Source organism: Lactuca virosa, chromosome 2 (genome assembly GCF_052849685.1).
Source record: "Lactuca virosa cultivar CGN04683 chromosome 2, Lactuca_virosa_CGN04683_v6, whole genome shotgun sequence".
NCBI lineage: Eukaryota > Viridiplantae > Streptophyta > Magnoliopsida > Asterales > Asteraceae > Lactuca > Lactuca virosa.
Genome location: NC_136427.1, coordinates 121,960,463 through 122,032,551, shown reverse-complemented (window position 1 = coordinate 122,032,551; position 72,089 = coordinate 121,960,463). Strand labels below are relative to the sequence as shown.

At 36.7% G+C, this 72,089-nt stretch overlaps 1 protein-coding gene and 1 long non-coding RNA gene across 11 annotated transcripts; one reads left to right on the top strand and one right to left on the bottom strand.

Moving 5' to 3' along the window:
- Window positions 1-6,642: 6,642 nt before the first annotated feature.
- On the top strand, window positions 6,643-7,065 carry LOC145157710 (secreted RxLR effector protein 161-like). Its single transcript, XM_079076712.1, has one exon. The coding sequence runs from the start codon at window positions 6,643-6,645 to the stop codon at window positions 7,063-7,065; it is 423 nt and encodes a 140-aa protein (XP_078932838.1).
- A 29,857-nt stretch (window positions 7,066-36,922) lies between these two features.
- Window positions 36,923-40,954, bottom strand: LOC145159426 (uncharacterized). Of its 10 annotated transcripts, none has more exons than XR_013737699.1 (10): window positions 40,385-40,954; window positions 40,063-40,235; window positions 39,769-39,906; window positions 39,520-39,654; window positions 39,344-39,431; window positions 38,859-39,159; window positions 38,732-38,785; window positions 38,527-38,585; window positions 38,421-38,456; window positions 36,923-38,317 (listed from the first exon to the last, which is right to left on the bottom strand). It is a non-coding gene; the product is annotated as an uncharacterized LOC145159426 (long non-coding RNA). The 10 variants fall into 10 exon arrangements; XR_013737691.1 differs by having other exon boundaries at window positions 36,923-37,972; window positions 38,186-38,317; window positions 38,527-38,785; window positions 40,385-40,953; XR_013737692.1 differs by having other exon boundaries at window positions 36,923-37,778; window positions 38,186-38,317; window positions 38,527-38,785; window positions 40,385-40,953.
- Between the last annotated feature and the right edge of the window lie 31,135 nt (window positions 40,955-72,089).

The following is a 72,089-nucleotide window of genomic DNA, read 5'->3' as shown; positions in this document are numbered from 1 at the left end:
TGAAAGTTATCTCTGTCTATTTGAAAGTTGGCGTCACTATACCCGGTTACTCTTAAGTCGTCACTGCCACCAAGCACAAGGACCCAGTCCTTAGTTCTCCGCAGATACTTAAGAATATTCTTGACTGCTATCCAATGAGCTCTACCCAGATTTCCCTGATAACGATTAACCTTGCTCAAAGCGGAAGCCACATCAGGGCGAGTACATGTCATAGCATACATGATAGATCCAACGGCGGAAACATATGTAACTCTACTCTTTTATGCTATTTCTACATCAATACTCGGACTCTGCGTCTTACTCAGTTTGGTATTATTCTGTATTGGCAATTCTCACTTCTTGGAATTCTCCATACTAAAACGTTTTAGTACCTTATCCAAGTATGTACTTTGACTAAGTCCAATCAGTCTTTTACTCCTATATCTCAAAATCCTTATCCTCATAATATAAGCAGCCTTTCCCAGATCCTTCATTGTGAAAGACTTTCCAAGCCAAGACTTAACTTCTTGCAAACGTGGAATGTCGTTTCCTATAAGAAGTATGTCATCAACATACAATACCAGCAAGGTCACTATACTCCCACTAATTTTTACGTATACACAAGATTCATCTGCACTTCTAAAGAAACCAAACTCTTTGACTTTCTCGTCAAATCAAATATCCCATCTGCGAGAAGCTTGTTTCAATCCATGGATTGATTTCTCAAGCTTACACACTCTATTGGGGCACTTTGCATATACAAAACCCTCTGGCTGACTCATGTAAACATCTTCAGCCAACTTCCCATTGAGGAAAACAATTTTGACATCCATCTGCCAGATTTCATAGTCATGAAACGCAGCTATCGCAAGCATCACACTAGTAAATTTGGATGAACCTTCTAACTACAAGCTACTAGTGAGAAGGTCTCATCATAGTCAACCCCTAGGGTTTGAGTAAATCCCTTCGCAACCAATCAAGCTTTGAAAGTGTGTACCTTTTCATCCATGTCGGTCTTCTTCTTGAAGATCCATTTGCACCCAACTGTCATACGACCTGGTACATTGTCAACCAAATTCCAAAATTGGTTGTCATACATGGACTTGATCTCGCTGTACATTGCCTCTTTCCATTTGGCAGCCTCAGAGCCCACCATTGCTTCCTTGTAGTTAGAAGGTTCATCCAAATTTACCAGTGTACTATCACTGATAAACGTATCACCATCTGCAGTAATATGGAATCCATAAAACTCAGGTGGTATTCTAACTCTACTAGAAATCCTAAGAGGTAATGACTCATCAATTGGTTCAACTGGAATTTCTTCCTCAGATTGAGCCCTAGCATTTTCTAAGGTTCCTTCATCGTTTCACTCTTGAATTTCTTCAAGATCAATTGTAATCCCACTGTCCTCTTTGTATATGAGCTCTCTCTCGCGAAAGGCTCCCCTTCATACTACGCAGACCATGTTCTCACTAGGTCTGTAGAACAAATATCCAAAGGACATCTGTGGGTAGCCGATGAAAATACATATCTCAGTTCGAGGTTCAAGCTTTTGATGAGTCTCTCGTCTAACGAAAAGTTCACAACCCCAAACCTTGATATGTGCTAACAAGGGAACGTTCCCTGTCTACATCTTGTGAGGTGTTTTGGAAACCTTCTTTATTGGGACAAGATTAAGAATATAGGTGGTAGTCTCTAAGGCATACCCCTAGAAAGAGATTGGAAGTGAAGCTCAACTCATCATGGAATGAACCATGTCTAACAAGGTTCGGTTACACCTCTCAGCCACACCATTAAGTTGTGGTGTTCTAGGAGGAGTCAATTCTGAAACTATTCCATATTCCCTGAGGTAGTCATGGAACTCGATGCTAAGATACTCACCACCTCTATCGGATCTGAGCATCTTTATCTTTCTGCCCAATTGATTCTCGACTTCTTGTTTAAACTCTTTGAACTTTTCATAGGTTTCTGACATATGCTTGATTAAGTAGATATAACCATATCTGCTAAAATCATTAGTAAAAGTCACATAGAATCAATTTGCATCCCTTGTGGTGGATCTGAAGGGCCCTTACACATTTGTATGTATGAGATCCAACAATCCTTCACCTCTTTCACAAGAACCAGTGAAATGTGATTTTGTCATCTTTCCAAGTAAACAAGACTCACATGTATCATCTGACCTTAAGTCAAAAGATTCCAACAGTCCATCCTTTTGGAGCTGGGCGATGTGTTTCTTGTTAACATGTCCACGATTCATCTTCCCTTTCATTATAACAAGAGAACCTTTGGTCACTTTGACCCACTCACCTTCACCAGCATACCTCATCCCATTCTTAGCCAATATGCCAAGAGAAATTAAATTCTTCCGAAGTTCTGGAACATACCAACAATCTAACTTCTTGACCATGCCATCGTGCATCTTGATTTGCACCGTGCCACTATCTTTGATACTGCTCACCCGATCATCACCCATATTGACTGTGTTATCCCAATATTTGAAAGTCGAACCAGTCACGATTATACGTCATGTGATAGGATACTCCAGAATCCAAGACCCAAGCATCAACAGAACTTGATGTACATACAATCAGTACATCACCATCGTCCCCTTCATTAGAACTTTCCTTAACCACAACAACACTGTTGTTGCTGCTTGATTCACTCTTGGAATTCCCATTCTTCACATGTGGACAATTTCGCTTGCAGTGCCCCTTATCCATACAGTTATAACATTTCATGTTCGATGAACCTTTAGACTTCGATTTTGAACGTGATCTCCCTCTGTTTCCCCCTTTCCTCTCTTTTGTCCTCCCTCTCCCTGCAAACAAACCGAAATTGGACACCTCCTCTCCAATTGAAACTTTTCTTTTCAGTTCCTTGGACATCAGAGAGTCCTTCACATCATTCACAGTGATCGTTGTCCTACCACAGAGCATGGTATCAACGAAATTCTCATATGAGTTAGGAAGAGAACATAAGAGAATGAGCGCCTGATCTTCATCTTCAATTTTCACGTCAACACCTTGTAGATCCAAGATGATGCGATTTAAGTTATCAAAATAATCTTTCACTTGGGTACTTTCAAACATTCTGAGAGTGTACAACCTTTGCTTCTGATAGAACCTGTTCGTCAGTGAGTTGTTCTAGTACTTGTGGCAAAGTTTATCCCAAAGCCCTGATGCAGTTTTTTGATCCAAGACCTCCCTCAGCACTTCATATGTTAATCTCAATAGAATGGCACTATGTGCCTTCGTCAAAATGTCCACCTTCTTATCAGATGCCATGTCCTTTGGCAGTTTTGCCTTTTCTTCCAGCGCCGCCGCACATACTTGTTGAACTAGAAGAGCCCTCATCTTCACCTTCCACAAAGTGAAGTAATTTGAACCATTGAACTTCCCCAAATCAAACTTGTGAGTAGACATCTTCAATCACAAGAATACAAACCACAACTCTGATACCATTTGTTAGGAAGTAAAACGAATAACTTGCAAAACTGTAAGCCCACAAGGCATAGTATTTACGTGGTCCGGTCAAGGTGACCTAAGTCCACAGGCAGGAGGAGAGTATTCTTTTATTTCAGAGCTCTCAAACAGAGGTTACAAGTACAATTACACAAAGATTTGCCTATCACTATAGAATTCAAGATCCAAAAAGACCTAGCATGCATCCATATTTATACTTGAGGGATCAGACCTAAAACCCTAATGGGCCAAGCCCATTGGCCCATAGGCCCATGAAAGGTGTCAACCAATCACAATCCGCCATGCAGCATCTTCTGGAACATTCATCCATGTCATACAACCCATGAGCATCAACAACACACATGATTGATCACCTTGTGCCATAGTGGAAACATCATGATGTACACGTGGCACATCATGAACACTAATGGCCCAACAACCATAATGGTGGCACGACATGGTGTAATCCTTGAGCAATACCAACTTCTGAGCATACTTGAACGGTCTTGAGCATCATAGAGGACTTCATAGCATACTTGGCTCATCAAGGACCAAGATGGTCCAACTTGAGCCATCATAGTGCAACAGAAACTCCATGGTACAACATCTCCAGATAGTGCAACAAGGATTATGGATGGCGCAAGTGGCTTTAAGTGTGGCACAGGAACATCAATAATTGAGAACATCACCATGGCGCAATAGGCAAATGCATGGCGTAACAACAAGCCTCATGGTGCAAGAGTGAACATGATGGCGCAAGAGAGAGTGCCATGGTGCAAGAGCATAACTCTTGGACCATACATTTATCATATGGCACAACAAGGTTCCCTTGTTGCTCCATATCACTCCCATGTGCTCCAAACTTCTTCCAGTTGCTCCAAACCCCCTTATACATGATTCGTTCCTTTGGCACTTGATCCGTTCCTTTGTCATTCGATTCATTCTTTTATCAGATGATCTGTTCCTTTGTCATATGCTCCATGAACCCCAAGTGCCGCATTTAGTTCCAAGTGCTCTAAATACTCCATGAACATGATCAAAATGCTCGAGTCATATTTAACATTGTGTTTCATATTGATTCGTCTAATGGTGTAGACAAAGTGTGCTTGTGGTATTGTCATCTTGGACACATTAACAAAAAACGCATCGCCTAACTCCAAAAGGATGGAGTGTTAGAATCATTTGACCTAAGTTCTGATGATACATGTGAATCTTGTCTTTTGGAAAAGATGAAAAAATCACCTTTCACTGGATCTCTTGAAAGAGGTGAAGGTTTGTTGGATCTAATACACATAGATCAGTATGGACTCTTCAGATCATCCACTAGGGATGCTAATTGATTCTATGTGACTTTCACTGATGATTATAGCAGATATGGTTATATATACTTAATCAAGCATAAGTCAGAAACCTTTGAAAAGTTCAAAGAGTTTAAACAAGAAGTCGAAAATCAATTGGGCAGGAAGATAAAGATGCTTAGATCCGATAGAGGCGGAGAGTATCTTAGTATCGACTTCAACGATTATCTAAAGGAATGTCGAATATTTTCACAACTGACTCCTCCTAGGACACCAAAATTGAATGGTGTGGCTGAGAGGCGTAATCGGACTTTATTAGACATGGTTCGTTCCATGATGAGTCGTGCTTCTCTTCCTATTCACTTCTGGGGGGTATGCCTTACAGACAGCCGCCCACATCCTCAATCTTGTCCCTAGAAAGAAGGTTGCCAAAACACCTCACGAGATGTGGAGAGGGAAAGTTCCGTCGTTAACTCGTGTCAAAGTCTGGGGTAGTGAAGCTTTCGTGAGACGAGAGACTCATGACAAGCTAGAAACTAGAAGTGAGAAGTGTATTTTCATTGGTTACCCAAAGCAGTCTTTTGGATATTTTTTCTACAGACCTAGTGAGAATGTGGTTTTTGTAGCACGAAGGGGAGTCTTTCAAGAGAGAGAGAGAGAGAGAGAGAGAGAGAGAGAGAGAGAGAGCTCATATTCAAAGAGGACAATGGGAGTACCATCAACCTTGAAGAAATTCAGGAATCAACCAATGAAGGAACCTTAGATGATACTACCACTCAACAAGAGGAAGAAGTTCCTATTAAACCGATATACAATCATTACCTCTTAGGCGTTCCAGTAGAGTTAGCATTCCACCTAAGTTCTATGGCTTCCATATTACTACAGAGGGTGACACGTTTGTCAGTGATAGGATACTGATAAATTTAGATGAGCTGGCTAACTACAAGGAAGCAAAGGGCAGGCCCTGAGGCTGCTAAATGGAAAGAGGCAATGGACAACGAGATAAAGTCCATGTATGACAACCAAGTTTGTAATTTTTTTGATAATGTACCAGGTCGAAAGACAGTTGGGTGCAAATGGATCTTCAAGAAAAAGATTGACATGGATGGAAATGTACACACTTTCAAGGCTCGACTGGTTGTGAAGGGTTTTACTCAAACCCCAGGGATTGACTGTGATGAATCCTTCTCACCAGTGGCCAAGATAAAATCTATTCGGATAATGCTCGCTATAGCTGCATTTTATGACTATGAAATTTGGCAGATGGATGTCCAAGCCGCTTTCCTTAACGGGATGTTGAATGAAGATGTTTACATGAGTCAGCTAGAGGGTTTTGTAGATGCAAAGTATCTAAATAGAGTGCAATATTGAGAAATCCATCTATGGATGGAAACAAGCATCTCACAGTTGGAATCTTTTCTTCCATGTGAAAGTCAAAGAGGTTGGTTTCTCTAGGAGTGAAGATGAGTTTTGTGTGTAGATCAAGGCTAATGGGAGTATAGTGACTTTTTATGGTATTGTATGTCGATGACATACTACTCATGGGAAATGACATTCCAACTTTGCAAGAAGTTAAGTCTTGGTTTAGAAAGTGTTTTGCCATGAAAGACCTGGGAGAAGCTGTCTATGTTCTCGAGATAAAAATCTTAAGAGATAGAAAGAAGAGACTAATTGGACATAGTCAAAGTACATACTTGGATAAAGTACTAAATAGGTTTAGTATGGAAAATTCCAAGAAATGAGAGCTACCTATCCAGAGCAATACGAAATTGAGTAAGAATCAAAGCCGTAGTACAAATGAAGAAATAGCTGATATGAGTCTGGTACCTTACGCTTCGGTTGTGTGGCCGAACATGTACGTTATGACATGTACTCGCCCTGATGTGTCTTTTTCCCTGAGCATGGCCAGTCGTTATCAAGGAAAACCAGGAAAAGCTCATTGGACAACGGTTAAAAACATTCTCAATTATCTGCAGAGGATGAAGGACATGCTTCTCGTCCTTGGTGGCAATGATACATTGAGAGTAAGTGGATACGGTGACGCCAACTTTCAGATGGATAGAGACAACTTTCGTTCTCAGTTAGGATGGGTGTTCACTTTGAATGGTGGAGCAGTAACTTGGAAGAGTTCCAAGCAGGACACGGTGGCTGATTCAACCTATGAATTAGATTGCATAGTTGCAAGTGAAGCATTAAAGGAAGGAGCATGGCTGAGGAACTTTATTGGTGTCCTTGGAGTTGGCCCGACCACTCATGGGCCAATGGAACTTTTATGCAATAATGAACGAGTGGTTGCCTTGAATAAGGAACCAAGAGATCATTGAAAGTCTAGACATATCGACAGAAAGTATCATTACATCGGACATAGGGTAGAAGAAGGTCATCTCATCATGAAGAGGGTATCATTAGAAGAGAATCATGCAAATCCTTTGACGAAGGCTCTGAGTAGGGTCAAGCACGGTCAGCATGCTAGGAGCATTGGTTTGAGAGATGATATTAGTTTTAGTAGTTAGATAGTTAGTTTAAAACTTGTAATAAAGTAAGTGTAATTGACTTTTGGCGATTAAATAATAGAGAGTTATTTATGAGTTTGTTTACTACCTTTTGTCAATTGTTTATTCTTTTGTTTCATTTCGCATGTATTACTTCCCGAATAATATGATTATTCAAATTCCACAGTCGGTCATACTTTTGGAAGTAAGTAGTGAATGAAGACTGTCATGAGCTGAATTTTAGATTGTCTAAGGGTATTAGACATAGCAATAGTGTTGTTGCAATGTTCATGAGTACTTAGAAATAGAGATTTAAGTATTAGATGAACCCACACTCAAAGAATTACTTCATGAAATCTATCACGAGTAATTCTGAGACGATAATATCTTATGATTTTGAAACGAAGACATATGATTTGTAATTTACAAGTCGATTGTACATTGGTAATGCGTAAATGCATCAGTAACTTGATGTTATAAAACATATTGTCATGCATCATTTGATGAGTAAAGGATGCAAGCATACAAGTCAAATTTTTTCCGTTCCTTTTTCCATAACGGGAAAAAGCGATATCTTCGGTTTGGTGCATTTCTTGAAGAGACTTGAAGATTGAGAAACTTGGAACGATAAGGGGATTGTAGATCCAACATTTACTTCGGTTTGGCATTCATTTGAAGGTAAAAAGTCATTACCTTGATCATATTCTTGTTAGATCTCTCCATTCAAGAGTTTAGGGTCTTTTTAGCCCACTTTGGATCCATTTTCGAAAGTTGAGCATGATTTGAAGTTGTAACTTCAGATCTAGACTCCTCTAGACCCACATAGCCATAAAGTTATACACTTTAGCTAGTCTTGGCCTTTCTCCATGCCCTAAATCTCTTTCTAGGACTAGTTTTGGGTGTTTTAGCCTCTTGAGGCCTTGCATGCACGTAAAGTTGGCAACTTTAAGTGGTAACTACATCCTAGGAGGCTAGATCTACAGTTTGGAACCTTGGTTTCACTTAAAAGCGTCTGAATGAGAAAAGGGTTGAAGGAACTCGACGAGTTGCATAGCCAATTCGACGAGTTGGTTAGGGTTTTCCGAACCTTCTGGACACTGCATGGACTCGACGAGTTGTTTGGTAACTCGGCGAGTTGACTCGCGTTTTCATGGTTTCTGAGTTCTGAAGCAACTCGACGAGTTGCTAGATGCACTCGACGAGTTGGGTCAACATGGACTACTGACCATGACCGTTGACTCTGACTTTGACCGAGGGTTGATCAGGTTTGACTTCTGACGGTACTATGGTAATTTGGGTCTTGATAGAATTGGTCCTATGATGATTGTAGGCGGTTGAGCTTGGAGCTGTGTTTGGGATTCGATTTATCGGTTCAACACTACTAGTGAGGTGAGTTCTTCTCACTATATCAACAGGGTCTAAAGCACCAAGACCAGCTCTTTTGGATTGTATCCTGGTTATAAGATGATGCTATGTTAGTGATCTGCTAGATCTGTATCCTGGTTATAGGATGATGCTATGTTTAGTGATCTGTTAGATCGGTATCCTGGTATATAGGATGATGCTATGATTAGTGATCTGTTAGATCTATATGATTATCTGTACATGCTAGCTAGCGTATGATATTATGTGTTATTTGTATGATTGGAGGTGGGTTGAGGCGGTCCTTCTTTGTGCTTTAGGCCAACATACCCAGGGCGGCCCGGATAGACTGCAGACCAGGTAGGGCGTACTAGTCAAGCTGAAGGCCCGGAGAACGGTCCAGACAGCCTAAAGGCCCGATAGGGCGGACCAGACATGTTGAAGGTTCTGAGAGTGGGCCAGATAGAATTTGGGCTCGGTGAGGGCGGTCCACTCATACTGTAGACTCTATATGCATGTTGTTAGCTATGATATTGTTTTGATTGTATGGCGTTGGTATTTTGGGGGAACTTACTAAGCCTCAGGCTTACAGTTGTTGATTTTGTTTCAGGTACTTCAGATGATCGCGGGAAGGCGAAGGCTTGATCGTGCACCTCCTCACATTTTATGATTTTGATTTCTGGGATACTCTGATATGAAACTATTTTGAAAACATTTTGTAATAATTAATGGTTTTTTAATGGTTGAAAAAGTTTTAAATTGGCTTGAATTTTATAGATGTTACAAGTTGGTATCAGAGCCTTGGTTTGAGTGAATTGGAGGAACACTCGTGTGAATCAAGTCTCAAACTAACGAAAAGATGTTTAAAAATGATTTTCAAATGGTTTTCAAAATACTAAAGGAGGATGCAATGTCTACGATCAGCCGGAGCCAGTACGTAGACCCCAAAATACCTTACGGTTATTTGATATTGTGATATGTTAGAACAACATGCTAGTGATAGTCTAGGGATCTTCAGGAATTGCATGATAGAATTGCCTGATTATATGATGCCTGATAGCCTAGGGTTTTCCTCGTATGAAATTGACATCATTAGTAGTTGCTTAGTGTATGCATCACGGTCGTATATAACTAAGATCTTATAGCCTGAGAATGTTTAGTTTGGCCTTATTTCCTGTTCTTGTTTGATGAAGGGCTTAGGGTAGGATCAGGTATTCGAAAGTCTATAGGGTCCAACGTTATGTATGACTAGCATACATAAGTGATGCAAGGTTGGTGGAAGTTTCATGGATGAGTTGTGCGGAGTCAGTCGGCCAGTTATGAGATATTTAGCCTTCCTCTAGGAGTGAGGATTGAGTGCTCGCCTATGTTTATGTATATTATTAGGGCGTTGTGATGATACTTGAGATAAATTTGGGTAGGTGTGGAAGGTAGTATGGGCCCGTACTACTGAAAGCATAGGACCCATACGCGTAGAAAGGAAGTCACAACCCCTAGGGCTTTGTTGGGAGTTGGTTCCCTGTTATTATATGGAAAGTCTGATATCTTCATGGTATATTTTCAACATGGTGGTTACGAGGCGATTTGTGACCGGATCTGGGTCGGGATCAGGAGATAGCGGTCAGGGTGGACCAGCAGCGCTCGAGACCATTGGTCAGATGAGACCAGATGAGTTGGATGCCAGGATCACGGAGATCCTGCATGATGAAGTTGCTACACTGTTCCAGGCTCAGTTGCCAGAGATGTTTGGGTCTATTAAGACCGCTATGGTTGAGTACTTCGATGAGCGCTATGCAGCCATTGCTGAGACGGCTCCCGCTACATCTTCTGCAGCCTAGCAGCTGCAGGTAGTGGGGCCAGTCGGGCTTTCTAGTACCGGGACTTCGATAACACGAAGCCCCCGTTTTGATGGGATTCAGGACCCGATCATAGCCATGAGGTCGCTATCTGACGTGGAGGGATGTTTCTTCTAAGGTCCGAAGCAAAGGAATGGTGGATACTGATGACGGGGTCATATTCTGATGAGCAGAGAGCGGCGGTTACTTGGGATCAGTTCAGGGAGATGTTCCGCTCTCGCTATATTCCATGGGTGGAGCGAGAGCGGCTGGCACATGAGTTTTTGGATTTGAGACAAGGATTAGAGTCGGTGACGGAGATCACCCGTATGTTTATTGAGAGGGCGATGTTCTGCCCGAAGTTTGGTTCAGAGCAAGCTCAGATGACACGTTATCTAAACATGCTCAAGACTGACATCAGACAGTTTGTTGCTACCCAGCGCTGTGATACATTACTGGAGTTGCAGGAGGCTACTAGGCGGCGTTAGCTTGAGATTGATTTACAACTGAGAGAGCAGAGGCAGGCCCCGGCACAGTCACAGCCAGCGCCGAAGAGGTCCAAGACCGTTGATTCTAGCTCTGGAGGTCAGCGCGGCCGAACTTGTGGAAAGTGAGGGAAGGGTCATTCTGGAGTTTGTCGATCAGGTAGTGGGTGCCGCAAATGCGGCAAGGAGGGGAACTTTACGAGGGATTGCCACCAGTTTTCCCCGGTCTAGGATATGAGGATTTGCTACCACTGCAATCAGGTTGGTCACGTGAAGACCAACTGTCCATTGCTCACTGCCAGGTCGGCGCAGGCTCCAGCACCGACTACACTAACGCCTCGTTCCCGAGTTTAACAAAAGAAAAGAAGAGAAGAGAAAAGAAAGTCATGAGAGAAAAGAAGAGAAAGGAAAGGAAAACAAAATTTTCTTTTGTATTCCCGAATTGGAGAGAAGTGGAAGGAAAATGAATCACTTTGTTCTTTCTTTCCAAATCCTCCCAAATCGGAAGGAAAGTTAGGAGGGAAAGTGATCCTCCCATTTCTCTCCACTTCCTTCCACTTTTCTCCTTTAATGAAACTCGGGAACACCAATTTCTTTTATTTTCTTCTCATTTCCACCCATTTCCTTTCCTTTCTCTCGTTAAGTTCAACTCGGGAACGGGGTGTAAGGATTACTGACGGGAGTCAGGATGGAGCAGAGCTCCCGAGGGCTCGGGGACGCACCTTCCAGCTCACAACCGAGGAGGCCAGGATAGCACCAGACGTGGTGGATGGTATGTTTTTATCCTTCTCTTATTGATTATATCTGTTTTATGCTTATATGTTTATACCTATGATTAGGTATGTTCTTAGTGAACTTCGTACCTGATTTGGTATGGTTTGACTCGGGGGCGAGTCGGTCTTTTGTCCCACAATCTTTTAGTAAGGGGTTCGATTTTCCCTTAGGGGAGCTAGAGTCTCCGTTGCGAATCTCCATCGCCAACGAACATGAGATTTCTGCTTCTTCAGTATATCGGGGTTGTGTTCTGGAGATCTTCGGGGTATCATTCCTGATTGACTTGATTCCGATTCCCATGGGGGATGTTTTTGTGATAGTGGGTATGGACTGGATGAGTCGCTTCGGTGCCATGATCGACTGTGAGGGTCAGCATGCGGTACTTCGAAGCCCAAGTAAGGGAGAACTGGTTATCTACGGCGAAGGCACCAGGTTGGGTTCAGGGTTTTGTTCAGCCGCCAGGTCTCAACAATATATTCAGCAAGGGTGTGCGGGTTATTTGGCGTATGTGGTGGATACGCGGGTCAGGGATCAGGTCTCGGCTACAGAGGTTCCAGTCGTCAGGGAGTTCGTTGATATGCTTTTGGAGGAGTTACCTGGAGTGCCTCCGGAGAGGCAGGTCGAGTTCAGGATCGACCTTGTGCCAGGTGCGGCCCCTATTGCCAAGGCATCGTACCGATTGGCACCACCTGAGATGCGGGAGCTATTATCTCAGCTACAAGAGCTGCTAGGAAAGTAGTTCATTCATCCGAGAAGTTCTTCATGGGAAGCACCGATTCTCTTCGTAAAGAAGAAGGATGGTTCACACCGAATGTGCATTGATTACCGGGAGATGAACAAATTGACGGTGAAAAAACAGTTATCCACTCCCCCGGATTGGCGATCTCTTCGATCAGCTACAGGGAGCATCTTGGTTCTCCAAGATAGACTTGAGGTCCGGGTACCATCAGGTCAGGGTGCTGGAGGAGGACGTGGAGAAGACCGTGTTTCGGACTCGTTATGGATGTTACGAGTTCGTGGTGATGCCGTTTGGGCTCACCGACGCGCCGGCTATATTTATGGACATGATGAATCGGGTATTGAGACCGATGCTCGATTTCTCGATTATCGTGTTCATAGATGACATCTTGGTATATTCCAAGACAAGAGATCAGCATGAGGAGCATCTCCGCGAGCTGCTGGGAGTTTTGAGGCAAGAACGACTTTATGCCAAGTTCACGAAGTGTAAGTTTTGGTTACGAGAGGTTCTGTTCCTTGGACACCTCGTTAACCAGGAGGGGATTTTGGTCGCTCCGGCCAAGATCGAGGCGGTTATGCAGTGGGAGGTTCTGAAATCTCCCTAGGATATCAGGAGCTTCTTGGGATTGGCAGGGTACTACAGGAGATTCGTTCAGGATTTCTCCAAGATTGCAGTACCCCTCACCACTCAGACGAGTAAAGGGGTGGATTTCCGGTGGGGCCCTGAGCAGCAGAGAGCATTTGAGACCCTCAGACAGCGACTTTGCGAGGAACTAGTCTTGACTCTCCCGGAGGGAGTTAAGGATTTTGTAGTGTTCTGCGATGCATCCATTACAGGACTGGGAGCATTCCTCATGCAGAGAGGACAAGTGATAGCCTACGCGTCATGACAGTTAAAGCCGCATGAGATGCGATATCCCAAGCACGAGCTGGAGTTGGGAGCGGTGGTATTCGCTCTCATGATTTGGAGACATTTTCTCTACGAGGTCCGCTGTACCATATACACGGACCACTAGAGTTTGAGACATATCATGGATCAGCCAAACCTGAACATGAGGCAGCATAGGTGGCTGGACATAATCAATGATTATAACTGCGAGATCCTTTACCATCCGGGTAAAGCGAATGTGGTGGTGGACGCCCTGAGCCGTAAGTCGACTGGATCTTCTATTCCAGCGAAATGTATGAGGATATTAGTAGATTCTCCACTTGTAAGCTTGATCAGGGAAGCTCGGGGCGAGGATGTACGACAAGAGAACTGGAAGCTGGAGAGAATTAGGGGCGAGATCACCAGATTCGTGCAGGATAGTCGGGGATTGTTGACCCGTGGTGGTCGGGTCTGGGTTCCGATGTCTGGTGGGGTCAGACAGATTGTACTGGAAGAGGCTCATAAGTCCCGCTTCTTGATTCACCCAGGGGGGCACCAAGATGTATCGGGATCTGAGTTTGAGTGACTTGTGGCTGTGCATGAAGAGAGAGATCGCTTGGTACGTCAAGAGGTGCTTGACCTGCAGGATGGTCAAGGTCGAGCACCAGAGGCCGCATGACAAGCTGAAGCCTCTAGAGATTCCCATGTGGAAATGGGAGCAGATCACGATGGAATTCATCACCAAATTGTTGAGAACGACAAAGGGGTTTGACGTTATATGGGTCATCGTAGATCGATTGACCAAGATTGCCCATTGTCTGCCCATTTGGGATAGCTCATCGGCCGAGAAGCTGGCCGATGTGTATATCCGCAAGATCGTTGCTCACCATAGGTACCGCTCTCTATCGTTTCAGACTGTGATGTTTGGTTCATCTCCCATTTCTAGCAGAAGTTCCATGAGGAACTGGGTACGCGGCTGCATTTCAGTACAACTTATCATCCGCAGACATACGACTAATGCGAGCAGATCATTCAGACCCTCGAGGATATGTTACGGGCCTGCGTTATTGAATTCGGTGGGAGCTGGGACTCCTACCTACCCCTTGCAGAGTTCTCGTACAACAACAACTATCACTCCAGCATAGGTGCTCCGTCTTATGAGTTGTTGTATGGATGAAGATGTCGTACCCCAGTCTGTTGGGGTGAGGTTGGTCACAGGGTGATAGGACAGACCGAGGTAGTTCTGTAGACTACCGAGATGATTCATCAGATCAGACAATGGTTGCAGACTGCTCAGAGTCGGCAGAAGAGTTACGCCGACCGACACCGATCTGAGTTGGAATTTCAGGTTGGTGATATGGTACTAATGAAGGTCTCACACTGGAAGGGTGTTATTCGCTTCAGGAAGAGGGGAATGTTGGGTCCCCGATACATTGGGCGATTCATGATTATTGACAGGGTTGGCAGGGTGGCATATAGATTGGATCTCCCGGAGGAGCTCAGTCAGATTCACACACACTTTTCACGTCTCGCAATTACGGAAGTGCATACTAGACGAGGAGGCAGTGGTGTCATTAGATAATATTCAGGTCGATGAGCGCTTGAATTACGTGGAGAGGCCAGTGGCCGTTCTAGAGAAGAAAGTGAAGGTCCTACAGAAAAAGGAGATACCTTTGGTGAAGGTACAGTGGCAGCATCGGAAGGAATCCAAATGGACTTGGGAGACGGAGGGAGAGATGCGGGAGCACTATCCGGAGTTGTTCACCGCAGTAGACTTCGAGGACGAAGTCTAGTTCAAGTGGGGAGAAGTGTAACATCCCAACTCCCAGGTATAAAATTTAAAGCTTTATATTCATATTTTAGACCTACTCGACGAGTTGGCTGCCCCAACTCGTCGTGTAGAAACTGATCAGGCCGCGTGAACTTTAGGACCTACTCGACGAGTTGGAGGACCCAACTCGACGAGTTGAGGTTGTGCTTGAAAACCTTAATTTTTAGGGTTTGCATCCTATTTAAAGGACCTTAAGTCCTCCCTCCAGCCTCCCTTACCACCTTCACGTCCAGAAACAAACCCTAATGGAGCTAACCTTCTATTTTGAGTGTGTGTGTGTGTGTGTGAGGCTAAAGAGTGTGTGTTTGGTGCATTTCTTGAATAGACTTGAAGATTGAGAAGCTTGGAACGAGAAGGGGCTTGTAGATCCAACATCTACTTCGTTTTGGCATTCATTTGAAGGTAAAAAGTCATTACTTTAATTGCTCAATGAAGATGCACTTGACGAGTTGAAAAAAATATATTAATTATAAATTATATTGTTTAGTTATAAATTAATAATTAATTAATTGGAATTAAATTGGAATAATTAAAAATGGAAGGACTAAAGGTGACAATGTTTAAAAGTTGAACATTGAGCAATTCTAGAATATCCCTAAGGGGGGATGAAACTTTTATAGGAGTTCTATATGGTTTCTAGAGCCTTTCTTGGGCTCTAAGGAAACTTGGGGGGGGGGGGGGGAGCAAAGGGATAAGGCTTATCCAAAGAAACCTGCCTTATCCAAGCCTCCTTAATCACCTATATAAACCCTTGCCTAGCATCATATTTCCAGTACTCTTTCTAAGGATCCCTAGAGTCGAAAATACTCTCCCCTCTCCTATCTCTTCAATAGCCTCCAACTTCTAGAGTTTGGGTGTGACACATCAGAGGCATGATATTTGTGGTGTTGGCTTTCTGAAGTTCTACAAAGAAGGAATTCAAGTTTATTTGCAACAATAAACTAAAATGTATGTTTTTCTAATAACCCTTCTCAATTTTGAAAATAGCAATGTACTTTAGGGTTTCTTGAATTCAAATTGTTGTTTGCAAATCATAATGAGAACATAGATCATTTAGGGTGTATGCGAACTTAGGGTTTTATTTTTCCGCCTAAAAATATGATTTTTGTAATGTATCAAAACCCATCACTATCGGGGATACCTCACGAGCAACAGGTAAATTTGTGCATTGATTTGGTATTGGACGCTACACTGGTGGCCAAGACACCCTACGGGATTGCCCCGCTGGAAATGAAAGAGTTACATGGGCAGTTACAGGAACTCTTAGAGAAAGAGTTCATTAGACTGATTTGTTCCCCTTGGGGAGCTCCGATCCTTTTTGTGAAGAAAAGGGATGGATCACAGAGGATGTGCATCGATTACCATGAGTTGGATTAGCTTGCCGTAAAGAATCGGTACCCAATTGCCGACGATTGATGACTTGTTCGACCAGTTATAGGGAGCTTCTTGGTTCTGCAAGATTGATCTGAGATCAGGGTACCATAAAATACGAGTAAGAGCTGAAGACATTGAGAAGACAGTGTTTCGCATGCGCTATGGTCACTATGAGTTTGTGGTGATGCCTTTTAGAATCTCCAATGCACCGATAACATTCATGAACCTCATGAACTGGGTGTGCAGTCCCAAATACGAGTTTTGGTTACGGAGGGTGTAGTTATTGGGACATGTTGTGAACCAGGAGGGTATTATGGTCGATCCGGCTAAGTTTGCAGAGGTTATGCAGTGGGAGGTGCCTAAGACTCCCAGAGAGGTTCGTAGTTTTCTTAGACTAGCAGGGTACAATCGGAGATCTATTCCAGATTTCTCCATGATTGCTCCACCCCTGACGTAATGGACGAGGAAATCTGTAGCTTTTAGTTTGGGTATGGAGCAACAGACTTCATTCGAGTATCTACTCAAGCGATTATGTGAGGCTCTAGTGTTGACCTTACCGCAAAGTATGGGTGATATGGTTGTTTATTATGATGCGTCTCATCGGGTTTTGGGTGTCATGCTCATGCAACACAACAAGTTTATCATGTATGCATTGAGGCAAATTAAGCCTCACTAGGCGAATTATCCGAAGCACGATTTGGAGTTGGGGTCGTGTTGTTTTCCCACAAGATGTCAAGACATTACCTTTACGGGGTAAGGTTTACTATATACTTTGATCACAAGAGTCTCAAATACTTCATGGATCAACATAATTTGAACATACGACGGAGGAGATGGTCATACGTAATGAAGGACTACTATTGCGAGATACTTTACCACCCTAGTAAAGAGAATGTAGTTGCTGATGCTCTTAGCCGGAAGCTGGTTGGCGACCCGATTCAAGATTTTTGTCTGTGAATGATGGTGGTTACACCATTACTAGAACTGATTGCTAAGATTTAGGAGGTGGAAATTTTGGACGAGAATGCCAAGAGTGAGAGTGTTTTAGGTGAAATCCCGATATTCTCCCGAGAGAAAATGGGTTTATTGACCCGCTATGGATGAGTTTTAGCTCCCTTCACAGGAGGGAACATGCACATATTGATGGACGAGGCTCATAAGTCCAAGTCTTCTATTCATCTGGGGGCAACAAAGATGTATCGTGATTTATGGGAGATCTATTGGTGGCCTTGCATGAAACGGGATATTGCTAGACACGTGGAAGGAGTCCTTGACTTGCCATAAAGTTAAGGCCGAACACTAACGACTTCACGGTAAGTTACAACCATTATAGATTCATGTTTGGAAGTAGGAGCGTATCACGATGAATCTTGGTACTAAGCTTTCAAAGACTATATACGGATTCAATGATATTTGGGTCGTAGTTGATCGATTGACCAAGAGTGCGCATTTTTTAGCTATCTAAGAGAGCTCCTCGGCAGCGAAGCTAGCAGATATCTATGTGCGGGAGATTATGGCGAGGAACGGGGTGCGGGTTTTTATTGTATCAAACAATGATACATGTTTTAGTTCCAGGTTTTCGGAGAGATTTCAGGGAGAGCTTGGCTCCCAGTTATGTTTTATACATCATTTCATCTACAAACTGATGGCCAGAGTGAGCGTACTATTATGAAACTCGAGGATATGCTTAAAGCTTGTGCTATTGATTTTGGTGGTAGCTAGGACAAGTACCTTCCATTGGCGAAATTCTCCAACAATAATAACTTCTATTCCATTATAGGCATGTTGCCATATGAGCTGTTGTACGGTAGGAAGTGTAGGACGCCTATTTGTTGGGGTGAAGTTGGTCATTGGGTATTGGGGAGCACTGATATTGTGCTCAAGATGACTGAGATGATACATATGGTGTCAGATTGGTTATAACTGCTCAGGGTGGGCAGAAGAGCTACACTAACAAAAGACGATCAGATTTAGAGTTCCAGGTGGGAGACTATGTGTTATTGAAGTTTTCACCATGGAAGGGGTGATTCACATCTGTAATTGAGGAAAGTTAGGACCACGCTACATTAGGCCTTATAGGATTCTTTGTACGATTTGAGAAGGTGGCGTATTGGTTGGAGCTACCAGATGAGTGTAGATTGATTCACAACACTTTCCACGTATCCCAACTGTGGAAGTGTTAGGTAGATGAGACAATTGTGGTTCCTCTTGAGGATATTCAAACCGACGAAAGACTCAACGACGTGGAAAACCCTATTTCCATTATTGAGAGGAAAACAAAGATTCTGCAGAACAAAGAGATTGTTCTAGTGAAAGTGTAGTGGCAGCATCAAAAAGCCTTGGTGTGGACATGGGAACCTGAGATAGAGATGTGGGCGCATTACCCTGAGTTGTTTTCTAGCAGTGACTTCGAGGACAAAGTCTGATTCGAGCGGGGAAGAGTGGTAATGCCCCGATTCTCGATAATTGACTTTGTTTTATTAATTACTATTTATTTAAATTCGTTATATTTGTTTTTGAAGAAAATAAATTATTTTGGGGTAGACTTGGATCAAATTTGCAAGAAGAATAGTTTTAGGAGTAATAATTATCATTATGGCTTTTCTTAGGGAGGGGGCTAAATATAAAATATTGGGAAAACCAATAATATTGGATCTATTAGAGGGATGATCGACCCTTAATTTTGATCTAGCAGTCTTGAAATTGATCCCTAGCAACAAAGAAAAAAAATGTGCAAAGTGTGTTTGTTTGTGTGTGTGTGTGTGTGAAACTACGACGCAAAGAAGAAGGGATCAAGAAAGAATTTTTTTCTCCAACTAAAATCAAGGAAGAGAAGGGCTGAAGAGCGTGACCGGAATTGGAAGAGATTGGTGTGCTTGGTATGTCGACACCCTCCGCAAGTAAGTGCTAGTTTAATAATCTCTTTCTCCTTGATTTGTTATTTGATTCAAAAATTCATCACCACTGGGAACAACCATGGCCACTGGTCATGGCTGCCATCATCCACCTACATTGGCCACCTTGCTAAGATGGCAATGGATGGTGTTATTCTTGGTTGTAAAGCCTTGATCTTGGTGAAAACCAAAACCCTAATTTGGAGTTATTACCATTTAGGCAATATACTTTGGTTTCCTTTGTAAACCTTATATATTGAGTTGTACTTTCACCACCAAATGGAATTTTTGTCAAAGAATCATACGGATACTGTTAAGTACTCATTTCCAGCAAAGAATGTCTTTTGAATAAGCGATTGATGGGTTAAGATGTCAATAAACCCTTAAAAGTCAAAGTTGGAAAATATTATGAAATACCTATTCAGCCCCTGTTTTGTAAAAATTTTAGAAAAATCATCAGAAGTCAGATTTAGGATCTGTCTGTTCTCAAAGTTTAGATTATTAGTCTAGTGTGCCATTGATTCTTTGACCTAACTAGGATGAAAATTGCCATTTTCACTAACTCGTCCAGAATTAGCTGCATTGATATGCAATTTTATAAAATTCATAATAAATCATACAAAAATAATTAGACTGAGTGTAATATATCTACAGGCAGGTACTGAGCTGAATTTATGAATATGACCTTATAATCTTGATTGAAGGGAATTGAGGGGGTCAAAACAGGTCATGAACAGACAACAATTTTTGTGTAAAAATATGAAAATAACCTTAAGGATGTATTAGTCTTGTCAAGGATTAAGGAGTGTTTATTAACACTTTAAAACACTTATATAGGGAAGACAAAAGTACTTTGATTGTTGGAGCTCGGGTGCTTGCTCTTGTGATTCACGTCTGACGTGAGGTGATTTCCTCACTACATGACATTAATGTTTTATACTTTTTCTTTAGCACATGTGAGTTATTAGGATACGTATGATTAGCACTAGATTTTATGGATTGTATCGATTGTATATGGTATGTTGGGTTGAAGGCAGTAAATATGAACTGTTTGACCAAAGGCCATCGTGCTGAGTCAATGGACAGAAGGCACTGACGCCGAGTCTATGGACCAAAGGACATCGTGGCAAGTCAATGGATCGAAGGCGGTGACACTAAGTCTATAGACCGAAGGTAGATAAACCAAGTCCTCAAGGGATGCTCGTTTATTGAGGTGTTCCTAAACTAGCATGTGTTGTATGAAAGTGTTTGTTTATCTCTTATGTATGTTAGATTATTACTTGATAGCATGATAGATGTACATGTATGCTAGAAGTAAGATATATTACCTTGATGTGATGATGTGTTGAAATTCAGTAAGCTTCATTCTTACCCTTTTCCTTTTAAACAACTGTTTCAGGAGTTACATATACAAGTAAGGGAAAAAAAATCAAGGTCTAACTATACACGTGGCGCGATCGGAATATTTTTTATTTCTTATCTTAAACATTAATTTTTGGGTTTTTATTTCCATTGGTGGTTTTACTTGTAAACCAAATAGATGTTTTCTGATGGCGTTTTAGTATTTTAAACTTTATAGATTTGGGTTAAGTAGCAGAATAAATGAGATTTTATATTCATTACCTATGTCTTTTAATTTATAGTGATTATTGGGACGTAGCCAGAGAATATTCAAGTCAATTTGGAAATTGTTAAAATGTGACTTGAGTTATCCCTTTACTTCCTAACATAATTTTTTAATAATTATGAACTTAAGAAATGGAGATTTAAAATAAAAATGATATTTCATTAAATAAAATATTAAACAATAATAAAAGAACAAAACGAAAATTAAAATTCAAAAACAATAACTAAAATGTTAAAAAGAAAGATGGTTATTATAAAATATATAACGTCGACTCCTGGCAAAAATCTTTCATGTTATTGCGTTCACGTTACTCAATTTTGTTGTGTTTAAAATGTCAAATCAGAAGTTCTAGAGGCACACGTATTCATTTTTAGTTGAAACTAGAACTAAACTAGTTAACTTTCACGTGCACACCCTTCCATTTGAAGTTAATTTCATGATTTGAACGATCTGAGTTTAAAGTGATAACGAAACCCAAAAAATCAGATCATCTTTGTTGATTTCTCTAGTCATTATCTTCCAAAGTATCATTGTAAGATTTTGCCAACTCTTCATATTCGAACCACTGTTTGTACCTTTGGGATGGTCAGGAGTTGAATCCATTTAAAATTAAAATGGATTGGAACAGAAGAAAGTGAGATATAAAATTGGAAAGAGTATGCATGGAATGGAAAAAATATATGGTTTTTGAAATGGTAAAAGGTTGTATTTTTATGTGGGTAAAATAGATTTAAAAAATTGAGTATTGGTCAATGGTTAACAAAAGATATATATATAACAAATACACTGTTTCACTAAGATTTCGAATAGTGGTCCCGAATTCAAGTTGATTCTTTTTTGTCTCTTCCTCATAGAAAGACGATCAAACAATTATATATATATATATATATATATATATATATATATATATATATATATATATATATATATATAGAGAGAGAGAGAGGGAGAGAGAGGATCAATAGGAACCCAAAAAATGATAGGAACCGTAAGGATACATCTCAGACCATGTGGTGCATTGCATACTGCATATCGCAGTATAGTGCAGCATGCGGTAAACACCGCACCGACCCCGGAATGAAAAGTGTGGTATGCGTGCTGCGTCATACTTTTTCTGCGCCTTTTTTCTTTTTTAATTATTATTTAGTCATATATATTAAAAATTACAAAAAATATCAAAATTCATGGTTTTTAATTCCCTACAAATAGAGTATAATATTGATATATTATTTACATATGTTTAAAATCAAATAAAATTATACAAAAGTGTGGTAAGTGTGGTATGATTATGACACTTGCCAACCTCAACATTTTATTTGAATTTTTATGGGGCTAAAATTTATTTAATGAAATTGAGTAATCTAACCATTTTTGGGTGTTTTTATAAAATATAGCCCTTTTTTTGGAAAATGACCACTTGGTCCGGAATGACCCATTCCGGACCCGATTTAATATTTTGTAAATGGGTAAATAGATTTGACCCGGTATTCTGGTTCTCCTATAAATACCCTTTAAACCGTTTTGGACTAAATTTCGGCATTAGTTTCGGATTACCCTACATCTCATTTTGGCCACCACTAAAACAGAAAATGTCATCTAATAGCAGTGATGAAATGCAATTCTTATATGTAAGTTTCAATTTTGTTTATAATTATATGCATTGATTTTATAGTATACGTTAACACATGTTTACTTTATGCAATTATATAGGTATTATAGGGTTTTCTGTGAATTTTATTCATTTTAAGGCAATTATAGGATTATATGTACTTATACATTTTAACTACATGAAAAATTGTTATAAAAATCGTAATTTTCACTAGTCTGTAACATGTCCGAAATACTTAGAACGGTTCAGAATACAGGGCTCCGGTTCGGGAATATACATTCCAGACTTGCGTTCCAGATTTTTTTGTCCAGACTTCCGTTCCAAAACATACATACAAAAATGCCTAACTAATTATTCTTTTGATTGTAACACGATAGAACATACGAAGCGCTTGTTACTACAACCTTCAGGCCTGAACTTGGGAGCGAAATCATGGCGCGTTTACAATACCGACCAGTTTTTGGGGTCATGTTTAGGCAATCATGTTTTGGTAATTATGTGAACGTGTCGATGGGTGTCAAATGTTACCCTTGACTATGTCTCTATCTTATGTGCACGAAATTTACTATTTTTGATACAGTTGACCTACACTAGATTCTATTTTAGGTTAGTGACTACCGGGTTTGCTTTGACAAGAAAGCATTCTGCTTGGTCACCAGCTTGTGGTTCGGGAAGTTTTTACATCCTAGCTCTGGTTTTGCAGAATTTAGAGAACGTGTGTTTCCATTTTTTCCGCTTTCATGTTTGGTGAGTATGGCTAACCTTATGCACGTGTTCAATAACTTACTACATCAATTAAGTAATGAAGACGTAGTGAGAGTCTCCCTGTCGTATATGCTATAACAAGGATTTTTGGGGAAATACCTTCGATAGCTAGTTACTAATGAACGTATGGCAGTCGTCTCCAATTTAGACGAGTTTAACAGCTATACAGTTTTTTACCCACATTATATCAAAATGATACATATACTTATTAAGAGTAATTTTTAACATAGGTACCCATATGGCAAATTGATATGGGATTTCACTTACAAACAGATACATACTGTGTTTGATAAGATTGAGGACCATTTGAACCCCACTGCGCCAAGAGTTCGTAGTAGACACATATATACTTTGCAAGGATTTGTCTATGCATTTAAGGTATGTACACTATGTTTAATAAGAGTTGGTAAGTTGTTTGACATCTTAATTTTGTAGATTTGGATCATGGAGACATTTACCAATAGTAGTATAGTTGGTTCCCTATACCGGGTGTTATCCCTCGAGCAGTTGCATACCCTAGGATGAGGCATTTGGAGGCACCTGATTGTGAACGTATTCTCAATGCTACTAATGTATGTAGTTTATGTGACAACCCAAAAATTTTATTCCAATTAAATTCAAACTTCCCGTTTTGATCTATCTTATTTTTAAGTAGATTTCGATTTTAGACTTGGTTTGGGACCTTTTATTTAAGGTATTGTTTAAAATAGAAGCGTAGAAATTAAAAACCAAAAAGTCTCGCAGCCGCAAACCTCGCAGAGCCGAACACACCCTCACAGCCGTAAACAGTCTTCGGTTTGCGACAATGAACGAGCCTTCGGGCCGTGAACTCTTCTTCAGCCGTGAACAGTCCTCGGTCCGTGAACCCTTCGGACCCCACACTCTTCCCTATATATAGAAGTTTGACTGACTTTTACTTCACTTCTTCACCTCTGGCCGTGAACTTAAGCTTTCACTCTCAAGTATCATCAGCCAAAAACCCTCCTCTCTCCTCAAGATCAAAAGAAACACTTTCCTTCTTGTAGTTTATATGGATCTCTCTTGATTTCAACATTAATTTATCATCATTTGTCAAGAACATTGGGTCGTGAACACCCAGATGTGCCGTGAACTCAAGAACACCAAGTGTTCTTGAGCCGTGAACACACAGCCTGGCCGTGAACAGTAGGCAGCCCTCCATCTTTGCTTCTAACACCCTTATTTGACCGGTTTTGTTAACAAGACTTCACTTGTGGAACTAACGTCCTATACCAAATCTCCAATCGAATCCCCAATATAAGGTGAGTTCATACCGCTACATTTTTATGATTTTTAACTGTTTTAGGAGGCGGGGGGGGGGGGGGGGGAATACAAGTGAAACACAATGAAAATTGTGTTAATATCTAAAATGATTTTAAATGTTTTTAAAGTTTTTAAATTGCTATAATTATCAAAAATTACATATTTATATATGTGTAAATTATATAATTTGGATTCAAAAGATTTAGAATATATAATTTGACCCCATTTCCTGTTCCTTGTTTGGTTGTGGGCTTGGGGTAAAGTTATTTAATCGACGATCTAATTAATCACAATTATATAAATATTACATTTATATAAATATAAAAGAGTTTTCAAACTGTTTAGTACTATTTGGTACAAACAGTGAACTTCATGGAATAACAGTATTACCGATTCTTACCAATAGTTAAACTATAATAGGTATAGTTTAGAGAACTCATTCATTTGTTTTAAATTCCAGAGCACATAACAGAAAACAAATAGAGTACTTAAAGGAAAACGAGTAGAAAACATTAATCAGAAAACAACCATATAAACTATATCTTATATAGTTTATGAAACTGACCTACTAAGTATTTATTACATAGTAACTTGTCAATATTTTATACATAATCATCAATATAGCATTTGTGAGGAAACCTTCATGTACTTTTAGAAGTACCCCCAAGTCCTGAAATTATAACTAGAGTCTCCTGGAGGGAGAGCGCGACACTTGTGTATAGATATATACGGGACTGACAATCCCGCACCTAAGTTGTTTGCAACAGCTAGGTCGGCAGACATATGGTGACAAATGTCCTACCAATTGCAACGCCTGAAGAACGTCGTGTTCAGGCGATCATATGTCATCTAGTATGGTAAAACTTCACATAGTTTTATCTTTATAAAACTATAACACAATATTTTAAAAGTATAAATATAGAATATTAGTTTCGTATTGGAAAATGCCTTTTCTTTATGGTTTTATGTATACTATAACAAAGTATACCACTTAAGAACACAGAAACTTTCACTCTTTTTCTTACCGTATAATACAACAGAAAATATAGGATTTTCTGGGAAAAACGTGTTTACTTTATCAAATAACGAGAAAACGGATTTGAGTTATAAACATGCTTATAAACTCACCAACTTAAATGTTGATCCTCTCTTTCAAAATAACTTGTATTCTCAGGGAATCCAGTACACATGTACACTCCTAGAGCTTCTGAGAAGACAACCTAGTACCGTGCTGCGTCTTTTGTCTTTTATTGTACCTACTTTTGATGTCAAATATCTAATGTTTGAACACTTATGTAAAAACTTATACATTATTAATGAAATGGTTGTTGTACTTTGATTACTATAATGCATGTTTTGTGATACTTGACATGAAGTCACCCACCCCCGGACGTTTCCGCCGTTCTGGTTTGGGGGTGTGACAGATTGGTATCAGAGCATTGTTTATAGTGAACTCAGTATATCAGTCATAAAAGATATACAACTATAAGCACATTGGGAAAAAACACTCTGACCAAGAATTATACTTTAAAATATAACATTATTTTATAAAAGTATAAGTACATGCAGAATATATATATACTAGAACGGGTATCACAAGAAGAACAAATCAAAAGTATTTGGATGTTGGACACTACAGTCAAACTTGGACAGTTATGTAGTCATATATTGGATAAATATAGCATGATCAACTATATTTATTTGAGATACGACCAACATGTGTTTGGGAGTGATAGTGGTGTTGCAACGAGTCTAAAACTTACCAACCATTTAAATAAAGGAATACTAGAACCAAACATAAAGTTAAAAAAATACTATAGGAGTATTTTATGATGCTATAGCAACAAAACTGAAAACTTATCAACTTCCTATATCAAGAAGTTCTAGAATCAAACATATAATTATAATATTATAGGAGTATTTTAGGTACCATAAATAACTTATGTTAAAATTAAAAGATCCTTACTGATAGGTCTATAATTACTAAGTGTATACGTTAAAGTTATATATAGTTGAGATTCTATATACTTAGAATAGGTGATTTTCACTCTACTTCTTGTTCCTTGTTTGGTTGTGGTATTAGAGTAGGATTACTTATTCGAAGGTCTATTTGATCTGGATTATATATAATCGGTACACGCTATGTAATTATAGAAAGACCGGAATGGATCATCCTTGTAAAAATGTATTTGTAACGAAAATGTTTTATTAATCGCATAGATTCTTTAGACATTCCCATTGTCGTATAAACCACTTAGATAGATGTAACCACTCCAACAACCAACGGAGGAATCAAAGAGAATCCAGCAGTGATTCGTTAGGAGGATTCCGAGAAAGAAACAGTTGAGGAGTAAAGAAACTATAGAAACCACCAAGTGCCTTTACCTTATTAAGGGCACCGATGAGAAGTTCGCATGAACTTCTGAGATTCAAACTCTCCATTATGAGGTAATGTGGGATCAATGCCAAAACCTGATATATAACGGCACGGGAATTCAATATACCTACGAAGGAGAAGGACACCATATAGATACAAATCTTTACCGCCAGGAGTAGATCAGAGAACAGAGGGAAGCCACACATGAAACATGCGAAGTATTTGAGTTCCTTTTGCATCACTCTAATAACTAATAAATCGATACAACCTACCGAGTTAGTGATTATACTACTCACATTAAGTATTAAGCTTATCGTCTTTTTCCGTCACAACTAATAACAGTAAATCGGATCACGAAATCTCAATTGAGAGTGATTATTTATAAAAATTCATGAGTCTGTTTTATGTAGACTCTGCTATGAATTGTTTTCAAACCTTTTTGAAAGTTGGAACATGATATCCACCAACCGAAGATAACTTAGTTCGGACGACACTCGGTTTATAACCCTTTATAAAAACTTACTTCTGTCCTTTACCAGGAATACATCATAGGGATGTAGTTCGAAACATTGAGAATCTTATAACAAAACGAAAAATTTGTATGTATATATAAATATCTAGAATACATCTAGAGACAACCATCGTTGCTCACGAGCTCGTTTTCTCATCGTGTAACAGAATCATGCCTCCGAAGAAACGTAACCAACCCACCGGCAAAACACTAATCATTCAGATAGATTCAGCTACGTTTCAAGCTGCAGTCACAACAGCCATAGCAGCTGTCATGGCTCACCTTAATGCTAACAATGCAAATGTTAGTGGAACTGTTATCGACAATCCCGATCGTGGTGATAACCAATTTTAGCAACGAGTGCCTACTTGTAAAGATACTCCAGATCTCAAACCTAATATACTGAAACGAAATTTCGAGAACGAGAAAGGGAGTTGTTCAACTCAAGGACCTACCGAAGGGCAACAATCTGGGGCAGTTAATACCCCATCAGCCCTGCTATCCCAACACCGACCACACCGTACCTAGGAAACCTCCCACACTGCAGCAAGTGCAACTACCATCATTATTGAGTCTGTCGAGTGCCATATTTCATTAGATGCAACATGAAGGGGCACACCGCCCGCTTCTGTAGGATTCCGGTCTAGTTCATCACTTCAACCACCAATGTTGGGATCAGTCCAATATGCCATCTATGTGGCGAAATAGGACATTTCAAGAGGGACTGTCTAACAGGGGGAGCAGGTGTAACATCCCATTATTTTCTATTTGTAAAGTCAACCCTAGTCAACCAAAGTCAAACTTGGGTCAACTAAAGTCCTCATTATTGTTTGGATTTTTATTAAGGTTAGAATAATAACCTTTGCATGTTAAAAACCTTTAATTCAAAAGAATTGTGTGTTCAAAAAGGGAATTAGTTAAAAACCGAGAAACCTCGCATCTTTTCTTCTTTCTTCCCTTCGGACCGCACACTTCGGGCCGCATAAGGTTCACGACTGTGAACTCCTCGTACCGTGAACCCTCGCAGCCATGATCAACTTCAGGCCGTGAACTCTTAACCGCCTTCGGACCGTGAACTGAAGACGTGAACCCTTCGGCCGTGATCTCTTCCCCATATATATATATATATATATATATATATATATATATATATATAAGAGACTAATTTATTCCACATTCTACACTTCTGGCCGTGAACATCAAGAATTCTCTCTTAAGTATCATCAGCCAAGAACATCCTCTCTCCTCAAGAACATGCTAAACTCATCCTTTCTCATCATATTCACACGATAATCACTAGTTCTTCATAGGATTTATAGGTATCATTTCTTGATCTTGTTATCATTTCAAAAACATCCTTCAATCTTCTTATACTAGACTGAAACCCGTTAATTTCACTAGTTTTCACGAAGAACATGCGAAGAACACCCACCCGAAAACCTTTGAATCTTCTTGGAAACTTGCTTAGGATCTTCAGGTGTTCTTCATTCATCAAGAACACTGGGCCGTGAACACCCACTAGGCCGTGAACCTTTCATGGACCGTGAACCCTTCTTCGGCCGTGAACACATATCAACCTTCCATTTTCGATTCTAACACTTCTTTGGTAAGTGTTTCTTACACCATAGGCTGTTTCTTATACACCTTTATGATTATGAACACTAAATGTATACATATTTACATCATAATATGCTAAATAGGACTCGTTTGTGCTTCGGGATTTCACTCGAGAAACTTGCCATCCTAAATCAAAACTTCAATCAAATCACTCACGAAAGGTGAGTTCATGCCCCTACAGTTTTATGAGTTTTAACTGTTTGGGGGGGGGGGGGGGATACAAGTGAAACACAATAAAATTGTGTTAATATCTCAAAAGATTTTTAAATGTTTTAGTATATTTTAAATTGTTTTAATTGTTAAAATTACATATTTACATCTGTGTAAATTATATAATTTAGATTCTGAAGATTTAGAATATGTAATTTGACCCCATTTCATGTTCCTTGTTTGGTTGTGGGCTTGGGGTAAAATTATTTAATCGAAGATCTAATTAATCACAATTATATAAATATTACATTTATATGAATATAAAATGGTTTTCAAACTATTTAATACCACATGAGTACAAACAGAGAATTTTCATGGAATAACAGTATTACAGATTTTTACAGTAAAACAAACAACTAAACTATAATAGGTATAGTTTAGAGGACCCATTCATTAGCTTCAAGTTTCAAAGTACATAACAGGAAAACAAACATAGTACTTAACGGAAAACAAATAAAGGATAATTATTAGAGAACATACAGATTACCTTACTGAAAACAAACTTATGAATCATATTCTATAAAGTCTATGAAACTTACTTACAGTGTATTTATTACAAAGTAACCTTTCAATGTCCTACGCATAATCATCAATATAGCATTTGTGAGACCATCTTCATGTACTTTTCCAAGTACCAACAAAAGTCCAGAAATTATAATTAGAATCTCCTTGAGTGGGAGTGTGACACTTGTGTATAGATCTATATGGGACTAACAATCCCGCACCAGAGCTGCTTGCAACAGCTAGGTCGACAGACCTGTGGTGACAAATGTTGTAGCTTTTGCAACGCCTGAAGAACATCGTGTACAGGCCATCCTAAGTCATCTAGTATGGTTATAATAACTCACACTTTGATATTGAACAAAATGATTAGTGTATGAATAAGTAACACTTCACATAGTTTTATTTAATTATAAGACTATAGAACAATATTTTACAAGTATAAACATAGATTACTATTTCAATACAGAGAAAACATACTTTTCATGGTTTTATAAGAACTAAACTATATTTCACAAATTCGTAGTACAGAAAGTATCACAAATTTGTAGTACAGAAAGTATCACACATTTTGCTTACAGAACAACATAGCAGAAAATATAGGATTTTCTGGGAAAAACATGTTTACTTTATCAATGAACAAGAAAACAGATTTCAGTTACAAACATACTTATGAACTCACCAACTTAATTGTTGACACCTTTTCAAAATCTACTTGTATTCTTAGGGAAACAGTAATACAGGTACAGCCACAGCTTTTGTGAAGACGGAGATCTATAAACTCGTGTCTTTTAAACTTGTACTTTTGAGTTCATATACATTATGTTTTGAACACAGTTGTAAAACTTATAACTTTTTAAATACAATGGTTATTGTTGTACTTTGATTACTATTATGCATTGTTGTGATACTATACATGAAGTCCTCCACCCCCGAATGTTTCTGACGAATTTGATTAGTGTATAAGCTGGACTTAGAAACAACCAACGTAATTAACCCAACATATTTGATATCATTGCTTATATCTACACCAAAGCATGTGTAGTCCGGAGCAAGATATTGCATTCATCCGTCGATACGCTACCATTTCCCTCCATTAGAAACTGGCACTCGAAACAAATCTCGTATACATACTCATTCAGGAACGTATATGGAAAGTATCAAACACACAAATATATTGCATATATAGAACAAAACCATACAAATACCCTAATTCTAGCTCTCCGGAATATCACTCCAGAATGTATGACCGTTTCAGACTGCAATCCAGAATACACTTTATCCGTCCGAAATGTACGGGGTGTCAAATTCTGGACCAAAATTCCACCAACCAGCACCAACTCTGGAACAACATCATAAATACACTGGAATATCGTATTCCAAATTCCAACTCTGGAACGAAATTACACGCTCTGGAATATGATATTCTGGAGTATGTGGTCATTTTTACAAAAAAATGAAGTGGTTATTTTTATAAAGAACCACGTTTATATGGGTTAGATTACTCAATTTCCCTTTATTTAATTATATCCCTCTAATTAAAATTCGCGCGGTGCAGGTTTTTTAATTACTCTAACTTTAAGTAAAACTAGGTGGGTAACCCCGCATTGCGGGGTCGGATGTGAGATTTTTTTTTTGGTTTATTCTCTGTAAATATTCTTTCATGAACTATTTGTTTATAATTTGAACACAATATTCTTTAATGAACTATTTGTTTATACTTTAAACACTGTTGTGGGGTAGTTTTTTTAACATAATAAGCAGTGTTTATGATGATAAATAGAAAACGTACTTACCCATTTAGATGATGATATAAGATTATTGTTTGGTCGGTCTTATGTAGATACTCTTGCATGGACAATTTGTTTATACAACCTGATGACTTAACTATCAATTCCATGAAAAACATTAACTTTCTAGCAAACTCTTAACCATAAAATGCAGTTTAATTTGGAAAAAAAAAAGGTGATGGAAATAACAACTAAATAAAATCAACAGATATGCAAATTCACAAACCAGAATCATCATTTTCATCAATAACAACAAACGAAAAGGATTTGTTGGTGGCTATTCTGATTAAATCTTTATGTCCAGATGGGACCAAATCAAAGTTTTTGATTCAAAATATGGATAGCCTCAACATTGGCATGATAACATATTTTCAAACTATTAATTAGGCTGATTTTGCCAACGTTAGGTAGGCTAATTACACCCACAATTATCAATTTTTTAATCTGCATCAATGTGTATGCAATCGGTAAAAATCTTTATATATATTAAAACAGAAACTTGATGATGTCACCTTCAACAATTGGAACCATTCATTGGATTTCTTTGATTGATTTCAACCCTTAGATCGTTCTTAATATTTCTAGTGATGTCATTCTAACAAAACAATTCACTATTTATTTCCGTCTATCATAACTACTTCCCATATTCAAATCGAAAATCAGCCACCAAAGATGGGAACTTAACTAACCATCAACATTATCCTAATTTTAAATTTTAAAAAATAATCCTAAAATGTTCTACATTATCTATCCTAACTATATTTTGAAATTCAACATTTAAGGGATAAGATAAAAATGACTTTTATCTTATCCCTCCAAAACCAACTTGGATTCAATACATATATATGACATATTCCGCCAAAACCCATTTTTATTTTTCCTTCCACGCTCCTGCAAAAGGTGGGTTTTTATTGTGTTTTATCTATGTTTTTACCTCTTCGTTTATATTGATATTCACGATACTAAATCAATATTTCTTGTTTTCTATAGCTTTCTATAGCAGTAAACAATTGTTAGCTTAGTTAATCAAAGACAAAAAGGTACGCATTTCATTGTTTATCAATACTTCTTCCTTTCTACAGCCTTCTATATGATAAGTGTTCATACTCATTTTTTTTGCTTTGTTGTTTTCTGTGAAATATATCAACATACTATGTATGTTTTGATTTGATACCATCCTACTTCCATTAATCCATAATTGCAACCAACTATTATTTTGCAAAATACAATTAATGTTTATTTTTGTTTTTTTCATGGTTAAGTATGCTAACCAAGAATGTCTATGTTAATTGAACAACATCATATTTACATTAAACAAAAACCTTGTGAATCTTTGAATTACTTTTTTCACTATATCTCATAATTATCTCTAATACTTTTATATTTCTCATAGCACAAGCGAAATGGCACATAACAGTGACAGTGAAATCGTCATTGATAAGCTGGTTGACATAGATGCCTACAAAGAATCATGGAATATTCGTGTTCAAGTTGTCATGATTTGGAAACAGACATAAAAAACAACCCAAACATGGTCAGCACCTTGGACATGATTTTAATGGACCATGAGGTAAGATTAAAATAATATGAAAAAAAAGTTATGTTTTATTTTTGTTTCATATAATAATATTCTTTATCACCTACAGGGCTCTAGAATACATGCAACTATCAAAAAAAAATCTCATAAATGCATTTCAAGCCCTCCTGGAAGAAGGAGCTGTAAGGCAAATCACTAACTTTGGTATGACTAGAAACAAAGGAGATTAGATGTTGGTTGCTCACAAGCATAAGATAAATTTCTACAAAACAACCACAATTTGTGTATCAACTCCTTTTGTTGATAAGATCGATCCTTTTAATTTTGTGAGTTTTCATGATCTGACAGCCAGACATTTTGACACTCGTGTTGCATTTGGTGAGTTTTTTTCCCTTAACAGTTTTGCATTTATTATATTATATATTTTTTTAACCAATTTATATTATAATAATTGATTCAAATTTACTTTTTGTAGATTTTATTGGTCAAGTTGTATCTACTGAACCCATGAGAGTGATTAAGGAGAATGCAAGGGAAACAAGGCTAATGAGTATTGTTGCACAAGATCTGATGTACTTTTCTTTATTTTTCATTAATTTATCATGTTTAATATTTTATTCATATAACCCAAACAATCACTTATAGTGGTAGGAAAATGTAAGTTGCTTTGTGGGATGGTTTTGCATTGAAGTTGAATAGCTACATATCTGAACATCAAAATGAAAATGCTCCTGTGATCATCCTCCTACGTATGGCAAAGCTCAAGACCTGGGGTGGTAAGAATAATTATTTTTAGATGTCTATGCTCATTAAATTAATATTTTATTTATATTATGAAATAATCTATTACTTCAATTGCTATTTATAAGTCAACCATAAGTCGGTAACTGTTTATTTGGGTCGAGATTGCATATTAATGATGATATGCATCATATTTCAGAATTTAAAAAGGCGCATGTATTTGATGACTATGATATAATTATTTACTGTTTTATTTTTGCATATTCTTAATTAATAATTATTATTATTGTTGATCTTCTTCATTTTTCCTTCTTATATGTAGCATTGTTGATATCGATTTGAATGTTGAGTCTTCCATTAATACTACACAACTTAACACAGAAACTGTTGTGGCCAAGCCAGAAGATTACTACCTCCGTTTTCAAATAAAAAACATTGATGATATTCCAGATTACAATGAGGTATACTTAATATTATTCATATTTTTCCATTATATATAACACTTTTTTTAATGTGTGTGTGTGTGTGTATATATATATATATATATATATATATATATATATACCAATGAGGAAATTGGTTTGTCTATCATTGCTACGATAATCGGTTTCGATTTGGAGGAATGATGGTATTCTTTTTATTGTCGTCACTGTTCAAAAAAGGTAACTAAAAATGGTGATGATAGTGATGGTGAACCATTTAATTGTAATGGTTGCGGAGGAGTTTTTGATGTATTCGGCAAGTAAGTTCATAATTTTACATTTGTAAACTTCTTATCTCATGAATCTTTATTACAATGTTTCAATTTTTATTTCATTGTCCATTAACGTGTCATACAATAATATTTAGGGTAAGGGTCGTAATACGTGTTCAAGATGAAACTGGGTCTGCTTCTTTTGTATTGTTTGACCGTCATGTTAAAGATCTTATTCACCGAGGTAATCATTGGTTGATGGAAAACATATCAAAGGTAGCGTTATATTATACTATTCTATTAATTTGTACACACGACAAGTTAACTGTATATTGTTATTGCATTGTATTTTAATCGGGATCTATTAACTACTCACATGTTTTATTATAATATTCTTTAGGATCAAGGACGCCAAAAGATCCCCGATGAGTTCAATACGATGCTTAATAGGAAGTTTGTTTTTAAAAGTTCAGATTTCAAAGTTTAATCTCGAGAACAATTATCATGCCTACACCGTTCATAAGATGACTAATGATGAATTTGTAGTTGGTGCAGTTTTCAAACATTCACCTGCATACGAAGAAAACAGTATTCATTCTGATGGTACTCCTATCAACAAGTCTATTAAGGTAAAATTAAATTCATATAATTTAGCATTTTAACATTGTTAATAAACATTTATTCTTGATGCGGTGACAATATTAATGTTGTTAATTAACATTGTTTTATTAATTTGATACAGGAAAAGAGTGTTTCTGTTGAAGGTGACAATATTAATGTTGTTGATCTTGATGTGGTGACACCGACAACTACTTCACTGAAACGCCCTATTGAGATTGTTACCACCACTGAATCGTTTGAATGGTCTTCCTCAAAAGATGGCGTTGCTCCTCATACCCTTAAGATTCCAAAAATGGAAAAACTCGAATAAATTTAGCAGTTATGATTATTTGACATTTATCATTGACGATTTTTCTTTGAGCTTTTATTATTTGTTTAAGGATTTCTTTGACAAGTACGTTGTTTTCATTTTGAAGATTATGTTTGTTTTCATTTAATTATAACACGATAGTAGTTGTGTTATTTGAGACAAGTTCATAATTATGTTGAATTCGTTTTATGAATTTTAACTTTTACATCTTTTGATATATTTTCGCCTCAACTTATGTTACAAACTATATTGACCAATTCTATTATTGTCAATTTGTTTTAAGTTTAAATAACAAACTATGTTGACCAAGTCTATTATTGTCAATTTGTTTTAAGTTTAAAAGTAATCTCCTTAATCTTTGGCTTAAGCCACCGAGTTTGTTATTCCACAAACAAGATTTTATAACAATAATTTTTTTATTGTTCGTAACAAACTATGTTGACATGCAATTCTATAAAAAACAAAAATAGCATACCTGCAATGACAAACAAATAATTGAAGAAAGTATATGACTTTTCCAAATGAAATGTGTCTTTAATAAGAAAATGAAAAAACGATGTCTTAATTTGTACACTTTTCAAAGTAAAATGCTTACATAATAAACAATATGTAGTAGGGGCTGTTTGGTATTAAATATAAAGTCATGGAGCCGATTTGGTAAATAATATATTCTTAGGCTGTTATAAAAATTATCCTTTTTTCCAAACTAACCATCAACATTATCCTAATTTTAAATTTTAAAAAATAATCCTAAAATGTTATACATTATCTATCCTAACTACATTTTGAAATTCAACATTTAAGAGATAAGATAAAAATGACTTTTATCTTATCCCTCCAAAACCAACTTGGATTCAATACATATATATGACATATTCCGCCAAAACCCATTTTTATTTTTCCTTCCACGCTCCTGCAAAAAGTGGGTTTTTATTGTGTTTTATCTATGTTTTTACCTCTTCGTTTATATTGATATTCACGATACTAAATCCATACTTCTTCCTTTCTACAGTCTTCTATAGCAGTAAACAATTGTTAGCTTGGTTAATCAAAGTCACAAATGTACGCATTTCATTGTTTATACTTATTTTTCCGTGATCTATAGTTTTTAATTAGGTTTATTTTATTTACATTCAAAAGTGTAATTGTGTTCATTTAAATAGATTTGTGTCAACAAAACGCATATAAAAAACTAACAGAAAACAAATGTATAAAAGTTCATTATAAACCAAAAATACAAAAATAATGCAAGTCGTCCATAATTCATACTTGAAAAAAAAATTGTAAACTATCTATATTTGTTAACCAACTTTAATTCGTTATTTTCTTCACCAATATCCTGTAATTCCATTCTTTGTATAATCATTTTTATGGTATGTTATAATATACATTTTACTCTTCTCTTCAACTTTATGTACTTCATCTTACATTTTACAATATACAACATATATGAATACCAACATTCATTATGGCGTGAATGTACAATTTTACGTTTGACTGTAAACATGAGGCTTCAGTTCGGTTGTCCAAACAATAATTTCGAAGAGACAAAATCATTTGCTGATTGGATTCTTAAAATTGGTGAAGGTACTATCGGTGGTCCTAATGATGGTGAAGTTGAAGTTGAAGTTGAATTTCCAGAAGATATGATCTTTCCCTCTACGGGTACGGGTGACCATATTCATTCAATTGTATCTTGCATTTATTCATCTTTTCATAACCATCTTGATGATCCATCATATTTTCAAGATAAAGCTATTTTGGTCCCTACTAATGAAGAAGTTGATGCTATCAACGACTACATGTTAGAATTGATTGATGAAAGATGAAGGGAAAACATATCTGAGTTCAGATTCCTTATGTGAGACCGAGACAGAAGATTCTTTTGAGGAATCAGTATACTCTTCGGATGTGTTGAACGCTTTTAAGGCCTCCGGAATTCCCAACCATAAACTTATACTAAAAAAAGGTGTTCCGGTCATGTTGCTTCGTAATATCGACCAAACCAGAGGACTATGCAATGGTACTAGATTACAAATCGTAAGGCTTGGAAGACACATCATTGAAGCACGAATCATATCTGGAAGATTTTTCAACGAGACTACTTATATACCTCGCATGAAGTTGACCCCATCCGATAAAAAATTCCATTTCGTTTTCAACATAGGCAATTCCCAATAGCAGTTTGTTTCGCTGTGACCATTAACAAAAGTCAACAACAGTCATTATCAAATGTTGGATTATACTTACGTAGACCTGTCTTCACCCATGATCAGTTATATGTAGTTGTTTCTCGTGTAACAAGCAAAAAAGGTTTGAAGGTACTCATATGTGACGAGGAAGGTCGTTCAACTAATAAAACAAAAAACGTTGTCTACAAAGAGGTCCTGCAGCGTTTATAGTTATTTATCGATTTCAGTGTTTCTTCTTCACCTTTCAATAATAACAATAGCTATAAACTTTCCTTTATAATTATTATGCAATATATATAAATGTTTTGGTAATTTTTTTAATACGTTCCCCCGCGTTTAACGCGGGTTATAATCTAGTTTTATAAGATAACACCACATGAAAGGCTATAAAAACGTCAAAATGTCTACCTCATGATTTCTTCTGTAATTTTTGAGTAGCTTTATAAGACCTTCTGTTAAAGAATACTCTTTTTTTTCCAGCCTTTGAGGATTTCCATCCCAGATTAGATTTTTGTTCTTGATTGCTACACTTAAAAGCAACTGTAATATCCAAGTTCCAATAGATGTAAGTAACGGTATTAGATATAATATAAACAAAAGATAATGAGATAACAATGTCATACTAAAAAACTGGGTAACCAACCTATTTGGATGTGGCTATGTTGAAAAAGATTCACACCTGCAACATCCATAAAAAAAATCACATTTTACCATTTATTGTTTTGTTGTGATAGTAGATTCATAGTTACCTTAAGATTGGATAGTTGTGTTAACTGCAACATTGCTATATTCAAACATTGTTCTGTTACTACCAGTATCACCAAACAAACATATTATATAGGGGCAAGCACGGGACAAAAAAGTAAATTTGTTGTTTACATGATAAACATTTTTTCAATTAAATCAAATTAATGAAAAAAAAACAAAAAATTAGATCAAATTTGATCCCCATACAGATTTGCTGAAAAGCCGCCATAAACATTTTGAAGGATGTAATTCGAGTGAGGCCTGGGAAATTAGAAAAGTAAAAAAAAAGGTCAATATTGTACTCCATATGATAAAGATGGAGTAGAATTGTTACCTCTTACACGTTACAACTCATCAATTTCAAGATTCAGAGGCATAATTTCATTCAATAGAGACTTTTTCTCATCCTGCCACCATTGTTCATCCCCAATCGACCGGTGGCCCTTGTAAGTTACTAAAAGAACAAAAAACACATAAAAGAAACTAACCTCCTTCCTCTGTAATATCATATGTCCAAACAGTGATATTGTCCCTTAGAAGCTGCATATGTTCGTGAAGCAGTTACTTTACGTTCAGTCTCATCATCCTTTGTCATAATTCTGAATCCTCAAATTCCAATGGCTTCAAACTGCCCCCTGTGACATGACGCATACTCAATTTAATTAGTCATACATATAAAATCTAATTACTCATGTATATATGTATCATTTGTAGAGAAATGGGTGCCCAATCACAAAAGACTGAATTATAAACTTAAAGAGTATAACAAAAATACATCATACAAAAATATAGGTTGAAGATGCATAAAAGGAATCATACCTTGATGCAGATGATACATCATTATCATTTCCACCTTTATTCAATGAGAAATAAACAACATCAAAGACCGATATCAGGCCGCATCTTTCTGCCAAAGGGCAGTTACGTTGAAGCAACTAACCATTTAAAATTGCAATACTTGCAATATTAGTAGATCACAAAAAAAATAAACTTACCAAATGAATATGCCACAGGAAAGATCCGAAACATCATTTCTTTCCAAAAAATAACATGGTATTGATCTTTGCTTTCTATTCCTCAACTATCCATAAGCCTCACTTCCATGAATGTTCATATGTCAAGAAAAATCACTGCAAACAATAAAAAAATGTCACCTAGATGGAAAAACAAAAGTTATAAAAATATTTTTTAAATATAAAGAAAATAGATTTACAAACAAAAGTTAAACAGAAATATGGTTTTACTCTGCTGCCATTTATCAAGGCGTTGATTCAATTAGTGTAGGAGATCAATTTAATAGCTTATTGTGCCTTTAAAAGTTGCCTTGAAGCAATTGGATTCTGTACGACACATCTTCAGTTACGGAAATTACACGACATACGCTGCATTAAGGACTTGTTTGTTAAAAAAGAGTTGAATTGTTCGTGCATCAAAGTCAAGGTCATAGCAAAAACCCTTAAAACATAACAATCAAAATCAATAAAAAGAATTTAAGAAACAAAAAAAAAAAAAACTAAATTGGTTGTTGATAACATTACCCTAAATTGGACTTTGCACAAACAAATGGTCCCATCGTTGTCTTTATTTATCCAAAACTCAATAACCATATTTCAAACTCAATTAATCCACAATCACCATTTACTACCGATTGAAGTCGAAAGAGCCACATGAACATCACATGGAACCAACCATTAAAAGTGTAAGCAATTTACTGAAAATTTAAAAACATAACCAATCAATTACAAAAACTTATAAAGAAGCTGAAAACAAATCTGGAAAGTAAGAGAAGCAACGAAAGGGTAAAACAGATAAAGTCGAAGAAAGGTTCGGGAATTTTGTAAACCTCATTCTAAATTGTACCTGGAGGAATGGTTGGCAGGAGTTGAATAGGAGGAACGGACTGGTGTCGTCTCTATTTTCCCGGTAGAACAACATGCAAATGTAGAAGAAAGGGTAAGCGGAGGGGGTGAGAGCATCTGAAGTAACGACATGACGGAAGAGACGAAGAAATCCATATAAAGAACCGATAATCACAAAACCCTAGATTCAATCGTTTTTCCGTGAACTTGACGATAGAGAAACGTTGGATGTCAAAAAGAGAGAAACAGTGACACAGATGAAGGCGGTGGTACCGGTCGGCTACCGACGGTTGACGATTGGCTACCGCCTAAGAGTTCCGGGTAGTGAGGAAGACAGAAGAAGCGGAGGTGCGATTTCCGATCAGGTGTAAGAAGAGGAAAACCTCAGACGACGATGCTCGGGAGCGGCAAAAGCCGTTAAATGGAGATTTCTTGAGCGGAGGAAGGAGGTGGTAGAAGAGGAAACACTCACAGAGGGTTATGAGGCGGTGGGTTTCTAGGATAGTGGAATGAGGAAGGATCTCGGTGGGTTATACCATATCGGATGAGGTGGGGGCGGTTCAAAGCAAAACTATCTATCTAGGATGGAGATAAACATAAGACTGCGGATAACACAAGGGGAACACGTGGGTTTAATTTAACAGAAAGAACAACTAACACCCAAAATACAATTAAAGAACAAATAACATCCACTTAAAGAACAAATAACACCCAAGGGCCACTCTCGACAAAAAACACACAACTTCACTATTCATAAAGATGGTCATCTTTAAAATATATATATATATATATATATATATATATATATATATATATATATATATATATATAAGAATTCCTACGAATGATAGTTATATATTATTCATATTCATAAAGATGGTCATCTTTAATATATATATAAGAATTCCTACGAAGGATAGTTATATTAAGAGTAGTTTTGAGAAGCTGAAAAGGAACTGTACACACAGTAAACTCAACCGACATTCAATATGTGCTGGTCAACTCCTCCTAGCCACCTGTTATGTTGTTGGTTTTTCTCCCTTCAAATTTAATTTTGTAAAACCTTTATTCTTTTTTTATTAAAAATTTAAAAAAACTCCGACAAAAAATTCACTACAAACAATAAAAATTAAACTTTGAATTTTCGATCATGATGTATTATAAACCAAATTCTGTTACGATCCAAACTTTTTTAATTTTTAAAATTTTCTTTTCTATAAAATATCTACAAAAAAAATATCTAAAAGTTAAAAAAATATTTTTACTCAGTACATTGGTGACTTTATAAAAAGAATTTTCTAAAAATATATTTTTTGAATTGTTTATATTTTAATTTTATGATATATTAGTTTTTATTAAATATAACGATTTTTCTTATCCAAATTCAAAAAAGCAACTGGTAGAGTTCTTCGTAAGACTATTTACTGAATTTGTAAAAGAAATTTTTCAAAAATATTATTGTTAAGTATACGAATATTTTGTTTAAATGATTCTAACTTTTTATAGAAAATAAGACATAAAACTTTTCGTTTCTACAAATGAAAAATTCATTTAAAGATTTATTATATATCATAAATTATGAACTTTTTGAAGAGAAATTTTAAATAAATAAGGTTGTTTAGATAACAAACTTTATTTTAAAATATTACAAGTTTTTTTTAATAAAACAGTTGAATATAATATGATCCAAAATGAGATGATTGAAAATATTTATGATTAAAAAAATATTATTCTATATGTTTATGATTCTTAATTTGTTATTATCTAAAATTATTTTGAGTAAAATGTTTTATGATCCTTCATTATTATATATTTCTTTATTATTCAAAATTAAATGATTCAAAAGATACAATAATCAAAATATTTCATTGAACAAAAGCTTTTTTTTAATTTTATATATTATGATTAAAAATCATATTATAAAAAATAATAAGATCCAAAATACTATTATTCAAAATGATATGATTCAAAACTTTATGATTCAATAAAAAAATATTGAACATAAAATGATCCAAAATAAGATGATCCGAAATATTTGTGATTCAAAAAAATTATGATTCAATATGTTTATGATCTTCAATTTTTTATGATCTAAAAATATTTTGATTCAAATATTTTATTATCACTAATCATCATATCTTTTATAATTCAAAATTACATGATTTAAGAAAAATATAATGATCCAAAATATATTATAATCCAAAATCATATGATCCAATTACTATGATTCGAAATGTTATGATCCAAGATATTATGATCCAAAATGATATGATCTAAAAATATTATGACAAATAATTTTTTATTATTCAAAATTTCATGATCATTAAACTTCCTAAACTCGAATCGACCATTAGTTTAAAAAAAATTAAACAAGTAAAAAAGCACATAAGAAACTTTAAAGATTGCTTAAAACGTTGAAAAAAAAACTAAATTTTTTTGAATCAAATTTAAATTATAAGATTTTTAGATATATCTAAGTAACAATCATTTTTGAATCAATGTAATACTTTTTTTTTCTAATTTATAATATTTTTTTTGTTACGTATCATCAAAAGAAATATAGATCGAGAATTAAAAAATAGTTATATTATATTAGAAGGTATGATTTTTAAAGAAAAGTTGATTTGAATTTAAATTTAGAAATTTATGGGTCATAAAGTTCAAAATATTTAATGAGTATATTAGTAGAATAATAAAAATATTAAATTTGAAGTCTATATATTTTGATCAGTATAAAGTTTAAAATATTTAATGAGTATATTAGTAAAATCTATGGCAAGTGAGTGGAGAGAGGTAATTTGAAAAGGCGCAAAGGCGTTCTCCCATGGCAGGGTCGATGTTTCTCCCTTACTTCTTTCTCCCATGGCAACTTTGGAAGCTTTGCGACACGAATGGCTGCCTTGCCGACATTTATGTTGCAGGAAGGAAGGATATTGCTGGTTCTTTCTTCTCCTTTATCAAATTTGCAAAGGTGGAGAGTCCTAACGAGATTGAGGATAGGCTTTCAAAGATTAATTGTAGAGGGAGTTTATTGTCTGCGAATCTTGCCAAGCATCCTAGGTATGTCAAACATCGAGACTCCTCCTTTCCTAAGGCCCCCACTACTAAACCGTTCTCCTATGACCCTAGGGACTCTAGGTCGTTCGCCGATGTTGCAATAGGGGTGGCGGCTGCTACGGTCCGCGCCTTTCACCAATGATCTCATAACCATGTATTCAGGATTTGAAAGATTGGGTCGGAAAAGATTCATTGGTGGGTGAAGCCAAGTGCTACAATACTCTTTGCGAGTTTCCATCCTTAATTTCTCTCGAAGGGTACGACGTCGTAGAAGTTAAATTTATTGGAGGTATAAAAATCTTGATCAAGTTTCTTTCTGAGAAGACTGCTTCGATTTTCAAAGCCAACAAAAGCATTTGGTTAAGATGGTTCTGGTGGGTTGACACGTTTGGGAAATGAGTTATAGGTTTGAAAGAATTACTTGGTTGAAAATTATAGAGCTCCCCCCTCGTAACTTGGGACGAATCCAACTTCGCGTCCATTGCTGGAAACTATGGAAAGGTTTTGGTGAACTCCTTTTCGTTCTAGAGTTGCAAGGACATCTCTCATAGGAGGCTGTGTATTCTCACTGCTAGGAGGAATATAATTAATGAATAACTGGATGTCTCGATTGATGGTTCGTCGTACAAGGTTGGCGTTTTTGAATTTGACGACGACTGGATTTCGTTCAAGGCTTTCGTGACTGAACCAGATTCAGATGTAGACGGACATGACGACGACGAGGAGGATTTTTTAGATACCTGACACCAAGATGGATTGGATTTATAGGATGGTTAAATCGGCAATAGGGATGATGATTTCGGCATTCCGGTCAATGTTGATGTATTTCTTGGCGATGGCGGTAACGGTCACCTTTCCAAAGAACTGAAAGTTGAAAAGTCTCCTAGTATTCTTGAAGCATGTGTCAAAGGTGTTACGTATGGTTCTAATTGCCATGAGTACTTTAATGATGATAGGGGCATTCCATCCGGAGTCTTGGAGCCGGATCTTGGGGAGGGGGAAGATTTGGCCTCACCATTGGCACATGGAGAATCCTCAGTTGGACCCTATCCTGTTGGCCTAATTCCGGATCTGGATCAAAAGGATCCGCTAGCAGTCCTGATTTTGAACCAGGTGATTCCGTTGTTAAGAGAAGGAAATCCAAAATTAAGAAAAAAAGAGTGAATTCTGGGATGGGGTTTTTCTCTCCCGCTCCGGTCACAAACAGGTTATCCCCTTCCATCGATCTCAATCACAGATCCTCCCCTTCTCATTCTTCTAGATGCAATTTGCGAAAACCAGGTTCTCCTTCTCAATCTCAATCTTTATTTGTGTCCTCTATTAACTTAGTGCGTACTGTTACTGTAGGCAAAAAAGTCGGATTCCAAATTGATAAAGAAAACCTAGCTCTCTTGGAGGTTGTTAATGGTGGAGGTGCAAAATTGGTCTCTTCATGAACGTTCTCTCTCTTAATATTTAGGGTATGGGTGGCTCGCACAAGCTCGAGTGGCTCCGTAGATTGAAAAAGGAATTTAATATTTCCTTATGCGGGATTCATGAGACTAGTTTGACTTCTCTTCCTTTCAGTACAAATAATTGGTGGTGTTTTGACAATGTAGGGTTTGATTTCGTTGAATCAAATGGTAGATTTAGCGGCCTTATGTGTTATTGGGATAAATATCTTTTCAAATACATTGCGATTATTAAATCTCGTTATTTCATGGCTGTTATTGGGTATTGGTTTGGTATTACAGGTGAAACGATTTTCGTCACTGTCTATGCCATATAGTCCCCATCAGAGACGAAGATTTTGTGGGACAATTTGATAAACATCAAAAATTCTAAACTCGGTAACTGGATCTTATTTGGAGACTTCAACGCTATCAGAAGATCGGATGAGCGTTTTGTTTCCTTTTTCTGCCCCCAATATTGTTGCCGGCTTCAAGAACTTTATTGTTGATGCATAGCTTCTTGACCTTGCAATGGGGGGGAGAGAATTCTCTGATGCCCTTCTTGTTTGCCCCAACTTCTTGGGGTTGTTTCCTTTGGTTTCTTCCATTTCCCTTCCTAGGGAATTCTCCGATCACTCCCCGATCATCATGCGTTCTGAATTTCATGACTTCGGTCCTCCCCCATTCCGATTTTTCAATTCATGGTTATTCAGAGATGATTTCGAAAAAATTGTTATTCAGGACAGGTGTAGTTTCTCAGGAGATGGTGTTGCTGATCATTATCTTTCTGATAAATTGAGATTCGTAAAAAATAAGATTAACGCTTGGAGGCGGGTTGAAATGGAAAAGGATAATAAGAACCTATCTGATCTCAAAAAAAGAATTGATTTTCTTGATGCTTTCGTGGAGGTCAAGTCTCTTGCTTTGGCTGAGATCGATGATTGGAAAGATTATAAATAAAAGGTTCTGGATTGAAAAAATTGCAAGTCTTGATGTAAAACAGAAGGCTCGGATTAGGTGGGTTATGGATAGAGATGAAAATTCGAGTTATTTCCATCACTCGATCAAGATAAATAATAGGCGGAACAATATGTACATCCTTATGGTTAATGGTAATTGGACTACTGACATTGGAGATATCAAAAAGGAAAAGACTTGTTTTTTCGCTTCTAAATTTCGCGAGAATAGGCATGATCGTCCTTTGCTTACCAATCCCAACTTCAAGCAGTTATGTGATTATGATAAGTAATTCTTAGTATCTCCTTTCAAGCTTAGTCAAATTAAAGAGGTTGTTTGGTGTTGTGGGAGCGAGAAAGAGCCAGGCCTGGACGGATTCACTTTCAAGTTTATAAAACATTTTTGCAGCATTATGCAAGATGATTTCATGAGACATATGAAGCATTTTGAAAGTTGTAGGGACATTACGAGGGGTTGCAACTCTTCATTCATTTCTATTCTTCGTAAGGTCAAGGACCAATTTTTTCTCTCCGAGTATTGGCCGATTAGCCTCATTAGGTGCATGTATAAAGTTATTGCCAAGATGTTGGCTTCAAGGATCAAGAGAGTCATTAGCTCGGTTATTTATGAAGTCCAATCGCCTTCATCGAGGGGCGAAATATCCTTGATGGTCCCATGATAATCAATGAGGTTTGCAATTGGGCAAAAAAAATGCAAAAACAAGACTTTTCTCTTCACGGTGGACTTTGAAAAGGCCTTCGATTCAATAAGTTGGAGTTATTTGGAATCGGTGATGCATCAAATGGGATTTGGTAGTAAATGAAGATTCTGGATCAATGGTTGCCTCTCTTCTTCAAGGTCATCGGTTCTAATCAATGGTTCCGCCTTGAAAGAATTCTCAATTACAAAAGGGGTCCACCAAGGGGATCCTCTCTCTCCCTATTTGTTTATAATTGCCATGGAAGGGCTTAATGTTGCACTGAAAACTGTCTGCGAGAAATCTTTATTCCATGGGATCAAAATTCCAAACAATGGGCCGTTAATTTCACATATTTTTTATGTCAATGACACTCTTTTCGTGGGAGATTGGTCTCTTTCAAACTTCACAAATTTATCTAGGATCCTCCGTTGCTTCCACGTGGCCTCCAGATTCAAAGTCAATTTCCATAATTCTAAAGTTTATAGGATCGGATCTTCGGTTTATGAAATTGCTAATTGTGCTCGTATCGTTGGTTGTGAGGCTGCTTTGTTTCCTTTCATGTTTTTAGGTGTTCCCATGGGAAACAACATGGACTTAAAGAGGAAATGGAATTAGGTCATTGAGAAGGTGCACCAGAGGCTTTCTTCTTGGAAAACCAAATTCCTTTCGTTGGGAGGTCGTCTAACTTTAACCAAATCTGTTTTGATCAACCTTATGTTATATTATTTCTCCATATTTAAAGCTCCCAAGTTGGTTATTAAATGTCTTGAAAAAATTAGAAGGAGTTCTTTGTGTCTGTGGGGGGGGGGGGTACTGGCGATAAAAAGAAAATACTTTGGGTCGCTTGGGACGTTATTCTCAGTTCCAAATACAAAGAAGGGCTCGGTGTTGGAATGGATTTGTTAGTCAAATGGCTTTGGCACATCAAGGCCCATGAAATTGGGTTATGGAGTCGTGTGATAGGGGAGATTCACAATCTAGGCAGGAACCCAATGGAGGTTATGGAAAAGAAGACGTTGGCTGGTTCTTGGTGGGATATCATCAAAATTAGTCCAGAGTTGGAAGATTTAGGTATCCCTTTATCTTGCTAATTCGATTCTCGCATTGAATATGGTTCCAACACGTTGTTCATGTACGACAATAGGATGGGACATGGTTCGTTAAAAAATTCCCATTACTTTTTGAGCTTGATAAAAAGAAATCGGTGTTTGTTTTCGAGAGATTGTAGGTAAGCCAACCCTCTTGGGCTTGGAAGAAGGTCATGTTGGATCCAAGTGAATTTGTGGAGCTCTTTAGTCTCATAGAGATTGTTTTGTCAATGCAAACGTCGAACAACCCAGCCAACTGGAAATCTAGATTGTCGACTGATGGCTTTTTTCATGTCCAAAACTTAAGAAACCTTATTAACGCGAAGGTCACTCACCCTATAAAAAAGCCCCACTATTTTTCTTTGCTTGGTTCCACTTATTGTGATTTGTTTCGTTTGGAGAGCTTGTTTGGACAAGATACCTACATTGGTGGCCCTTGCTAAAAGAAAGGTTAATATTTCGAATACATCATGTCATTAATGTGAGAACAGCTTGGACGATTCTAATCATTCCATCCTCCTGTTCCCTTTCTCTAATGGTGCTATAGTTTTGATCTTTAATTGGTGCAACATTCCGTTCCAAAATTTGGATTTGATCGGTGATCTTGTGGGGTTCGCTGCCCAATTGGGGGAGATGTCCAAAAAATCACCAGATTTTTCTTGCCATCATCTACATATTCTTATGGTGCGGATGGAGAGCTAGGATGTCTCAGTTGAATTTGGTGAATAACATCATTACTTTGGTGTTTAATTGGGTGAAATATAGGGGTTGTTATGTCAATTGTAATCGGGGTGTTTAGAGTTGTAATCCTTTCGACATTGTATACTTTTGTTCCCGCCCTATCTTTCTTGTTTTTACATGCATTTAATATGTACTAAATGGTGCGTAAAAAGCAATAGGGAGGAAAAACGACGGAAACTTTGGTGATAGAATGCTTGTGATTAGGATGTGCGGTCCGACGTAACAAATACCTAGTAGTTAGCAAACGTTAGCCAGCATGGGAATAAATAACTTAGACTTGACAATGCAACTAATGGTCCAAGATTTAGCTCAACGTATTTGACAAAATTAACCTGAGTTGAACGAATGGCCAACAATTATCCTCGCGGTTCTTACTATTATATATATATATATATATATATATATATATATATATATATATATATAATCAAGTTCAATAACAAACTCTTTTTATAGTAGCGAACCAATGAACATTGTTGGATTCATTTGACTTAATCGATTATAGCAAAAATCTTACCGAAAGGACAATCTGTTTCTTATTTGTAATTAAGGGATCTTAATCCAATTTCAATATTTCGTTTTAATCTTTTACCCAATGTCGATTAGTTAAATTCTAGTTCGAACAAAAACGTTTTCACTCTACATATTCATTAGATTGATGCATATGTTTTTCACATGGTTTTTCATCAATGCATCATTTGTTCACGATTTTGTCAATATTTGATTAATTCTAGCTTTGTTTTTCTGAACCAGAATAACAAATTAATCAACAAATTTTTTTCACGCTTTCTGCAATCATCATCAATTGATTCATGATTGATTTGTTTTGACTTATCAAGTAAATCGATCGATTTAATTTATCATAAATTCTCAATTTCCTCTTGCTTAACATGTTTTTGTTTGTTTTTTATGTTATCGATCATTCTATTTGTTATGGAATTTTGTTTAATATTGGCCTATAAACTTCATTTATCATTAATACGTTTGTTTATCCGAAATTTTTATCTTATTTTGTTATGAATTAGGACTTAGGCCACATAAACATTGTATATTATTATTTTAGTGTTAATATAAATTTATAGTAGCTTCTAGATGAGTTTAGTTTCTTTTAGTGTACTTTCTTGAATAGTTCAATATTTGTCACTTGGTATCTAGATAGCCAACAATTATGTTTTCTTTTGCCGTTGATTTTATGTCCAGGGCTCTAGGCACACCAACTATTTGTTTCAATTCTTCTTCCAAAATTTCAGTGAACATTTCATGTTTAAGAAAAGTGAAGCAGGTATCCATTTCAGTTTCACTAATTTGGTAACTAAAAAGCTTCATAATATATGATCAATATGTAGCTTCTTTGAGAGGGAACCCCCTTCAATTATGATAATTTTTACATTGCTTTAAGTTGGATTAAATGGCTTGGGGATCTGAATTAGAGAATTTTCCTCTCTTACCGATCAGCAGAGGCACTTGTTGAGATGCAAAATTAGAGGGCATAGTTGGAAAAAGATCAACTATGCAACGTCATGTGTTTCATTTTCTTGGTATTCAATATTTAACATTTTCTTGGTATGGAACATTTACATTGGTTGTATTTTGCAACTGGAATCAAATGCCCATTAGTTCCATTTATATATTGGACACAAATAACCATGAGTTATAAATTGTAAACCTGGACAAAAATGGCCTAAGGTTCCATTTTTTAAACATGGACGGAAATGCCCTTGATTTACTTTTAGCACTTGGACACACTTTTCATGCTTTAAACTTAGACATAAATGCCCTTGACAAAAGTGAAACATATTCAAGAGTGTCTTAATTCATCACAACTAAAACATGTACTTTTTGATCAATTTTAGAGTCCAGCTAAATTAACAAGTAACTATTACTTTTAAATGTCATTTTTCATTGACCGTCTTAAATAATAGGAATTGTTAGATGTCACACCTATGGTCCCTATAAGAATTTATATGAACAATATGGTCCCTGACTATTGATTTTATTTACCAAAAATCGTCCACGTTTGCAAATGTTTCTATTTTTCCATTATGATTTGGTGTTTATGTATTTGAATCTATATACGTTTGTAGCATGTTAAAGCTATATGTAATATATATATTTTGTATTTTTCTATGCATGATGAACATAGTGTAATTAGCAACAACAAATGTCTTTCTTATTCTTATGCATATGAATTTGAATATGCATGCATCATATATATATATATATATATATATATATATATATATATATATATATATATATATATATATATATATATATATATTGCTTTAGAATACGCATATACATAAAGCTAATCATATGTATTTAATTTCCTTATGCATATACTTATTTTTATGCATATGCATATACTTATATATATATATATATATATATATATATATATATATGTTCTTATGCATATGCATATGCTTATTTATATGCATATATTATATACTTATTCTTATACATATGCATATCCATAACCATAATCATATGTATATAATTCCCTTATGTATACACTTATTTCTATTCATAAGCTTATAAATATGCACATACTTATGAATATGAATATACCTATTCTTATGCATATGCATATGCTTATTCATATGCATATGAATATGCATATGTCATATACTTTCTCTTATGCATATGCATATGCATATACATAAGCACAATCATATGTATTTATATACCTTATTCATATACTTATTTTTATGCATATACATATTCTTATGCATATCCATATGCACATGTATATGGTTATTCATATGCATATGAATATGTATACGTCATATACTTATTCGTATGCATATGCATATCCATAAGCATACTCATATGTATTTAATTCCCTTATTTATATACTTATTCTTATGCATATAGTTATAAATAGGCATATACTTATTCTTATGCATATAGTTATAAATAGGCATATACTTATTCTTATGCATATACTTATGAATATGCATACGCTTCTTCTTATACATATGTATATGTATATGCATATGCTTATTCATATGCATATGAATACTCATATGTCATATACTTACTATTATACATATGCATATGCATATACATAATCATAATCATATGTATTTAATTTCCTTATACATATATATTTATTCTTATGCGTATACCTATACTAATTCATATACATATGCATATACTTATTCCTATGCATATGCATATGCATATACTTACTAATATGTGTATGTATATACTTATGAATATGCATATACTTATTCTGATGCAGATGCATATGCTTATTCATATGCATATGAATATGCATATGTCATATACTTATTCTTATGCATATGCATATGCATAAGTATAATCATATGTAATTAATTGTCTTATGTATACACTTATTCTTATGTATATGCATGTACTTATTCATGTGGATATACGTATACTTATTGTAAAATCCTGTTTTCTGCCATTTCTGGGTCATGAACTGAAAGTCAATTGTGTAAGGCTTTGGGCCTTAAAGAGGTAAAGTTTAGTCCTTGTGGAAGGATGTAATGATAGTTAAGAGATTTAACCCTTGAAGTGTGTTTTCGGCCGAAGGGTAAAAAGATGAAAAGTCATAGGCCAGGTTCTTGCATCAAATATGGATTTTTTTTCGAGATATTTTTAGTCGAACATATTTAGATAATATTGTAGGTCTCCTCAACACCTTTTTACGAATATAAAGATCGTCGAAATCGGAGTTGGAATGAAGAAGTTATGACCGTTTGAAGTTAGGACGATTTCGGGTTAAGCTGCGTACGCTGGGCGTAAGGGGCGTACATTGGGCGTACTAGACAAGACCAATCGCATAGGCCTAACCTGGTATGCTGGGCGTACCAGGTGTATGTTGGGCGTACGTGATCAGATGCCAACCCCTAATTTGAGGGTTTTGAGCCCTATTTAAGCTCCTTAACTCCCCCCCCCCCCCAAAGCCTTTTCATTATCAACCTCCACCCCTTCAAAGTCCTTCCTTGAAATCCTAACCCTAGTTTGAGCCTTATGAACAAAAAGAAGATTTTTTTTAAGTGCTTTGGAGTGTTCTTGGTGCATCTTGGAGAAGAAGGAGCTCATTGGATAAGTGTTGGCTCCATTGGAGCTTGTAGATCAAAACCTTTTTCACCTTGATATTTCTTCTAGAGGTATAAATCTTGAAGCTTGGTGATGTATTTTTTAGATCTAGCTAGTTTTGGGTGTTTTGACCTTTTGGTCATTTTAGTACATAAAGTTTACATCTTCAAACTTTGTGACCTTGTTATGGATAAAGTTGGAAACTTTATCTATCTAAAGATCATATTGATTTAGATCTGAAGGTTGGAGACTTGGACTTAATGGATTAATTTGGAAAAGATGCAATTTTGGTCCCTTTGAGACTTAAAGACTAGATCTTGGTTGTTGGGACCATACTAATGGATAAAGTTGGAATCTTTATCCATTATGGGGCCATTAGGAACCATAAAAATGTAATCTCGGTCATTAATTCCCTTCCATGCATGAGCTGCGATGTCTTAATGAGTTTAGAAGTTAGGATTTTTGGTATTGAGCAATTAATAGCCATGCAAGACCATAAAGTTGGATACTTTATGGTTAAGAACAACATTTGAGGACTAGATCTTGAATTTGTGCGAAAGAGCTTAAGGAATTAAGCTCTTAATAGAAGGGAAGGAAGCAGCTAAGTAAGTTGGACATACCCCAGGTACGCTGCATGTACGAGGTCAAAGACCCCATTTCAGGTCAAGGATCGAGTATGTTAAGCGTACAAGCTAAGTACAATGGGTATACTCAGCTGAGTTGACTCGGATTGAATTTTGAATTTTTGACATTGACCTGTTTTTGACCAAGTTTGACTTAGGGGTATTTTGGGTATTTTGATTATAAGTTAAGTTTGGTCATGTTCCAATGAATAGGTGTCACACCCCCAAACCGGAACGGCGGAAACGTTCGGGGTGGATGACTTCATGTTAAGTATCACAACACATGCATCATAGTAATCAAAGTACCAACAACCATCGTATTGATAATATAATATTTACATTATGTTCAAAACATTACTTGAAATACATTAAAAGTACAACAAAAGTTAAGACGTAAAACTCCGTCTTCGCAGCGCCTGAGAGAGAGTACCTGTCTACTAACGATCCTGAAAATACAAGTGGTTTGGAAAAAGTGTCAATATTAAAGTTGGTGAGTTCATAACTATTTTTGTTATAAAAATTATACTCTTGGTTCTTTAGAAAAGTTCGCCTGTTCCTCCAGAAAATCCTATATTTTCTTAATAAGTAATATGACTGTAGTTAATCTTTCTGTGATCATTTAGTGAATACAAATTATATATAATACAGATCGATTAGACAGTTGAATGTGTGAATCTGCCCTAAGCCCACAACCAAACAAGGAACAGGAAATGAGGCGGAAGTCACACATTCCACTGTTTACCGGATCTTTATTATATAATCCTAATGTATTCATCAAGTAATCACAAAATTAACATTTATGATTCTCTAGTAGAATGGTAACCACATTAGTTCCTTCAACAATTACTTAGTTTATACTAACTATATATAACCTAATATCGAATGAACAGTTGAATGTGTGAATCTGCCCTAAGCCCACAACCAAACAAGGAACAGGAAATAAGGCGGAAGTCACACATTCCACTGCCTATCGGATATTATTTATATATAATTCGGATGTATAAACTAAGGAATTATGGAAATAACCATTAAAGGTCCCTATGTTATACTAGTTTAATAATAAGTATTAAACCTTTTGTAAATAAGTTTCTAGTTTCACTTACTCTACTGTGAAACATTGTTTTCAGAAAGTTTTATAAAAAACTGTTTAGCTTTAGAAGAACGATGTTTACCATAGAAAATCCTATATTTTCTATAAAACCGATTGGTAGTCTTAATCGTTCCAAGATCGAAAAGCACAAGTATAATTAATATACTTACTTTAATGACATCTAGTTTTGTTGATAAGTTAAACTGGCTGAAGACTTGTTTATCCGGAAAACCTGATACGGTGATACTACCCTCCTATGATCACTTAATACATACGAGTTGTATATAACCGAGATCGAACAGACAGTTGAATGGATGAATCTGCCCTAAGCCCACAACCAAATAAGGAACAGGAAATGAGGCGGAAGTCACACATTCCACTGTCTATCGGATTTCAATTTTATCTAACCTTATTGTATATACTAAGTATCATATAGTTAATATCCCTTGGGAAACTTTAGGAAAAGTATATTACTACGTAAATATATCGTTATTTTCTCCTTGTGAGTTATATGACCATACTGACTGATACGACGGGTAATGGGATGTCGATATCGTTTATGGCGTTTGTCACCCGCAGACCTGCCGGTCCAACTGTAGCTAACAGTAGAGGTGGGAGATTGTCAGTCCCATATAGATCTATATACAAGTGTCACGCTCTCCCTCCAGGAGACTCTGGTTCATAAAGGTGGACATCCACTGGTACTTAAGTAAGTACCGAAGACGCGTCTCACAAACCAGATTAACGACTTTACAAGTAATAATGCGAAAACCTTTTTATAAATAACTGGTAGTTTTGTAAAAAGATCCTTTTGTTCCATAAACTATATTTATAATAGTTTATAATTTTATTTCCATGTTTTAACTTGGATTTATTTCCATAAACTATACCTATTATAGTTTATTTCCATGTTTTAACAAGTTTCATGTTTTCATTCATATTGACGGCAAGATAACAAAATAAGTAAAATTACATTTTCAAACACAAGATTTCTTGTGTTTTACTTGTATTCCTCCCCCCCCCCCTAAAAAGCATTTAAAACCATTTAAAAGGGTAGATTATAGGGGTATGAACTCACCTTATTTGAGGGATTCGATAGAAGATTTGGTATATGACGTTAGCTCCACAAGTGAAGTCTTACTAAAAAAACGAGTCAAATAAGGGTGTTAGATGCAAAGTTTGAAGGCTGTAAGCTGTTCACGGCCAGCTGGGTGTTCACGGCCCAAGAACACTTGGTTTTCTTGAGTTTACGGCCCAAGTTGGGTGTTCACGGCCCAAGAATCTTGATGAATGATGAACACTTGAAGATCCTAAGCAAGTTCCCTTGAAGATTAAGGGAAGAAGGATGATATTTGAGAGGGAAAAGAGTGTTCACGGTTGAAGATCTAGAGATAAAAAGAGTGTGTTTTCGGCTGAATGTGAAGAAATGAGAGAAAATTCCGGACTCTTTAATATATAGGTGAGGGTTCACGGCCGTAGACACAGCCCGGGGTGATAAGTCTTCTAGAAACCGCCTCACTGTTTGCGGTCCGAACGAAGTTCACGGCCGAGAATAGTTCACGGTTCCGAAGCGAGATCACGGCCGCAAACCGAGGGTTTACGGTCCGAAGCATGATTACGGTCCAAGCAGGTTCACGACCCGAAGGCTCGTTTGCGGCCTATGTAAGGTTTGTGGTTTGAACTAGGCTCCCAATAATTCACTTCTAATTCAAGCAACTCTTCTAATTAAAGGTTTTAAACCAAAAATTTAGATTTCAAACCTACTGAAATAAAGATAGATCAAAATGAGAAGTTCGACTTTTTACAAGAAAAGTAATTACGAGTTGTCACATCATCCCCTCGTTAAAGGGAATTTCGTCCCGAAATTTGAATTCTGAGTGGCTACTAGGAATTGGGGAAGAAGTGAGTACTTCGATTTCCTCAAAACTTCTCTTTCTTAAGTGAATTTCTGATCCTTGTTGGTGTTCCAGCGGATCTTCACTTTTGCGTCTGCTGTTTTGATCGGTAGAAAGTAGGTGGGTTTGATTTACTTAACTACGTTTATCCAACTGGTAAGATATCCATTCGTAGTTCTGGGCAGTTTTTTTCTTGAAGTTCATAGTAGGATCTATACCTGATCCATCTATCATTACCTCGTGTATACAAGTTGTATATACTTAAGATTAATAAGATGGTCGGATGTGCGACTCTGGCCCAGGTCCACAACCAGACAAGGAACAGGAGATAGGGCGGAAGCACACATCCTAGGTCTATAGAATCTTAATTATATACCACTCTTACATATACACTTAATAGTGATAGGTTAACCGTATTTGTCCCTAGCCTCTGTGCTTGAACTTGACTTGCTGCATATGTGGTATTTCCAAAAAGGTCTGCTAGGAATACTTCGGAAAGTCACGGGCTTTCAGAATATCCTTAGGTGTTTTTCACTTTAAGTTTCTTGTCTACGGAATAAGCTAGGAAGACGTGGTACCCCTTTCGCATGGGTACTTCTGAAGTTTTGAAGCGAGAAATGATTCTGAGGTTCGTATCTAGTTTATTGTTATGAGTGACGGAAGTGTCGTTAATCGGTCGTTTAAGGCGAAAGGTCATTACGTGGCATAGGAAATTGGTATGGTGAGGACCAAACCAATCCAATTCTAAGAACGACATCAGAACTTCTTATCGTAAATAATTGAAAAAATTTAACTTTCTTAATATAATCCCTACTAGGTCCTTCTATAATCGCTTGGTGTATACAAGTCATGTATAATTAAGATTGGGAAGACAGTCGACTGAGTGACCCTGCCCTAAATCCACAACCAAACAAGGAACAGGAGATAAGGTGGAATCACTCGCTCTATGGCTACAAAGCTTAATTATAAATGACCCTAATGTATACACTAAGCCATCATATCTTACCTGCAAGGGTTCTTAATTCTTATATGAACGATGTGTTAACTTATGATTTTGAACTTTAATTGTTAAATATTTCCTGTGAAAACTCGATGTTTAATTATTGTTGTTTTAGAAAACGTACCAAAATCCTAGACGGTTCCTCGTTGCTCCTTTATGTCCTATCGTTAAACTCCTCCCGTTCCTCCGTCATTATTCTATGTTGGAAAATCTCTTTTGAAATGTCACGTTTCACCACATAAATGGCATATTGGACTGATCCCAACATTGGTGGTTGAAGTGATGAACTCGACCGGAGTCCCACAGATGCGGGCGGTATGCCCCTTCATGTTGCATCTATTGCAAAACAGTTCCCGACAGACTCCATAATGATGGGAGTTACACTTGCTGTAGTGTGGGAGGTTTCCTAAGTACGGTGTGGTCGGTGTTGGGACAGTAGGGCCGATGGGGGTATTGACTGCCCCAATTTGTTGCCCTTCGGTAGGTCCTTGAGTTGAACTACTCTCTTTCTCGTTCTCAAACTTTCGTTTGAGGATATTAGGTTTGAGGTTTGGAGTGTCTTTACTAACATTTGCGTTTTTAGCATTAAGGTGCGCCATGACGGCTGCAACGGCGGCTGTGACCGCAGCTTGAAAGGTAGCCGAATCTATCTGTAGGATTGTTGTTTTTCCGGTGGGTTGGTTAAGTTTCTTTGGAGGCATGATTCTATTACACGATGAGAAAAAGAGCTCGTCGGCAACGATAGTTGTTTCATATAAATTTTTCGTTTTGATATATGGTTCTCAATGTTTCGACCTACATCCCTATGATGTAGTCTTGGTAAAGAGCAGAAGTAAGTTTTTAGAATGGTTATAAACCGAGTGTCGTCCGAACTAAGTTATCTTAGATTGGTGGATATCATGTTCCAACTTTCAAAAAGGTTTGAAAACAATTCATAACAGAGTCTATATAAAACAGACTCATGAATTTTTATAAATAATCACTCTCAGTTGAGATTTCGTGATCCGGTTTACTGTTATTAGTTGTGACAGAAAAAGGCGATAAGCTTAATACCTAACGTGAGTAGTATAATCACTAACTCACTAGGTTGTATCAATTTACTAGCTATTAGAGTGACGCAAAAAGGTACTCAAACACTTTGCATGTTTCATGTGTGGCTTCCCTCTGTTCTCTGTTCCACTCTTGGCGATAATAATTTTGTTCTCTCCTGGTATCTATATGGTGCCCTTGCTCTTTGCAGGCATATTGAATTCCCGTGTCATCGCACTTCGGGTTTTGGCACTGATCCCTCATTACTTCATAATGGAGAGTTTGAATCCCGAAAGTTCATGCGAACTTCTCATCGGTGCCCTTAATAAAGTAAAGGCACTTGGTCGTTTCTATAACTTCTTTACTCCTCATCTGTTACTTTCTCATAATCCTCCTAACGAATTTCTTATGGATCTTCGTTGATTCCTCCGTTGGTTGTTGTGGTGGAGTGGTTACATCTATCTAAGTGGTTCATACGAGGATGAGAATGTCTAAAGAATCTACGAGATTAATAAAATATTTTTATTAAAAATAAATTTTTACGAGAATGATCCTTACTAGGTCTTTCTATAATCACTTAGTGTATACAGATTATATATAATCCAAATCAGATAGACCTTCGAATAAGTGATCCTATTCTAAAACCCCATCCAAACAAGGAAAAGGAAGTAGAGCAAAAATCACAAATTCTAAGTCTATAAAATCTCAATTATATATAACCTTATGTATACACTCAGTAATTATAACCTTACCAGTAAAGGTCTTTTAGTTTCCACATAAGTTAGTTATGGTACTTAAAATACTCCTGTAGTATTTTAACTTTATGTTTTGTTCTAGTATTTCTTTATATATAGGGTTGGTAAGTTTTAGACTTGCTGCAACACCACTATCACTCCCAAACACATGTTGGTCGTATCTCAAATAAATATAGTTGATCAGGCTATATTTATTCCAGATATGATTACATAACTGTCCAGGTTTGACTGTAGTGTCCAACATCCAAATATTTATGTTTTGTACTTCTTGTGATATTTGTTCTAGTAGTATATATACTTTTATAAAAATATTATTATACTTTAAAAGTATACTTTTAGTCAGAACACTTCGGCCCCATTGTATTTATAGTTGTATATCTTTTATATGTTGATATACTTAGTTCACTATAAACAATGCTCTGAAACCAATCTGTCACACCCCCAAACCGGAATGGCAGAAACGTTTGGGGGTGGATGACTTCATGTTAAGTATCACAACACATGCATCATAGTAATCAAAGTAACAACAACCATCGTATTGATAATATAATATTTACATTATGTTCAAAACATTACTTGAAATACATTAAAAGTACAACAAAAGTTAAGACGTAAAACTCTGTCATCGCAACGCCTGAGAGAGAGTACCTGTCTACCAACGATCCTGAGAATACAAATGGTTAGGAAAAAGTGTCAACATTAAAGTTGGTGAGTTCATAAGTATTTTTGTTATAAAAATTATACTCTTGGTTCTTTAGAAAAGTTCGCATCTTCCTCCAGAAACTCCTATATTTTCTTAATAAGTAATATCACTGTAGTTAATCCTTCTGTGATTATTTAGTGAATACAAATTATATATAATAGATATCGATTAGACAGTTGAATGTATGAATCTTCCCTAAGCCCACAACCAAACAAGGAACAAGAAATGAGGCGGAAGTTACACATTCCACTGTTTACCGGATCTTTATTATATAATCCTAATGTATTCATTAAGTAGTCACAGAATTAACATTTATCATTCTCTAGTAGAATGGTAACCACAATAGTTCCTTCAACAATTACTTAGTTTATATTAACTATATATAACCTTATATCGAACGGACAATTAAATTTGTGAATCTGCCCTAAGCCCACAACCAAACAAGGAACGGGAAATGAGGCGGAAGTCACACATTCCACTGCTTATCAGATATTATTTATATATAATTCGGATGTATAAACTAAGGAATTATGGAATTAACCATTAACGGTACCTATGTTATACTAGTTTAATAATAACTATTAAACCTTTTGTAAATAAGTTTCTAGTTTCACTTACTCTACTGTGAAACATTGTTTTTAGAAAGTTCTATCGAAAACTATTTACCTTTAGAATAGCCTTGTTTACCATAGAAAATCCTATATTTTCTATAAAACCGATTGGTAGTCTTAATAGTTCCAAGATAGAAAAGCACAAGTATAATTAATATACTTACTTTAATGATATCTAGTTTTGTTGATAAGTTAAACTGGCTGAAGACTTGTTTATCCGGAAAACCTGATACAACGATACTACCCTCCTATGATCACTTAATACATACGAGTTGTATATAACCGAGATCGAACAGACAATTGAATGGTTGAATCTGCCCTAAGCCCACAACCAAACACGGAAAAGGAAATGAGGCGGAAGTCACACATTCCACTGTCTATCGGATTTCAATTTTATCTAACCTTATTGTATATACTGAGTATCATATAGTTAATATCCCTTGGGAAAGTGTAGGAAAAGGATATTACTACGTAAATATATCTTTATTTTCTCCTTGTGAGTTATATGACCATAATGACTGATATGACGGGTAATAGGATGTCGGTATCGTTTACGACGTTTGTCACCCGCAGACCTGACGGTCCAACTGTAGCTAACACTAGAGGTGAGGGATTGTCAGTCCCATATAGATTTATATACAAGTGTCACGCTCTCCCTCGAGGAGACTCTGGTTCATAAAGGTGGACTTCCACTGGTACTTAAGTAAGTACCGAAGACGCATCTCACAAACTAGATTAACGACTTTACAAGTAATAATGCGAAAATCTTTTTATAAATAATTGGTAGTTTTGTAAAAAGATCCTTTTGTTCCATAAAATATATTTATAATAGTTTATAAGTTTATTTCCATGTTTTAACTAAAAAGATCCTTTTGTTCCATAAACTATATTTATAATTGTTTATAAGTTTATTTCCATGTTTTAACTTGGATTTATTTCCATAAACTATACCTATTACAGTTTATTTCCATGTTTTAACAAGTTTCGTGTTTTCATTCATATTAACGGAAAGATAAAGAAATAAGTAAAATTATAATTTTAAACACAAGATTTCTTGTGTTTTACTTGTATCCCCCCCCCCCCCAAAAGCATTTAAAACCATTTAAAAAAGTAGATTATAGGGGTATGAACTCACCTTATTTGAGGGGTTCGATAGAAGATTTGGTATATGACGTTAGCTCCACAAGTGAAGTCTTGCTAACAAAACAAGTCAAATAAGGGTGTTATATGCGAAGTTTGAAGGCTGTAAGCTGTTCACGGCCAGCTGGGTGTTCACGGCCCAAGAACACTTGGTGTTCTTGAGTTTACGGCCCAAGTTGGGTGTTCACGGCCCAAGAATCTTGATGAATGATGAACACTTGAAGATCCTAAGCAAGTTCCCTTGAAGATTAAGGGAAGAAGGATGATATTTGAGAGGGAAAATAGTGTTCACAATTGAAGATCTAGAGAGAAAAAGAGTGTGTTTTCGGCTGAATGTGAAGAAATGAGAGAAAATTTCGGACTCTTTAATATATAGGTGAGGGTTCACGGCCGTAAACACAGCCCGAGGTGTTAAGTCTTCTAGAAACCGCCTCACAGTTTACAGTCCTAAGGAATTTCACAACCGAGAATAGTTCACGGCTCCGTAGCGAGATCACGGCCACAAAACGAGGGTTTACGGTCCGAAGCATGATTTAGGTCCAAGCAGGTTCACGACTCGAAGGCTCGTTTGCGGCCTATGCAAGGTTTGCGGTTCGGACTAGGCTCCCACTAATTCACTTCTAATTCAAGAAACTCTTCTAATTAAAGGTTTTAAACCAAAAATTTAGATTTCAAACCTACTAAAATAAAGATAGATCAAAATGAGAAGTTCGACTTTTTACAAGAAAAGTAATTACAGGTTGTCACAATAGGTGACCGCTAGATTTGATATTCAGAGCAATGTCCTGTTCAGCGATCTTATCAGATAGAGAGGTGAGTTTTCCTTACTATACTGTGGGTTGAAGGCACCAATTCCGACCCACTTGGTTATGTATTGTGGTATATAGGATGTTGTTATGTTGTAGTGATCTGTTAGATCTATATTCTGGTATATAGGATGTTGCTATGAGATAGTGATATGTAGATATGCTTGTTTGTTTGCCGACTGGTTATATGTTTATCTGATGCATAGGTGGACAAAGTGTGGTTGGGTTGAGATTATACAACTTTGTGCTACCAGTCAGCAACCCAGGGCAATCCAATCGGGTGGTGGTGGACCCATGTATGGAAATCCAACCGCTAGGTTGTGGGCCAGGGTAATCCTACTGGGAGGTTGTGGGCCAGGGTAATCCAATCGGGAGGTTGTGGACCCAACATGCATGATTGTATATGTTATCTGTTTGTGTGGTAGTACTATGGGGGAACTCACTAAGCTTCGTGCTTGCAGTTTCATTTTTAGGTTTCAGGTACTTCAGATGATCAAGACAAGGCGAAGGCGTGATCAATCACATCCTCTATGTTTTGATGATACTAATTTGGGAACACTTTGATATCTGGTTTCTATTTTTGAGGCCATTGTTTTGTAAATGAATGTTTTTGATTTGGATGGTATTTGAAAACAATGTATTTACTTGATTTAAAAATGAAAATTTTTGCCTTGATTTTTGGGATGTTAAAAGTTGGTATTAGAGCTCTGGCTTGAGAGAATTGGATGAACATTCGTGTGAATCCGGACTCAAACTAAGGCTCTGTGATAGTTTTCAAATTATTTTCAAATTATTTTTCAAATTAAATTCAAATTATTTTCAAAAGTAACCAAAGAAGGATGAAGTGTGTACGATCAACCGGAGCAAGAAAGTTTACCCTAATATACTCACACTGTTATTTGCTTATGACGCTTATAATTGAACAACATGCTATTTGTAGGCTACAGATCTTTATGAATTGCATGATAGAATTCTAGATGAATGATGCTTGATAGCCTAGGAGAATCTCTTATATGCTAGATGAAACTGACATCATTACTATAGTTGCTAAGTATATACATCATAGTTGTACATAACTAAGATTTTATAGCCTGGTAATGTTTGATTTAACCTTATTTCATGTTCTTGTCTGAAAAAGGGATTAGGGTAGAATCAAGTATTCGACTGTCTATGTGTATGATTAGCATGCACAAGTGGATGCAGGGTTGGTGGAAGTTTCATGAGTGAGTACAGTTCATAGCAAGCCAACGTGAGGAATGATTAGTGTTGGGTTATTTTATTGTATTGTGTCAAATTTATTATGCATCTACTTAGTCTTTATTATTATCGGATTGGGCCTGTCCATCCGCATTTATGCAGCTAGGGTTAGAATATATATAATGCATGCATGTATCATTTTAGGTCAATGTTTTAGCAGCCCTACGTATCTTTATAGAGAAGTTGTCATCGAACTCTTCGAAGATATTGATAATAAAGCATTCGACACTCTTTTAATCACATTTAATCTTTGTTCTTATTGTTTGATTCAACTAAACTGTTTTGAACCTATCTATCATTATTTTATTGTTTCAACAACTAGTCACTCTTGAGAGAGTAGATATATGATGAATGTGTATCCTAGATGCTTGGGCCTAGTGGTAGGGAATTTCGTATGAGGATCTGCCTGATTTTATTGTGCCTTAGTGCTAGTCGACTACATTTCTCGAATGTTACTTGCTTTGTGCTTTGTAGCACTCATATTGATGTGAGTTAACTATCAAATGGATACGTTAAATTACATGATACTAAGGTTAAATAATCTTAGAGTGAAGGACTTGGTCCTATTATGCAGCTCTCGATAGAGTCTAACCGTTGTAGGGTTGAGTCTTTTAGTTGAAAGATTATTTATGTTTTGTTGTATGCAATTGTATTCATGAAGTGGTTAGCTGACATTAATAGAGGTTCTTCAGCAGCTGATGGCAGGGGAAGTGGGAATCCAAAGAGGGCCTAGGAAGTGCTTTATTGCGGTTGCTACACGGTTTAGCGGGTTTTGGAAGTACTATTATGAGTATGTGACTTAGAGGAATCGGGATGATTCTTGAGGAAAGTATGGATAGGTGTGGAAAGTAGTATTGGGCCCATACTACTAGAAGCACAAGATCCATACTCGAATCAACGGAAATTTCAGGAAGTCTATTCGAGCATGAAAATGCTCTACAATGATGAGTGATTTATTTTGGTAGAATATTCCCTTGTAAGGAAAGCATATTCCCTCCACTAGTATATAAAGTGGAGCTAAGTGGTCATTTTATATATGTGTGGACCGATGTAGACATAGATTCGAGAGAGTGTTGGTTGGGGGATTCTCCCTAGCCATGTGAGTTGTTTATGTAACATTTTGAATCTCTCTATCTATCCATTACAGTTTTACTCACATATTATGTTCATCATTGTTCATACGATTATCTTCTTAATATTATCTTTCTGCACCAATCCAATCGAGGAAATGGGAACCTACAAGTGGTATCAGAGCGAGACATTGAAGATCTAACTAATTATTTCAAGGGAACGATCTCGATTGGTTTATAATTTTGAAGATTTTTGTCATTCTTGAAGCATTTCTCAGCCTTCGCAACTGAAAAATCTTATGTGAGTTATTTATTGTTTTTGTTGCTGATGTTGCTTGAAAAATAAAAATCATGTTGTTTTGTTCATATACATTTTGTTAATGTTAAGTTTGAGTTATGAAGAATATTACTTTTTTTTGCTGAAGAAGATGAAGTTTTTGTTAAAAAGGTGGTGTTAGATCTTTTTTATCCCATGTATAAACGTGTTTTGGAAAAATACAACAATATTGTTATGGGGTAAAAGATTCTAATAGAGGTATGGAGTTCGGAAGATATGATTTTAAAAGTGTTTGGGTATTTATTTTGGAGTGTACAAGTGGATTGAGATGGTGATACAAGTGCTATATGCATGCATTTTCCAAGAATATAATCTCATTTTCCGAGAATATAACCTTATTTTCTGAGGGTACAAATTTGATGTGCTGATGGTACAAGTTGGTGTAGCTTAGTGGGTGTGGATATGATTTTTCGAGATGGGTTTAGGTCATTTTTGGTCACTTAACTTTTGGTTTTGTGCTCATTTGGTCACTTAACTCTTTTTAAGTTTTAAAAGGTCATCAAACTTTTGGCTTTGTGCTCATTTAGTCACTTAACTTTTGTTTTGGTCACATTTAGTCACCAAACTTTTAAAATTGTGCTCATTTAGTCACTAAACTTTTAAATTATTTAAAAGTTTAGTGACTAAATGAGCACAATTTTAAAAGTTAGGTGACTAAATGAGCACAAATCTAAAAGTTAGGTGACTAAATGTGACCAAACCAAAAGTTATGTGACTAAATGAGCACAAAGTCAAAAGTTTGATGACCTATTAAAACTTAAAAATAGTTAAGTGACCAAATGAGCACAAAATCAAAAGTTAAGTGACCAAAATGACCTAAGAACTCTTTACCGGTCCCACTACATATGATGTCAGATACGTGTGGTCCACAAGTCAACAACTAAGAACTCTTTACCGGTCCCACTGCATAAATTGGGTATACTGCTGCCATTTCTTAAACAATACGTGAGAAGGAGGCCTCTAATAGTATTGTGATACGTCAGCTTGTGTTTGTTGTGGCTTTTATTGGAGACAAAACTCGTATGCCAACTTTCATCCGTTAAAGTCAAACCTAGTTTTTGTCCTTTTGATCCTGCACCCAACAAGATCTATCCCATTTATATCTGCCACTTGTGCTTGTCTCTTTTTGTCGCCAACCATTGAAATTAACCCTTCTCAAATAGATAAAAATAAATAAATAAATAAAATAATTTGTTGCTTGTGCTGCAATCTTGTCCGAACTAAATTGAAATTGGAATGGATCCACTTTGGATCCAGATCATATTAAAGTTAGGGGTCGTTTGATAGTTGCTGACTGAGTTAGTGCTGATTGAGTTAGAACTTCTGACTGAGTCTACATCTGACTGAAACCATGGTGTTTGATTATATATCTAACTGACTGTGGTGGTTGATGAAAATGACCATATTACCCTTGTGGTGTCTCTTTTATATATTAATATCAAAAGTAGACTATTCTTTTTTCATTTTCTCGATTATTTTTGTAATTGTCAAATTTAAATTTTGTATCATATGCATTAATTGCATTTATGTATTGTAAGAAAATATTTTCAAGAATTTTGCAATAATCACATAAACAATGTAATATTTCAGTTTAGAATTCTACAATATTAAACTTCATTAGAATTCTATTGTTTTGAACCAATCATAAAATATGACCAATAAACACACAAGTTATAAATACAAAAAAAAAAGAACACTGTGTCACACTAGTAATTTATTAGCCACCTAATTATGCAAATTCCTAACACCTTCACAGATGATAAGTAATCAGGTGGTGATTAGCATACCGACTACATTGAGCCACCACCACCCTTTGTAATATAGGCTTTGGCTCCTTAATTATACATCCTGCAACTGCAACTTGATGTTTTTAATTCCCCAACCGGATGTGATCCACATGCATGCATGTTCCCTTGTGGTTTCCTTAAAATACATACAAGTTTCTGCAAACTAGTTGTACAAGTGAGCCAAAATTCTGCCCACCTGCAGAAAATATATATAAATGAAAAGGCCAGTATAACTAGTGCATCTTAGGAAATTCATACTATCAAAAGCTAATAATAATATAAATCCAGAATTTGACAGTAAGCTTTCATTAGAACTTGAACAATTTTATTCAAGCATTTCAACAAACATCTAAGGAGCATGCTAAAGAATCATGTTTTGATAGTTAAATTGATACACAAACTCCATTGTAATGTAATCTCCAAAGTATATGGAGAGACAAAAGAACAGGTGCTTACTTCATCATGGTCATGGATCAAATAGACACGAGATTTAGCTTTCGCCCATTTCACATAGATAAACTATTGATAATAGATTTATTTTTCACCTAGAAAAAAGATCAACAATTGATAATAGACCAACAATGAAGAACCATAAGGTCCCAATTCAACAATCGATATTATCAACTACACTCACAATTAACTAAAAATCAAGAAAATCTTACCTTACCAGTTACCACTTACCTGTGATTGAAGGAGATTCCTACCTATCATACTATGTATAGCAATCGATCACCACTATGTATAGATTTCAAAAAACAATTTCATGAATCGATTAAAGAGGGATTAAAAACATCAGATGTGATTGAAGAAATCCACGACAGGAAGAAGCATGGTGGAGAAAGCGTCGATGGCAGAAGGAAGAGCAAATTTCGGCGAAGACAGAAGCGCGAGAGGGAGAAACGATTTTGTCGTTCTCGATAGGCAAAGCTGGGAAATGTTTTAGTCATCTTACTTTTTACAACGGACCGAATCAGACAACTTCTAATGACCGAATCAGAATATTGGACCGGGTCAGACATGATTAGCCTTTTATCAAACAGGCTGACCAGACCGAGTCAGCCAAAAATGCTGACCGGACCCAGTCAGCTTCATATCAAACATACCCTTATTGTGTTCGGGTCCATCCTATCTCCCTTTCCAAGCCAAGCACCTCGTTTTTTTATTCTCCGACTCTACTTTGCCAAATGGATTCACTTTTGGATCCACCCTCCTTTCCAGATTTACCTCGGATTCATTTTTTTTCGTGCTCTTGCTCCATCTTGGATCCACAAGATATGATTTACTTCAAGGATCCACATTCCAACCAACCATTTAAACCTATTTTGGATCCAGTATCCAAGATTATCACCCATCCAACCCATTTCAAATGGATACATCTTTACCCATCTCAGATTCAAATTTATTTATGGATTTATTTTTCAATAATCTTTTTTTCTTTTTTTCCAATTTTTTTTTTAAAACCAATTAATATTTTTTTATATCAAATTATTTTTTTTAAAACCAATTTTTTTAACACCAATTTTAGCCCCATGGTTCAAGGCTCCATTCTTCTTGTTGATTACGAGTGAACACATATTTATTTCAGAGATTATTATTTGGTTGTTCTTCCTCTTTCCGAGCTACTCGCACTTGCATCCTCTGATTTATAGGCTTAAGAGATTCGGATCAACATATTTTCATTCGGAAACTTGTCTGATCAACAATGTTTTCTGAGGTTTGGATCCTTCCAAGGTTCGCACTTTACTTCCTTCCTACTGGTTACATATGGTCTCAAACCATCATTCAAACCGATTAGAGGTCTAGACCAGTTCACTTCGATCTTGATTGACGAGTCATTGGTTGTGCTTCGAGAGTTCGGGTTTGCATTTCAGTTATCAGCATCACTTCGATTCAACATTATGATTCTTCAACAGCGGGTTTATCATATATATTCTATAGTTTTTGTTCAGTTCGGAAATATATCACGAAGTCTACCCATGACCAGAAAAAAATATCCTCGTTCTCACAGGTAGATGGTCACATCAAGGGGGAGCGTGCGATACTCCATCATATCCGACGTATTCTCCTGCCCGATTTCATGATTATTTTTTATATTTATTGCATGGTCGATCAAAAATAGGGGGAGAATCATGAGCATCCATTATGAGTTTGTTATTGGAGTTTTGACGTTAAAGACATTTGAAGACGAAGATCGATTTAGTATTGTGATGTTGCACTAATTTTTGATATCTACAGATCAATTTTTTGGCATTACTAGATGTTTTTCGGATTATGATTATTTATCTTTAGACTCTACATTTTGAGATGTCTTATTTTTTGTAGCATCCAGATCAGATTTTATGATTGTTCGAGTTTGGATTTGCGGTATTTTGAAGACGAAGATTATTTTGGGAATGTGACGTGGCACTTATTCCGATCAAATTTTTGGCATTGCTAGAACATGACTTCGGACTCCCATTATTTATCATTCATAATTTACTTTGGAATGCTTCACATTTTCAGCAGGTTATTCTTCCGAGATTATTTGATGCATTATCATTCGAGTTCGGAATATTGAAGACATTGTGTGATTAGACATTGTGCTCTTCGGTTCAACAGTTGAGGGCGAGACTGTGAACATGATCGGTTGTTGGGGACTGATCACATTCGAAGATTGGGATTTCATATTTTATTCAGAGTTGGGACCTCTGTATGTTCTTTGATGATAGAGATTCCATTGCTAGATTCTGAGATCACGACAGCTTCAACTTTTTCGAGATACTTCAGCACCAAAGCCTGCTCGCCAGATGTTCTGCCTTTTATTACTTACTTACCATCACCATTTCCGAGCATTTAGCGGGAGATTATTAGTTCATGAAAATGGTCTACAATGATGAGTGATTTATTCTGGTAGAATATTCCCTTGTATGGAAAGCATATTCCCTCCACTAGTATATAAAGTGGAGGTGAGTGGTCATTTTATGTATGAGTGCACCCATGTAGACATTGATTAGAGAGAGTTTTGGTTGGGGGATTCTCCATAGCCATGTGAGTTGTTCATGTAACATTTTGAATGTCTCTATCTATCCATTATAGTTTTACTCACATATTATGTTCATCATTGTTCATAGGATTATCTTATTGATATTATCTCTCTGCACCAATCCAATCTAGAAAATGGTAACATACAAAATCTAAGGAGTTGGTTGGGAGTAGACGGCATGGTAGGATACCATCGTTTATGCCAGTATTTCCATATATATAGATCCTTTGGTAATAACTGTTCAGGTTGATGATGGGCGTGGTGATTGCTAGGGCCTTAGTGGGCATGTTAGTTTGGTTTTGAATGATACATACCTAGATGGTTTAACTGATTTTAAGGTCTCAAGGGTCTTCCTCGGGGTAGTGCTAGTTGAGTCGCGAGACTAAAAAAGGAAGCGATTGTGATGATCGGCTCGAAGATTGCAGTCGGAGGTTGGGCGATTGGCAGTTGGATTAGGAGGTCACTATCTACATCGGGGATTATATTCTCCCAATAGTTTCCATGTTTAGAGGAGAGAGAGGGCATACATGTGGTTTTCCGAGTTGTGATGTAAACCCAACATGGGGATGGATGGTTGCGGTCTCTGACGGCAGAACGACAGTATAGGAATGCACAAGAGGATTTTGTGGTATGGATGCCTTGAGATGAAACCAAGGGTCTGCTTCTTGGGATATATGCAGGTCAGGTGCTAGATGATGATTTCAGGCGAATCGGGAGCGACAACTTTTGTTGTCTCTGATGTATCCCGACTATGAGGATAATGCCTTTTGTAGTTGCGAATGATTCTCTTCATAATCTGACAGTTAGGGAAGTTCCCGAAGTCTCCATATGAGATTCGAAATCTCTTTGGGTTTGCTTGGTCTTTATCTGGAAGATCATCTTCCGTTATCAGGGATGCTATGTGCCTAGTTGAGCCAGTTTGAGATATGGTTTGTTTGCAACGTTGGCTAGTGGTAGTTTGAACCCTAAGCGGGGGAAAACTAGGTATTCTGCTTGGAGGAACATCAGTATGTTCAGTTTAAGGTGTCATCAGTATGTTCAGTTTAAGATTCATAGAGATTTGCAGTCCGGGTATGCGAGACTTTGGTTTATGATTTGGTCCAGACGGGGGTGCAGAGTAAGTTGCCATCAGAGGTATGTGTTCAGTAATGCAAGAGGCATCTTTGCAGTAAGAAGTTGTGGCCAAGGAACTCAACGTAGCCATTGGTTCCTTTTGTAAACATCGAGGAATAGGTCAAGAGGCGTTTTGGTCGCTCAGGTTGGGTATCGAGTATTGAGGATTTTGTCAGCTTGTTGTATAGATTGATATCTATAGCCTAGGTTGGGCAATTGCTGTGGTCAATCAGTTTTAGAGTTGGTATGTTTAGTCCCTCATGGGCTTTGTGTAGTAATGTATTGGATCAATGGATAGGTTGTCAATGCACTCTCGATAATTGGACTTTTCATTATTCGTCAATAGCAATGGTTCTTTGAAAGTTGGGATGTTGGGACAACGTTGTTGGCTTTTCAGGTACAACTTTGGATCTGAGCAGAATCCAATTTTGGCATGTCGTGTCGGCAGGCTTGGTAGCTGGACCGACCGACCAAGGTTTTGACAGCACTTCTGATGGATTTGGAGGGTTTATCGAGCTATTTGTGTATTGACAGGATTTATGCGGTTTCTATTAAGGTGTAGGATCTATGTTTTTGTCCATTCATGAGGATGTTTCTATTGACGGTTGAGTTTCATCATTTCGGTTAGATTTAGTGGTACTACACCCAATGGGTAAGGGTTGTGAGGAAGAAGGATTGTAGTAGAGCTAGGGTTAGTCATGGGTTCCCCTTGGGGGCATGTGTAGTTTAAATAAGGTAGCATGAGATCACTTGGTTCGAGTTATTGGCATGGTTTTTAATTTGTTTGTAGTCCTTAAATTGGAACAAGAGTGCAACCGCCTGTCTCATTCTCTGGTTGTGTGCAACCATGTTTTCGCCTAAATTTTGCTTTAGTAGCCGCATGTACTGTGAAAAGAGGTGTGCGTGATAGAAGAGTATGATTGAGGTTGGGCTTGGGTGATGGAATCTCGATTCATGAAGTTCATTGTGAAGGCCTCGAGTAGATTGTCAGGTGGAGGTACGTCTGAGCTTATACGAGATGCATATGCATTGTGAAATTCTTGGATGGACCATCATTATGCTCATGGGAGAAGTGGACTGATTTTTGTTTCAAAGTTCATTTGTAATCTTGGATGATCAGTTGAATGGAATTTTACTATTTCGTTTTATTCTAGTTGATTTCGCATTGTGAATGGAGTAATTATCTTTGCTCTCAATTGCATGTCTGGTAGAGTTTGTGGATGTTGTGTGGAATTAGAGCCTCCTAGGTATCCGGTTATCAGTAGTCGGGATCAAGTAATCGAGTTCAATTTGGTATCGGTATCAAGGATTGTGTTGTTGTTGGTTAGTGGATTAGGGGTAAGCCCGAGTGTTGTATTCGGTTAGTGGATCGGGTCAAAGCCCAAGTTTTGTTATCGGTTAGTGGACCAGGGGTAAGCCCGAGT

Coding starts and splice junctions, on each gene's coding strand:
- LOC145157710 (XM_079076712.1), top strand. CDS start 6,643: ATGGCCAGTCGTTATCAAGGAAAACCAGGAAAAGCTCATTGGACAACG.